Source organism: Ochotona curzoniae, unplaced genomic scaffold, assembly GCF_017591425.1.
Source record: "Ochotona curzoniae isolate NIBS_2020 unplaced genomic scaffold, NIBS_Ocur_1.0 contig_883, whole genome shotgun sequence".
Lineage (NCBI taxonomy): Eukaryota > Metazoa > Chordata > Mammalia > Lagomorpha > Ochotonidae > Ochotona > Ochotona curzoniae.
In genome coordinates this window covers 50,242,762-50,311,857 of record NW_024466599.1, presented here as the reverse complement: position 1 = coordinate 50,311,857, position 69,096 = coordinate 50,242,762, and the positions used below count along the sequence as shown (strand labels likewise).

General features: G+C 51.3%; 2 protein-coding genes and 1 long non-coding RNA gene across 4 annotated transcripts; 2 read left to right on the top strand and 1 right to left on the bottom strand.

The window, feature by feature from the left end:
• Positions 1-9,289: 9,289 nt before the first annotated feature.
• On the top strand, positions 9,290-17,742 carry FAHD2A (fumarylacetoacetate hydrolase domain containing 2A). 2 transcript variants are annotated; one of them, XM_040993511.1, is made up of 8 exons: positions 9,290-9,464; positions 11,195-11,445; positions 12,749-12,965; positions 15,658-15,717; positions 15,940-16,102; positions 17,066-17,174; positions 17,283-17,370; positions 17,516-17,742. In XM_040993511.1, exons 2-8 carry the CDS (start codon positions 11,201-11,203, stop codon positions 17,576-17,578), a joined length of 945 nt encoding a protein of 314 aa, XP_040849445.1. In that variant the 5' UTR covers positions 9,290-9,464; positions 11,195-11,200; the 3' UTR covers positions 17,579-17,742. The 2 variants fall into 2 exon arrangements, with proteins under 2 accessions (XP_040849445.1, XP_040849444.1); XM_040993510.1 differs by having other exon boundaries at positions 11,128-11,445.
• A 100-nt stretch (positions 17,743-17,842) lies between these two features.
• On the bottom strand, positions 17,843-27,185 carry GPAT2 (glycerol-3-phosphate acyltransferase 2, mitochondrial). Its single transcript, XM_040993509.1, has 21 exons — positions 27,123-27,185; positions 26,872-26,985; positions 26,203-26,276; positions 25,763-25,867; positions 25,410-25,538; positions 23,340-23,439; positions 22,819-22,952; positions 22,490-22,589; positions 22,180-22,392; positions 21,697-21,819; positions 21,439-21,521; positions 21,051-21,169; positions 20,436-20,506; positions 20,078-20,336; positions 19,843-19,991; positions 19,600-19,677; positions 19,110-19,241; positions 18,910-19,030; positions 18,759-18,824; positions 18,496-18,551; positions 17,843-18,158 (listed from the first exon to the last, which is right to left on the bottom strand). The coding sequence occupies exons 1-21, from the start codon at positions 27,183-27,185 to the stop codon at positions 18,042-18,044; spliced, it is 2,406 nt and encodes an 801-aa protein (XP_040849443.1). The 3' UTR covers positions 17,843-18,041.
• A 4,291-nt stretch (positions 27,186-31,476) lies between these two features.
• LOC121165355 lies at positions 31,477-51,206 on the top strand. Its single transcript, XR_005885218.1, has 3 exons — positions 31,477-31,939; positions 33,742-33,875; positions 51,122-51,206. It is a non-coding gene; the product is annotated as an uncharacterized LOC121165355 (long non-coding RNA).
• The last annotated feature ends 17,890 nt before the right edge of the window (positions 51,207-69,096 follow it).

Below are 69,096 nucleotides of genomic sequence, written 5' to 3'. Positions count from 1 at the left end.
TCTGGGAGAACGTGGGGGCAGGGCATGGGGCAAGTCCTTGAGCAGGACACATCCTTGGAGCTAAGCCTGAAGGGAGAAAGAGACAGACGGGCCCTGGGCCTGGGGTTGGAACCGGGACCTCTGGGCAGGAACAGGTTTTAGATGTGGACTTCCCTGCCCGGCCTCATCGGACGATGTTCCGCCAGTGTCACCTCCTGTGGACTCCTGCAATGACCCTCCGCTGTGTTGGCATGCCACACAGGATCAAAGAGCCCTCTGCACAGCCGCCAGGCTGGTGGTGTGGGAGGGGCTCATCTCGCCCCGTGGCCTGTCATCAGGAAGCATCTGACCCAACCAACTGGAAGCCGGAACTCCCAGGGAAGATGCAATGACGCTGCTAGTTGGGGCGCAGCAGCTTGAGAAGATGCACTGGATGCTTTGAAGCATAGACCATCCTGTGGTGCTGTCCCTCGTCCCTCCCTTCCCCTGTGTGACCAAATCCAGGGACCCAGGAAGACAGCGGTAAGAGTGGGTGTGGCTTCTCTCAGAACCTGCCCACTTCCTCTCCTGGACTATGCAGATATTGGTGGTCCAAGGTGGGCAGGGGGCTGTCTACCCAGCAACACTGAGTCAGAGGGTGGGACTGCCTCCTGGCCGCTGCACGCTCTTCATGCCACAGAACCAGCAGGCAAGCAGAAACGTGCATCTATTGGCTGCCATGATGAATCCTGAACAGCAAAATCTGGTTCCCAAAGTGCACGTGGCTGGTGTCAGCAGAGGGAGGGTGAGTGGGTCCAGAGTGTTTTCTTGTGAAGTACCACCTGCTATCCCCTTGGCTAATGGTTAAAGCCACCGGAGAACTCCAGTGACCAAAAGACAGCAAGCACGGTGGAGGGCCCAAGCTCAGAGAAGTAGACATCCAGGTCCTTCCTCCAGGTCCAGGCCCAGGCCTCTGAGCAGCTGCAGCTGTTGTGGAAGGCAGAGAGACAGCGAAAATGCACAGTGCAAGCAGCGAGCCTGCTGGCTGATGGGAGAAAGAAGAGCCGCAAAAGCCACACCTGTGCGCGGATTCAGCTCAATGGTCCCCGTGTGTGTGTGTGTGTGTGTGTGTGTGTGTGTGTGTGTGTGTGTGTGCACGCACGCTCATTTGGATGTGACTCATGGGGGAGGGGTGAGAAGTTCTTCACTTGTAAGAAGGACCGCTTATTAACATTTAAGAAAAATGCTTTTTTTAATTTTTAAGATTTACTCATTTTCATTGGAAAAACAGATTTACAGAAAGAAGGAGAGACAGAGAAAACATCTTCTGTCCACTGGCTCACTCCCTAAGTGACCACAACAGCCAGAGCTGAGCTAATCCGAAGTCAAGAGCCAGGAGCTTCTTCTGGGTCTCCCACACGAGTAAGGGGCCCAAGGTTTTGGGCCATCCTCCGCTGCTTTCCCAGGCCACAAGCAGCAAGCTGGATGGGAAGTGGAGCTGCCGGGACACAATCCAATACCCATATAGGATCCCAGAGCATGCAAGACAAGGATTTAGTCACTCCAGACCCTACTGATTTTCATGCACTTGAAATGCAGAGAGAAAGAGAGCTCTTTCATCCATTAGTTCACTCCCCAAATGCCTGCAACAGACACGACTGGTGGGCCAGGACAAAGCTGGGTCTCCCATGAAGGGGTGATGGGTCCAAGCACTTGGGCCATCATCTGTTGGCTCCCAGCATGGATTAACTGGAAACTACACTGGGAGCAGAGGCGGTGGGCCTCTCACCCCATGGCCACATTCCGGTCAGCAGCTTCACCTGCCTCACCACACACTGTGAGGTAGAAATACAGAGTTGGTGTTGCTGTCAGGAGTTCATGTCTGTGTGAAGGGTGCTCGGAGAAGCAGAGTAGCCAGAGGGGCGTTATGGTGTGAGCACAGCTGGAATCCAGGTTTCCTCATCCTCCACAAGCATGCCTTACCATAACATCCAGAGTTGACCAATTGTAGACTGAAAATATTTAAAGAAAAGCTTAATCTGTACTGAACACCCCCAGACGTTTTATGCATTTCCGTTGTACTCGGTATCATCAGCTGGCTAGAGGTGACAGTCAATGTCATTCAAAGACCTCAGAATCCACGGAGGGCCCTGGAATGAATTCCTCATGGGTACTGTAGGACAGATGTACCATGAACTGGGTGACTACACAAAGTTCAGGGCCATGGCCTCAACAGGGTTGGCTCCTTTTTCTTTTTTCTTTTCTTTTCTTTTTTTTGTCTTGTGGTTGGCATCATCCAAGCACAGCCGGGCATGTTATTTGCCTGGCTTGCTGCTGATGAAACACCAACAGCAGAGGGCGCTGAAGAGACACCGCACAAACAACCGGTTTCGCTTCCCGGTTTGCATATTCCGGCCAGGCAAGCCTGGCCTTCTTCCAGCGCCTGCTCTCTACAGGTGCTCCGGCTCCCAGCACCAGATGCCAGCAGCCTTCCCTGGTGCCTCTCCCACTTGGTGGTTTTTTAGCAGTGTCCACAACATAGCAATGCGTGTAGAGAGACAATCCCATACTCCAGGGAGTGGGGCTCCAGGGAATTCCAGGGGTCCCATTCCAGTGAGGTCCCAGCACCCTTCAGGCCTCCTGCAACAAGGCCTGGCTGTCACATAGGGGCTGCCTCCAACGGGCACCACGGGGCTTGGCTGCTCCTCGGAGCTGACCCTCCTCTCCAGGTACACAGCTCTTCTTTGTATTTTTCACAAAGAAGCACATTATCAAGCAAGTTCACTGACACCAGCTTTCCAACCCTATCTCTGTGCCACATTTTGGTAATTCTCACAGCATTTCCACCGTTATCATTATTTTACCTGCTACAGCAATTTGTTATCAGTGATCTTTGATCATTGTTTGGGGGGCGGGGGACGGTGGTTGGTGCCAGGAACTGCAACCACAGCAGACAGTGAACTTGATCGGAAAATGTTGTGTGTGTTCCGACCCTATTCCCTGAGGCACAGCAGTGTTGAAAACAGGCCAATTAAAAACTCCGTAAAGGCCTCTAAGCAGTCAAGTGAAAGGAAGAAGGATGTGTGTGTGTGTTTGTGTGTGTGTGTGTGTCTCATTTTCAATCAAAAGCTAGAAGTGAATCAGCATACTGAGGGACGCATCGTTGCCTGGAGCAAACTTGAGATAGGCTGAAAACCAGGCCCCTTGCTCTAAACAGTTATCCACATGCTGAATGCCAAAGCAAAGAGCTTGAAGGAAATGGAAAAAGAGTTTGTCCCATGAATACACAAAGGAGAACCAAGCAGATAGCTCATTGCCGCTGCAGAGAAAAGTTTAGTGGTCTGGATACAAGACCAAATTGGCCACATCCATTCCTTAAGCCAAAGCCGATTCAGAACAAGGCCCCAGCTCTCTTCGATTCTGAGGGTGCTGAGCGGGTCAAGGAAGCTGTAAGAAGGAATTCTGAAGCAGGCAGAGGTGGGTTCAGGAGGCCCGAGGAGAAAGGCTGTCTCCACCACATCCAAGGGTGAGGCCAGACAATGGGTACTGATGCAGAAGCTGCAACAGATTATCCAGAAGGCTTGGCGGCCGTGACTGATGGAGGTGGCCATAGGGAAGGACAGGTCTTCCACTTAAACAGAACAGCCTCACGAGAGTCCCAGACAGCCTCCCAGCTTCAACGTCCGTGTCCAGCTTCAAAGTCTCAACGGACAGGCTCTCTGTGTAGGGGCAGTCAAAATCCATTCCCAGCAGCCATCGCCTGAATCAGGCTTTACACCAAATGGACTCTCCTGTTCGCTAGAAATGGAGTTACTAGGCCTGAACAAGAGCAAAGCTGTTGCCCATGAGGTTTCCTGAGTATTTGAAGCCCAGTCTTAGGAGCTATTGCTCAGAACAAAGATTTATTTCAAAATGCTATGGATTGGGGCCAGTATCGTAGTGTTAAGGATTGGCTTGAGTTTTGGTTGCTCCACTTCCTATGCAGCTAATATGCCTGGGAAAGTGCATTGGGATAAGAGGCTCTTGATTCATTCCTGGCCCAGCCCTGGCCAATGTGACCACTGGGGAGTGAACCAGCAAATGAGAGATCCTCTCTCTCCTCTCTGTGTAACCCTTCCTTTCAAAAAAATAAGTTTTTTAAATGCTCGTTTTCACCAATGATACACCTGCTTTCATGCTTGTTTACACAATACCCATTGTGCAGTCCGTAGTTCAAGGGGCAATTTCGATGTTCAGGTCTTAGTATTTAAGAAATACATTCCATGAGACTGTAGACAGTGGCTCCTCTGACGGAGCTCTGAAAGCTGAACCTGGGAAGGTTTCTCCTTTCTAGATCATGGCTTATGGGAGGAGACCGTGAACTGGAGTTCTGAACAAGTTGGTTCCAACCTGCATGGATGACGCTGAGGGGTTCAAGGACAGGAAGACGGCCAGGGGCAGACATGGGGCTGGAAGGCACGAGCTAACAGCTGAGATCCCTCGGCAAACCTTCTGAGGATGAGGAGTTGCTGCCTGCAGGTAAGCAAAAAGAGTCGTTTTTTTTTTGAGCCGAAGTCTATTGGTGAAGACTATGGGAGCCCTGTCAAAATGCCAAGGAAGGATTCAGAATATTCCATAAGTGTCATTCATTCAGTGGTGTCCAGGTTTAAAACAATCAACTCCACTTCCGCAGGAAGCTCCACGTGGGCGAAACGCTGTCAGGCAACATCTCGAGGGCGGAAGAGTCTGTTCTAGAAGTCGGTAAACACCACACCTTCTACCCACAGAAGCCCATGGCTCACGGAAGGCTGGCGTGGTCCTCCACATTTCCCTGTGCTGTGACTGTCGCAAGGCAACCTGTAGCCAGTCAGCCTGAGGTATGCCTGCATTCTCTAGAATTTTCTGTACTTCCTAGTGGCCAATCTCTCACTCCCAGTCCCATTACAGTTAACACCCCCTTCTAGTAGACGTGGTCTGTTCAGACTGCTGTGAGTTCTCTCTCCCTTCCTGGAGCCAGGAAGAAAGTGTATTGGTTTTGGTTCCCCACTGTTACATCCTGAAGGTGTCCCTCCTCAAATCCTTATGCTGAAACTCCACCTCCAAGGACCTGGACGTGTGACTGTATTTAGAGACAGGGCCTTTAAAAGGATAATTCAGTCAGGCTATAGGAGGGAGCGGGTGTCACAGTCCGAGCTGATCGTGTCCTTACAGGAAGAGGAGACGAGGGATAGAAGCGTGCACAGCGGCAGGGGTGGACAGCAGGTGAAGTGGCAGCAGGAAGGCCTCCGTCTGCAAGCCAGGGTGGCTGGCCTTGGGAGACCCCAACCTGCCAACGCCAGAACCTTCTGAACTCAGGCTTCACTTATCCCATTCTCTCCCATCTCTAGCTTCTTTCACATCCAAGCGACCTTCCCTCCACACTCGCCTCTCCACCATCCCACATGCAGCTGCTGCCTGAATCTCCCAGTTATGCCCTTGCTTGGCTTCCACGGGTACCTAGAAACATCTGCATGCAATCTCCTTGACACAGCTGCCATCGAGACGTAGCATCTGATACCCAGCAGTCCTCAGTGATTCCCTCCCAGTGAATGGCGAGCGGAAGACACACTGCTGCTGATGGTGTCCTTACAGCAATGCTTCCACGCCAATGTCTGCACACTCGTGGAGCGAGCAGCATGGACTGGGGGCTCCCTCTAATGGCACTGAGAAAGTATCTCTCCCTAACTTTTCCTCACCTTCCCGGAGCCTGTGGGAGAGCCAGAGTGCAGAGCCCTGAAGGAGGAGAGGCTCTGAACCAAAGCAGTCTGTTACCAGCAATCACAGAGGAGTAAAAACAGGGGGCAACTTACCCGAGTCCCATGGGAAAGAGTGGTGCTTTCTGGAAGCTGTTTTCTGGAACACCAAGGGTTGGGGGGACTTCTCAACCTTCCCTCTTTTGTGGAGCACAGAACTGAGACTCAAGATCCAGGAGTAAAATGGCTACATCATGTGACAGATGCAGCTTTAAGCAGTTTTTTTTTTTTTAATTGGAAAGGCAGATATACAGAGAGGAGGAGAGACAAAGATCTTCCATCTGCTAGTTCACTCACCAGTTGACCACAACAGCCAGAGCTGAAATGATCCAAAGCCAGGAGTCAGAAGCTTCCTCTGGGTCTCCCACATGATGCAGGATCCTAAGGTATTGGGCCATCCTCCACTGTTTTCCCAGGCCACAAACAGGGAGCTGAATGAGAAGTGGAGCAGCCAGGATATGAACTGGTGCCCATATGGGATTTCAGCGCATGCAAGATGAGGACTTGAGCCTCTAGGCTACTGTGCTGTCCACCTCTTTCTTTCTTTTTTTTTTTTAATGTACTTATTTACTTATTTGAAAGATAGAGTTACAAAAAATGGGATGGAGGGAGAGAATCTTCCATCCCAGATGGCTACAAGCTGGGCCAGTCTGATGCCAAGAGCCATGGGCTCCCACATGAGTGTAGCGGCCCAAGCGCTTGTACCATCCTCCATCACTTTGCCAGATGCTTTCCCAGGAAGCCGGATCAGAAGCAGAGCAGCCAAGTATGGAACACTGGTGCAACACACAGGACCTGCTGTGCCACAGTGGCTACCCCTGCTTAGGCATTTTAAAGTGCTGCCAAATGCTTTTCCAACACGGGTGCACTATTGATAAGCCCAGTAGTGTGGAGTTCTAGTTGCTTCTTGCCAGTACTTAGTGTAATCAGTTTGTCTGGCCATGCCAGGTAGGCAGTGGCTTCATACTTGGCTATAATCTACATTTCCTTAATGACTAAGCATTCTTTCATTTCCTAATTTTCTTTTTTTTTTTTTTTAAAAAAAGATTTATTTATTTTTATTGGAAAAGCAGATATAGAGAGAGGAGAAGAAACAGAGAGGAAGATCTTCCGTCCGATGATTCACTCCCCAAGTGACCACAATGGCTGGTGCTGTGCCTATCCAAAGCCAGGAACCAGGAGCTTCTTCCAGATCTCCCACACGGGTGCAGGGTCCCAAAGTTTTGGACTATCCTTGATTGCTTTCTCAGGCAACAAGCAGGGAGCTGGATGGGAAGTAGAGCTGCTGGGATTAGAACCGGTGCCCATATAAGATCCCCGGGGCGTTGAAGGTGAGGACTTTAGCTGTTACACTATCATGCCAAGCCCTCATATGCTAATTTTCTATTCATAAATCCTCTTTGGTGAAATACCTGTTCAAAGTTTTTAAATCATTAGAAAAGTTAGATGGTTTTAATATATTGACTTTTGAGAGTTCTTTGTTCAAGAAACTTCAAAAAGTCTGTAGAAAATAGAATTAAAGGATATGTTTTATGCACTTCCTTTGAACTTTAAAAAAAAGGATTTATTTATTTTTATTGGAAAAGCAGATATAGAGAGAGGAGAAGAAACAGAGAGAAAGATCTTCTGTCTGATGATTCACTCCCCATGTGGCCACAACGGCTAGAGCTACGCCAATCCAAAGCCAGGAGCCAGGAGCTTCTTCCAGATCTCCCATATGGGTGCAGGGTCCCTCGGCTCTGGGCCATCCTTGACTGCTTTCCCAGGCCACAAGCAGGGAGCTAGATGGGAAGTGGGGTGGCTGGGGTTAAAACCAGCGCCCATATGGAATCCCGGCTCATTCAAGGTGAGGACTTTAGCTGCTAGGATATCTCGCTGGTCCCTCCTATGAACTTTTTAAGACCCCTCAGGTATTGGCATGCATGTTTTCTTTTGTAAATATTTATTTATATTTGAAAGGTAAATTTACAGAGAGAGAAGGAGACAGGGATTTTCCAATCTCTGCTTCACTCCCAAATGGCCACAACATTTGAAGCCAGGAGTCTCCTCTGTGTCTCCCACATGAGTGCAGGGCCTGAGGACTTGGGCCATCTTGTTGCTTTTTCAGGCCACAAGCAAGGAGCAGGGTCAGAACTGGAGAAGCTGACACACAAACTGGGCCCATTTGGGATGCTGGCGCCACAGGCTTAGGATTGGCCTATTATACCACCACCCAGCACACATATTTTCCTAACAGGTATATGTGTTCTAAACGTTTTCTGCCAGTCTGTAGCTTGCATTTGGGACCCATGGCTTGGTAATCAGTTTGTACCACATTTTCTCCAGCACATCCCCCCTCATCCCAGTCATCCCTGTGGGTCCCATTTCCATTCTAATATGACCTCCTCCTTCAAACCATGTGAGCCCCAAGTTCCAGACCCACGTCTCCAACTGCCCATCTGGAAATACTCTTTGTCCCACAGGCACATGGCATGCATCAAAAATGGGGCTCATCCTCCTCCCCCCAGACCTGCCCCCAACCCCCCCGCTGGGGCACAGACCCCATGAATGGTTATGCTAGCTACCCAGGGACCTGTCCACTTCCTGTCATCACTGCAGCCTCTCCTCCCCTCACCCTGCCCACAACTGCCCTCTCACCGTCTGCCACCCTCCACCACCCTGCTCCCCTGGCTGTGCCCTTACCCACCCTCCCGCCTTGGAGGCGTGGCCAGAGCCAGAGCATTTTCAACAACTATCTGGCCATGGTCTCCCTTAGGTTTACTTGTTTGAAGAGGGCGGTGGAGGAGAGGGAAGGAGGGAGGAAGCAAGAGAGATGTCTCCATTTTCTGTTTCATTCCCTAAAGGCCGGCAATGCTGGAAGTCGGCTCCCATCACTGCAGCTGTCTCCAAACTGGGTGGCAGGGACCCAACGACCTGAGTCAGCACTTGCTGCCTGCGCAGCCGAATGGGGGACCCAAGCCCCAGGCACTCCGAAATGGGATGCAGGCGTCGCGTGCTGCCCCTTTAACCGATGTAGGAAATGTCTTCCACGCACTTAGATCAGAGCCAAACTGCAAGACAAGTAGTAAATAAGACGGGTAGTTGAATAATGTGAGGGCCTCCTGCCCAGCGCCCCTGCTACGCCTTCACGTGCCACAAGCCTGGGGAGCCGTGATACGCCTGCTTTACAGCAGGCTGCCTATGCCATCCTGGGGCAAAGCCCTTTTGGTCTCGGATCCCCGGTAAGTGGAACAGGCGCAATCGCCCTTCCCCTTCTCAACGATCTGTCAAGATCAGAAGACAAGAACACTGGATGTCACCGCTGGCCTGGCCCTGAAGCAGGGCCCGGGCAGGGACGCTGCATTCCCAACAGGCTTTCTTTCAAATCCGGGTGAGCCCCGAGCCCGAGTGTCTCTGGGGAAACTGCTCCTCAGGCGCTGGGCGTCAGCCTCGAGGCCGGAAGGAACGCTCCGGAGGACCTGCCTGCCTGGGCCCGCCCTCAGGGAGGTCTCTTCCGGGACCGAAAAAGGCGGCCTAGTGGCCATGGCTCCGTGACGTCGCCGGGCGCGCCCGCGGTGCCCGCCTGATCCGAGGAGTCGCGGCCCCGAGCTGCGGGTGCAGGCGCAGGTGCAGCGGGGCGGGCTGGCACCAGCGGTCAGGGCTGCCGGTGCCCAGGCGCCCCTCGCCCTCTCTTCCAGCTCGCGAGAGCTAGCCCTCCGGCGCAGGGCGCCTGGCAGCACCGCCCGCCAAGGCCAGGTAGACGGGAGGCTGGGCTCGGAGGGGAGGGTGTCGCCGAAGGCAGGACCGGACGTAAGTCCCCAGCTTTTTGTGGCCTCAAGGACAGCGCGGCCCCTTCTAGGACAGCGCGGTCCCTTCTGATTGCAGGGGACCAGTCAGGACACAGAGAGAAACTGAGGGCCTACCAGGCTGCAACTTGCTGTGCCTCCACCGCGTGTCGCCACTGCCTTTTTGCTTAAGGATCCGTTGGCCGGTTTGGCCCGATCCCCATTCTGCCCAGGGCTTACTGCAGAAAAACAGGTGCTATTTTCCAACTGGGACCTTGGCAGATGACCTTCACCTCTAAGCCCTAATACCCCCTTGGATGGAAGGCACCTGCGGGTACCTGTCATGTGGGAAGGGCCAGAGCCAGGGTGAGGTTGTGGTCTTCCTGGAGAGCAGGTGAGCAGGCTGTTCTCCAAGGCAGTGGCCGCCTGGCGGCTCACAGCTTTACAAGGCTTATAGTAGTGCCAGGCAGAAGCGCCTGCTTCTCACCACAACCTTGGGGTCGGGAGAGGGTGGGTGTCTTGTAACTGAACTGTCTGATTTGGGAAGCATCCGGCTACTGAACCAAGGACTTCAGTGTCACCCGGGCTAGGATTCACATCCCGGCTCTTTCCCCTTCTAACTCTGTGATCCTGAGACCTTGAGCAAATCCCGTGTCCTCATCAAATCCTAGTTTTTTTTCATCTATTATCGGAGCATACACTCCCTGACTTCCACAGTTGCTGAGAGAATTAAATCAGATATTGTAGGCAGAGTGCCAGGTCACACGTGCACTTTGCCTCCAACAGCCTTTGCCCACGGCACAGTTGGTGGTTGTGTAAGTCAGCAGGGATGATGCCTTGAAGCCTCTGGTTTCAAAGGAGCTATCCCCGGGAAGAATCCGCGGGGTTTAGAGGGGGAGGTCAGGCTTAAGAGTAAGACTGAAGATCAGAATGAGACAGGTTTGTCTTTAGTAGCACTGGAGTGCAAACAGGAGCCTAAAAAAAAGAAGCAGAAGCAGGACCCTGACCCTGTAAGCACTCCCAGGTGAAGTGGGAATGCGTGACCGACCTTGTCTCCCGCTGACGGTCATTAAGCTTTTCCAAGTAACAAAAGCCAAGGCCCTAGCTTCTCACAGCTGCCTGTTCAACAGGGAATCAAGAGGGTCTTCCGGGCCCAAGATCCAGAGCTCTACACTGAGAGACCCACTTTAAATAAGAAGGTGGCACGATCGAATTAGTGCTAGAAAATGACCGTCGGCAGCCAGGACACTAACTCTAGCAGTGGTTGCTTGCCCGTGCTGGGCGCCATGCTTGTAACCACCACTGCCTCTCCGCGACAGCTCAACCCACACCACTTTGTCTGCGTCAGGGCACCAGGTTGTTGACATCTGTCTCCCGTGAGAGCAAGATGGGCCTTCCTGAGGCAGGCTGCCATGCCCCACGTCCCCCAGCACCTGCAGTGTGCCAGCACAGGGTGAATTTTCCAGAAACACGGATTGAAGGCATACTGGAAGCCCTGGGCCTAGCTCTCACTGTGTATGGCACATAAAAGTTGCCAGTGGCTTGAAGGATTCTGTGTTGGGAACACTCTCGGTTGCTGGGGCAAGGGGCCGGAGCTGTAGCTAAGGAACTTCGGGGATCCCTTTTTGCTCTAGGTTCTACTGCCCGCTCCTATCCCCGCCTCCCATCCCCTATCCCCGCCTCCCATCCCCTATCCCGAAGGTGCTGATGCTGGTGTTCGGAGGAAGGAGGCTGCTCACAGCTCTGCTACAGGCTCGGAAGTGGCCCCTGCAACCTTCCAGGAACATGAGACTGGTGCAGTTTCAGGCTCCTCACCTGGCGGAGCCGCGCCTGGGCCTGGAGTCTGAGAAGGGCGGCGGGGTCATCGACCTCAACGCCTTTGATCCCATGCTCCCCAAGACGATGCTGCAGTTCCTGGAGGAGGGAGAGGCCACCTTTGCAGTGGCCAGAAGGTAAAACAGCCGGAACTGTTGCCCTCACCTTTCCAGCAGGAGAATCTTTCACAAAGAAATAGGGTCCCCTCACCTTTCCTTTCTCACTTGTACTTTTAGTTAAGAACCTTAGAAAACTTATGTAACAAAATCCTCCATTTACACAGAGGGAAACTGAAGGCAGAGAAGGCAACCCAGGGGTCCTTCAAGGCAGCTTGAAGCTGGAGGAATCTTCCAGACCCGTGGCTCTTTAGAAAGAGCCCTACAGTCAGCTTCTCCCCAGGACACCTCCTGCGTTTGGGCCAGGAGCTGGAGGTGGCCCTGAAGCCAGAAGCCCTGTGGAATTTGGTCGGAGCGTGCGTGAACAGCAGATGAAAACCACTTTTCCTGATCAGTTTTGGGAGTCAGTGACACTGTGTTCCCAAGATTAAACACAACTTCCGTGCCCCTCATAGGGAACTGGACATGGTCACGTGAACAATAGTTAAGAGCTGTGAACAAGCTAGCAGCTGCCTTCCATGGAGAGATACTGAGCAATGTTCAGTTAGAAAGAAGGTCCACGTAGGAGCCAGGTGCTGTCGTGTGCACCCAGGAAGGAGATAGTCACCAAGGGGCGACAGCCCGCTCCTTGTAGTCCCACGTGTCTTTTGAGCCCTCTGACTGGGACCTGAAGTACCTAATGGGGTAAGGAAAACGGGCACTGGATAGATAACGAATAGTACTTTGCTGGCAGAGGGCGGTGACAGGGCTTGATTGGCACACTGACCCTGAATCTGATCCGGGGTTCAGATCTAGGAGAGGGGCAGGGGGTCACTTCATGAGGCCCTGCCAGGGCAGGGACTCAGTAACTACACCAGGCTCATTTTTTCAGGTTTGATTTTATGTGGCCCATGAATAAAGTTGTAAATAGCCAAAGGGCCCTTGGCAGAAGAAGTGTTCCCCACTCTGTATTTTAAAGAACAAACCTGAAATGGATGTTTGGCAGAACAGGTAAGATGCTGGTTGGCATGCCTGTGTCCTTTATCCAAGGACTGGTTCAAATGCAGCCTGCTTCCCATCCAGCTCCCTGCTAACGTGCACCTCAGGAGGGAACAGATGACGGCTGAAGTCTTTGGGCCCCTGCCAACCACATGGCAGACCTGGATCGAGCTCCTGGCACAGCCTGGCCCAACCCTGGTTACTGTGGGCATTTGAAAAATGAATGAGTAGATAGAAGATCTCTCTTTCAAATAAAATGAAAATACATTCCAATAAAAAATGTCAAAACTTGTAGCTGCCTCAGGATTGCCCCAGCCGGCCCATCTCTCCTGGTTGCTCTCTGCAGAGCCCTGGCTGCCCGGTTGCCAGTCTTGCCCCGGTCAGAGGTGACCTTCCTGGCCCCCGTGACGAAGCCAGACAAAGTGGTGTGCGTGGGCCTGAATTACGTGGATCACTGCAAGGAACAGAACGTGCCTGTGCCCAAGGAGCCCATCATCTTCAGCAAGTTTGGCAGCTCCATCGTTGGGCCCTACGATGAGGTGGTCCTCCCACCCGAGAGCCAGGTGGGTGCCTGTCTGCTGCCCTCCCCAGCCACTGAGGGCACCCCAAGCTCGGCCTGCAGCCTTCAGGAGACCCTGTCTCTTGCTGGGGTGTAGAATGGTGACTACCAAATAAGTAAGTCTGGAAAAAAAAAAAAAAGGAAAAGGTTTTGGAAACTAGGAGAGTTGAAAACAGTAGAATGAACACCTGATTTATCTTGCTATATCTTTTTATTTCCCTCTCTCCTCACATGAACATACATATATGTATGTATTTTATACATATACACACATATGTATATGTATATATATGTCCCTTTGATGGGAAGTTGAAGATATTAAGACAATTCACTCATGAAAACTTAACCATGCATCTCTAATAAGGACAGTGGCCTGCCTAGTCATACCACCACCCCAAATAAGAAAATTAACATAGATAATGTTTAATCCATGGCCCATTCCTAACCAGCAGTACTCACCATTGGTCCAAAGGTAACTTTTTTTTCTTTGAAGATTTATTTTTATTGCAAAGGCAGAGTTACAGCGAGAAGGAGCAAGAGGTCAGTCTTCCACCTGCTGGTTCATTTTCCAAATAGTCCCAATGGCCAGAGCTGAGCTGATCTGATCTGAAGCCAGAAGATTCTTCTAGGTCTCCCACATGGGTGCAAGAGGGGCTCAAGGACTTGGGACATCTTCTGCTTTCCCAGACCATCAGCAAGCAGCTGGATTAGAAGTGGAGCAACTGAGATGCAAGGCAGTCCCATATGGGATACAGGTGGAGGCTTAGCTTCCTATACCACAGCGCCAGCTGCAGAGGGGACTTTTAATTTGGTTCTTATTTGTTGATCTAGCATTCTTCAAGGCCATACATTTCGGTTATGTCTCCTGTGATTTTAATCTAGAAGAGGGCTCTACTGTTTCTTAAAAGGCCAATGAATGCACACTGGGCTTTGGATGCCATATGGCCTGTGTGGCAACCATGCAGCTCTGCTGTCACAGAGTGAAAGCCACCAAGGATGTGATGTGTAAGTGAACATGGCAGTGGTCCAGTTGGAAAACTGCACAGACAGGCGGAGGTGGGCAGGTGTTTGGCCCAGAGGTAATGGCTTCTACATCAAGCTGGGTCTGATTCCCAACTCCGGATTCCAGCCTCTTGCTAACGTGGACCCTCAGCAGTAATGATGGCCCATGTACTCGGGAGCCTGCCGCCCACATGGGAAACCTGGATGGAATTCCTGGCCCCTGACTCCAGTCCTTGTGGGAATAAGCCAGCAGATGTGATTGATTTTCTCTCTTCCTCTGGCATCAGTAAGAACAGGAGGAGCAGACCGTAAGCTAGACTTGGGTGGCCCACGGGGTCTCAGCCGGCCTGCCCTGTAACATGGTCAGGGCGCTGACCTTTTGCAGGATGTAGCCAAGTTCCCTGCATTTGTATTGTGTCCTTATGGAGATTAGTTTCAGCCTACACCCTGTTGAGGGGCTGGGGCTGGAGTCTGGCACAGGAGGTGCTGCGTAATTGGTGAGGCTCATGTCAGATGGTCACAGCTGAGCCAGCGGGTTTAGTTGCTGTTCTCTAGACCTCTCCACAGTGTGTCTTCGTCCTTGTAACGAGTGGCCTGTGGGTGGTGGTTGAGGAACACGTGACTGTCTCACTGGGTCACAGCTCTTCATCCAGCGGGCCTGTGGACATCCTTGCCTGACTTGCCCTAGGGGTTGGAGTTTTCTATTGTGCGTTATACTCTGACCAGCTGCCATCCTGTGAAGAAGCTGTCTTCCCTATTCTCACTTCATGCCCTTCTTACACTTCTGTGTGATTCATTTGAAAAGCAGAGACAGAGATCTGCTAGCCTCTGATTTCCCTCCTCAAATACCATGATGGTTGGAGCTGGACCAAGCTAAAGCCGGAGACCAGAGTTCATTTGGGGTGTCTTCACAGAGGATGGCAGGGACCTACGTGCTTGGACCATCACCCGCCTTCTCCCAGGGTCCATGTTGAAATCAGCAGAGCCAGTAATGAAACCCAGCCACTCCGTTGAGGTGTGGGTGTCCCAAGCAGTATCCTAACCACTGCTCCAAACATCACCCCCTCCCTTGAACACTTCCTTGCTTTCTGCCCATGACCTTGTAGGAATCTTGGACCTGGAATAAACCACTCAGTGGGGGTTGTCTTAGACCAACGTCTACAGGTCAGGTGTTCTACAGTTGTAGTTACTGCCATTACAAACAGCAGCCAGTGTGAAGGCCAAAGGGTACCTATTTTGCTGATTAGCAGAGAACGTTTGTCATGGTTTGAGGCCATGTATATTTCTTTTGTGAATTTCATATCCAATTCCTTTGTCCACTCTTAATCTTATGATACTGACCTTTTATCACTAAAATGAGTTCATTGATTTGAGCACTAATACAGCTGATTGCACAGCAGGGGTAATTGCTGGGGGCTGTTAGTGCTTGGTGTTGACTGTTACAGCTATCAAGGGTGATTTTGAAACTAAATCTCCCAGCCTTGTTGGTCGTGGGGTTGCAGTATGGGACTCTGCCCTCCCCCAGCAGCATGCTTGCCACCACCCAAAGCTTGGGGCTGTGCTATGTTTTGCATCGGGCCATTCCCTGAGCCATGCTTCCTGGCAGGTATAGAGGCCTGGCCCTGAGGCCTGCTGCATATTCTCTGCACACAGGAATGGCCTATGCAGCTCACTGCCCCTCTCCCTCTCAACAGGAGGTAGACTGGGAGGTGGAGCTCGCTGTGATCATTGGGAAGAAAGGCAAACACATCCAGGTGAGGTGGATGGGCTCTGAGACCAGAGGCTCCTGCTACTGCCCAACCACAGGGGTACCAGCTGTCCCGGGCCCTGGGAAGTGGTCACTGCCCACCTGCTTCCTGACAGCTCTGCCCTTGCCCTAGCCTACTACCCCTGCCTTTTCTGTGATATACTTTATCATCCACTATAGCCTGGTGTCACCTGTGGTCTAACTAGCCCAATCCCCTGTGCCCTTATAGGCCACAGATGCTATGGCTCATGTGGCCGGCTTCACAGTGGCTCAGGATGTGAGCGCTCGAGACTGGCAAACAAAACGCAATGGAAAGCAGTGGCTGCTGGGGAAAACCTTTGACACCTTCTGCCCCCTGGGCCCTGCCTTGGTGACCAAGGACAGTGTGGCAGGTAGGTCCCAGGTCCTCGCCATGTGTGTCTGTCCTCGCACAGAGAGCTGTGTGAGGACAGAGCTGCACCCCAGGGATCAGGAGTGGCAGTTCAGCTACATTCAGAGCCCAGCTTCTCCATGGCCCTTGCCACACTGCTTCTGTGGAGGGCAAGGCTTGGCTCTCAAGGGGACACAACTGCAGAGGTGAAGGAGGTTACATAGAACAGCACTGCACTCGTGCATGTACCAGGCTCCTCCCAGCTGCCAGCATCTGGAACAGTCTGAGTTAGAAGGCAGCAAAGCTGGCCCTGGAGCACCAGGGAGAGGAGCTGCCTCAGTGCCTATGCATCTTCCACGGTAGGTGAATGCAAGAGCTTGTGAAGGACCTTGCCCTGTGACTGTGTGAACGTAACAGCCAGAGCACAGTGAGAGCCAGGAACGCAAGGGCCAGGAGCAGGGCACTGGCCAGGAGGGTGGAGCAGAGCCACAGTGGGATACCCAGTGCACCAGGCTTCCCAGGACCCCGTGCAGTCAGCACTCACAGAAAAGCTGGCAGGCATTGTGGCTGCTGTACCTAAGGGGGCAGAGCACGAACGCTGACGCCCAAAGTACCAAGTGCAGGTGAGTCAGGAGCGCGTCCTGAGCAGGCCATCCCCTGCCTGCAGGCAAGCGGCTGTCCCTGCCCTGCTGTCACTCTCCTGCTCTATCAGCTTCTGCTGTGGACTGCTGTCCACCTTGTAAGGCAAAAACACTAACCTTCCTTCGCTCTTCAGTCTGGACTGTCCTTCTCTACTTCACTATGGGCAGGTGTTAGGATACCTAAGGAGGCCAGCCAGTGTCTGTAGAAGGTTCCCCAGACAATTACAGAGCCAAGGTGGACAGAGAGATACGAAGCCCTTGGACCTCACAGGTCACACAGCCTGCCTGAAAGTGGGGGCAAGCTGGAGGCAGGGAAGGGGAATATCTAAGCTCTTACATTTCAGATCCACACAACTTAAAGATCTCCTGCCGGGTCAATGGAGAGGTGATGCAGAGCAGCAACACCAACCAGATGGTGTTCAAGACGGAAGAGCTGATAGCCTGGGTCTCCCAGTGAGTACAGTGCCTGCATAGCCAGCACTACCCTACCTGGCCACCCACCTGCAGGCTCAGCCAGGCCCTCTGTCCCTGGTCTCACCTGGCCCTTCTGCTTTGCCCCAGGTTCGTCACTCTCTACCCAGGAGATGTCATCCTGACTGGGACGCCCCCTGGTGTTGGCATGTTCAGGAAGCCGCCTGTGTTTCTCAAGGTAGGTTTGCTAAGAGGAGGAATGGCAGCAAGGAGGGGACCCAGAAGGCCTGGTGGGCTCAATGCAGACGTGAGCAATGGAGGCCTGTGTGAGTCCATGTGTGAGTCGGGACTGAGCCTGAAACCTTTGTGGCCTACTCTTACAGAAAGGCGACGAGGTCCAGTGTGAGATTGAAGAACTTGGTGTGATTGTCAACAAGGTGGTGTGATGGGGCATGCAGGTTCAGGCCTTCAGACAAGAGGGCAACTCCCACCCCAAACCAGCAGAACACAGGGGAAATCCCAGTGCCAGCCGAGGACTGCTGCCAGCCACCCTGTGGTTCTTCTAGGTGCAGAGGGGGAAGGTGGAGCTCTCCTTAATAAATGTGTCCTACCAGAGTGGCTGTGGGCTTCTGCTGTGTCTCAGGGCTGGGCTGGTGGATAAGACAGGGAAACAGGTGCAGCAAACGACACAGGCACGCCAACAAGACAGCTTGGGATGAGGACTTGCCCAGTCCCCCTGTATATCACACCAAAGGATGGAGACGGCAAGGGATAAGGGGTGGTCAAACAGTGAAGATTTTGTAGAGTCCAGCTAAGGGTTTGCAGCCACTGCCACCTCTGTCACCTGGCTCAGGGAGTGGCTGTGTCCCGGGGCTGAGAGGCCAGTGGGCTTTTCGCCTCCTGCCAGGTCTAACTGCAGATGAACTGCCGGATGAACTGTTCCAGCTTGTCCTGATTGTCTCGGCATTCAAACGTAGGGGCCAGGTGGAGCACGGGGCCTGTGGGACCAGGTGTCTGTTGCAGCACCTGTGTAGGAGACATGGCCTGAGCACTCACAAGGACCCAGCGTGTCCCCCACGAATTCCACATTCTGGCCCCTCAGGTCTCAGTGTGTGGGTGCAAACCCTGCCCAATCTCTCCATCCAAAACTCACCCCACTTGGGAGTAGGAACCAGTGGTTTGAGACCAAGAAAGACAGGGACATCATCCAGTCCCCAGCCACCTGCCACCACAACTTGGAAACAGCAGGTATTTCCCTGCATCTTAACAAGGTGTCACCAAGAACAGCCCTGTGGTTTCCCTGAGCAACTCCATCTGGGGATGGAGCCTAGGGAATAGGATGACGGGACACTGTCCACCTTACCCCTAGGTCTCTGAAAGTCCAGATGGCACTCATGGCGAGCCTAGGGTCCACACATTCTGGAAAGAAGACAAAAGTGAGTGTTAAAGAAAGGGATGGCTGGAAGCCCCAGGACACAGGAGGAACCACCCAGGGACAGAGCAGGGGGAGGACCCAGGACTGTCCCCCTCCGGCTCTCCTTCCTGGGGCTGAACCACCACTGCCCAACAGGGGGCAGCAGCCACCCGCTAACCTATGGGAGCCAGGGCCAGATGCTTGGGACTCACCAAAGATCCCTTCTTCCTGGGCAGTGGCCTGCAGGAACTGAAACAGCTGCGCCATGTAGCCCGACTCTGGGAGATAAGACCAAGCCTCAACCCAGGGTCTGGCATGGGCAGAGGCCCGACCCTAGGGCCTGCAGGGAAGGGAGGCTCTTACCTGTGTCAGGCAGCTGGCCCTGGTGCAGGAAGACTGCAGCCAATGCAAAGACTTTGAGCAGCGGGCTGAGCAGGCGGCAGAGGAAGAGGAAGAAGTCGGGGCAGCGAGATTGCTGGCTCAGCTGCAGGAGGACAGGCAGGTGAGGGCAGCCCCCACTACCACCCCCTCCAAGCTCCTCTTGGCAAGTCCTCCCAGCATACCCTGAAGTACCGGCCCTCAGCCTCCTCAAAGTCATCACTGTCACTGTCTGTAAAGTCGCCACTTGGTCTCCACAGCAGCTTGCCACTCAAACGCTGGCGCCCTGTGTCACAGGCTGGCCGGGAACCTGGGGTCTGGGGGTCATTGGAGCTATTGGTCCCTGACAGGTTGTCCAGGGATTAGCCCAACGCCAACCAGATGTAAATGGTTGAAGTGAAGGTAGTCAAACTGATCTAGGGAGCCCACAAGGAAGCTAGTCCACACCAGACCAGGCCAGTCTGAGGGCTGCATGAAAGGAGCGCCCACTCTTCAAGGGCTACAAGGCTTGGAATGGGTGGCAGAAGTGCGGGGGTCCTGTCCTGCCCCAGGCACACCACAGCCCTGGAGCACAGTGCTACAGGTACAACCCTGCTCTCCCTGTCCCGAGGCAGGGGCTGCTCCCCTGTAGCCCGCCCTGCCCCAGCACACACAGGCCAGATGCTCTGTGTCTACCTCCTCAGCAACCAGGAGCCCACACTGGATCAGGCGGTCCAGCACCTCCTGGCAGTAGCAGTAGGAAGACTGGCAGGGCTGGGGAGAAAAGAACCATGCGGCCTTAAGTGAGCCAATCCTCTAGGAAGGGGCTGGCCAAAGACAGGACAGAGCCTGTCCCACCACCAGCAGGGGCCTCAGGGTGGGAGTGGGCAGGGAAGGCAGAGGGCCCCAGTCTCAGGGCCGCTTGGGGAGAGGCCTGACCTGCAGCAGCAGCAGGTCTTGTGGCAGCAGGTGCAACAGCAGCAGGATCTGGCGGTACAGCTCCTTCTGGCTCAGGAGCTCTATGCCTTGCAGTTCCCAGGGCCCCTCTGGTGGCACCCTGCCTGCCAGCAGCCCCCGCACAGCACAGGCTAGGGGAGAGGGGGGGGGGGAAAGGGGAGCTATTCCCCTTGGTTCCTTGCACACACCCTGCCCTTCCCTGGCCCCGGGGACTTACCACCCACAGCCTCACTCAGGAAGGCGGGCAGTAGCTGGGCACTCAGACGTGCCAAGTGTGTGAGGCCTGGGCCGGGCCGGGGTACCACCAGCAGGTCCCCCTGGTGGACACGCAGCAGGGCCACATGTGCCCGCAGCAGGCTCAGCGTGTGCTGCACCAGGCACCGCAACTGCCCAGAGAACCCCACGTCGAAGCCCCGCAGCAGCGTTTCCTCTGTGAGCCAGGAGAACTCCCCCAGGAGCTGCGACAGGACCACACCCTGGCAGGATCACACCAGGCAGAGCAGGGCTGAGCCAGGCGCCATGCCCCTGCCCAGCTCCCCCAGCCCCCCACCACACATACATACACAGTGCCTCACCTTCTGGTGCTTAAAGAGCAGCAGCGTCGCCATGATGGCCGTGCTCATCACCGCAGAGCTTGCCACGCCAGCTGGGGCCAGAAAGACCACACCGGTCACATCAGCTGGCCAGGTTTAAACAGCCACACAGCTCCAGCTCCACCCAGGGAGAACAGGCATATTGCTACACCAATTCTAAGTCAGGCCAGGAGTTCAGGGACTGTCCCTAGATCTTGCAGAGTTCCACCCCCACCCCCCGACCAGTCTCCACAACATAAAGGGGCACCTGGGAAGACATTCACCAAGTTCTGCCAGAGCAGTCTCTGGGCAGGACCTGTGCTGTATGCCTCATGCCATTCCATCCCCCTTGCCCCCACCATGGCTAAGGAAACCTGAGCTCAGGAGGGTGCCTGTGACTGGTGGGTGGCTGTAGGCAGGCACCTTCCTTCTGCACTGATGCTTCCACTCTGTCCAGGCAGCCAGCTGTGTGCCCTAGGGGCAGGGGGTGCGTTCCACCCTTCTTCAGATGTCCCAAGTGTGCCCCACAGGGAGAGTGTGAGTGCAGTTGCTCACTCAGAACAGAAAGCCCTGGCTGAGAATGAGAGAATGAGCACTACCCAGGTCCGTCTGCCTCACCATTCAGGATGTGATGGCTCAGTCTCCTGACCAGGTGCTGGTCCTCTTCCTTGAGGGCCAGGAGAGGTGCAGTGACCGGGGTCCACTCCTGCTCCTTCTCAGTGTCTGGGACCACAGTGCTGGGAGAGACACACATCAGAGGAGGAACCAGACCTGAAACACTCGGGGGAAGCTAAGGCTATCCCCAGGTCGTAGTATCTCTCCCTCCCAGCTCCAGAATACAGGATCACTTCTGCCACCACAGCTAGGCAAGGCGAGGGTCTGGCCTTGTTCTAGACAATCCCACTGCATGCTGGCATGTTGCGGAGAGACAGAGGATCCTCTACACAAGCTGGTGCTGAAGAGCTGCCTGCCTTGTCCCAGGACCTGCTCACTCCCCTGCTCTTACCATTGGCCCAGCACAATGGGCTGCAGCAGCTGCTCCAGGGTCTGCCTGCTGCTCCAGCAGCTTCTGGCATTGATGGTGTATTCCTGCCCAATACAAGAAGATCTAAAGTACATCTAAGAAAATGGCTTGTCCTGGTCTACCAGGAATTCTGCACAAAGCCCACCGAAGACAGGCAACGCTGTCCCTGCAGGGCCTAGCGGGCCATGCTACCAGCACAGACCCGCAGGCACTCCCTGCTCTACCCAGCTGGCTCCTCACCTGCAGGGAGAAGGGCTGGGCCAGGTGTACTCGGACGCAGACCCGGCCACGGCTGCCCCAGCAGCTACACAGGCTCTGCAGGACAGCCAGAGCCACGGTCCACAGCCCCAGGGGGGCTGAGGCCTACAGGGAAGAAGAGAATAAGGGTGCAGGGTAAAGTGGGAGGGCTACACCTATGCCTCAGCACCATCCCCTGCCAGAGCTACCTTCTGCCACCAGCCTGCTCAGCTTTATCTCAGGGCCAACCTAACACACGCTCTGCCCTCTGCAGGCTCCTGTTTTCTCATCCATGAACCAGGAGCCATCCTTCCTGACAGGGTCTTTCGAGAATGAAATGAGAGGATGATGGCAACATAGGAAGACATGTTTGCACAGACACACACACTCCAACCCGAGCCTTAAGGGTGGCTTGGCCGGCCACACAATTCTGTTTCCTGTCTGTAGCTGTGTCTATTCGGAGTCCCGGGGGCAGAAGGCTCTCACGTGGTCACTGCCACATGGTACATCTGGAACCAGGTCATAGCTGATGGCCACTGGCACCAGTGTGGCATCTGAGACAAGGCCCAGCTGCACAGCCTGCATGACCAGTCCAAGCCAGGCTTGGCCAAGGGCTGCCAGTCGTGGCCCCAGGATTCCAGGGGGCTCTTCCAGGAAGATGAGCAAGGGCTGCCCACTGACCAGCAGCTGCTCCACGGCCTGGAATGGGAGGAAGTGAGGGTAGGTATCAAGGCCACAGCCAAAATAGACCCTGTACCCTCAATCTGGCCCCACGCCTAACTCAAGGGGTACTTACTGCACGCACCACAACTCTTGCCAGGACCCCCTCAGAGCTGTCCAGAGACAGGTTGGCCTCTGGGGGCAGGAAAAGCCCCCCAAGGTTCTTCAGCAGAGCTCTGTGGGGTACAGAGCAGAGTCTATTGAGGACTCTGGAGGTGGGACTGAGCCAAGGCAAATGACAACCCGATCCCACCTAGGGCCAGCCTGTATCTTGCCTGAATACCTGCAGCCAGGTGACCCTAGGTGGCTCCTGTGAGCCCCCCAGGCAAATCTGCCACTCTGCTGAAGCAGAGGTGCCAGGGAAAGGGCCCTTTCCACAGCTGTCTGGGGGCATGGGGCTCTTACCGAAGGGTTGGGGAGTAGGTCCGGGGGTCCCACGCCACACGGAGCACGCCCAGCCCCTGGGAGAGCAGAATGAAGGGCAGCAGGAGCCCATCCAGGAGTGACTTGTGCGTAGAGAGGAATACGAGTGGCGGGCCCTGCTCCAGGGAAAGCCAGAGGGAAATGCCAGCCTGCCTCCAGCCTTGAGTTCCCAGAAGCCAAGCCCCAGTGCCTCCAGCCCCAAAGCAGCATGGCATGGTGTAGGAGGTGAGGGAGGGCTCAGGAAAGACTTCTTTCTCTGAGCATATTTCCCATAAAGCAGAGCAGCCTTCCGACAACTTTTAAGGTAATGCACTGACGTCATGGCTGTGAAGACCATGATGAAAAGATGTTAGCAGAAGCCCTGTGGGAGCAGGGCCGTGAGACACGGGGACAGGGTCACCCGAGAGTAGTGGCTTTTCCCAGCAGCTGACGGAGCTGGTTGGACTCAGAGCTTGGCCCCAGTCTCTGCTGCCGCCATCCCTACCCCAGGGGGGAAGCCTCACCGCCTGTGCTGCCTTGTGGACCATCTTCATCTGGCCCTTGTGCAGCTGCACATTCAGGAAGAGGCGGTTCAGGAGCCACAGCAGCACCCAGCTGAACAGCCTGCAGAAGGACACAGGGTCTGAGCTGTGGCCAGCATGACCCATGGCCCCACAGTACCACACTGTGCTGTGAGGTATGGTCACTGTCCAATGGCACAGACAGACTCTGGGACGGCTTGGCAGTAGAGATGGCTGAGAAGTAGTGGTCCTGGCAAGGCAAGACCTCCATTGCCCATCAGAGAATCCAGACTGCTTAGGCAGGATGCAGCCTCATCTAAACAAACTGCTGGTGAAGACAGAGGAAGTGGGAAGGGTCAGTGATCCGAGAAGGGAAGGGAAGAGGTACAGGGACAAAGGTCCTAGTGAGGGCTGCAAAGGGGCAGAGGGAGCAGCTCTACCCAAGGACAAACGGGCACATGCAAACAGCAATTCCCCATATGATGGCTTCCACAGCTCCACAAAGCATGAAAAGCATGTGAAATAGCAGTCTGGGCAGGCCATGGCAGGTGTCATATGTTCCCAGGAGGACTGCCCTCACAAGGGAGCTGCGCAGCCAATAGGTATGGCTGCTGCACCATTCGGCAGCTTAGGTACACAGGCTGGGCAGGCAGCAGGATGCTATACCCACACTCTTTCCCAAGGGCCTTTTACCACAATGAACCCAGGAACCTCTGCAAGGCAAGGGGGAGTCAGTGGAGAAGGGGTGCTAGCTGGTATAAATGTAGCAAGGTCAAGGGACTGAAGGCATCAATATCTGCCACCGAGGAAGGTTGGTCCAGGTCACCGCCACCTCTACTTTCTGTCCTTTCTCAATAAATATCCCAGTGGTTCTTGATACATGTAGCCCTGAGCCCTCCTTTCCTTGGTTACAAAGACCAGTTGGGGGCTTGTGTGGTGGCGCATCAGGTGAGACTTCTGCCTGCAATGCTGTGGCACCCTATGAGTACCAGTTCAAGTCCTGGCTGCTGTACTTCCAGCTCTCTGCTAAAGCACCTGGGAAAGCAGCACGATGCCTCAAGTGCTTGGGTCCTGGCACACATGTGGGAGACCCTGATGGAGCTCCTGGCCCCTGGCTTTACCCTGGCCCAGCCCTGACTATCGTGGCCATTTGGAAAGTAAGCCAGCAGATGGAAAAACTCTCTCTCGCTCTCTGTAATGCTGCCTATCAAATAAATAAATAAACAAACCTTCACAAACCCACACACACATTTGTATGCTAAAACTTTTCAAAGTCTGTCACTGACCCACTTTTCTTAGGAGTTTGACTCATACATGCACCTGCCTTCTCACTGTCTCACAGCATGGCAAGAACTGAAACTTTATGTCAAAGCATCCTTCTGAAGCCAAACTCATTTCTCCATCTTGTGCGCCTCTATATGCGCTACCAGCCACAGGTCAGAAATAGGGCTGTCCTGCAAGTCCTCTTTTCCTGACCGCCCACTCCTGCCATCTAACCCCCCCGTGAGGACAATGGTCACCACAGCCTCTGCAGGTGCTCCTTCTCCACTCTGGCACCATCACAGTTCACCTGGCCCAGCAGCCATGCACGGGACCCTCTGGGCTCTGCTTCCAACCTCAGTCAAGTTATCAGCCATGTCTGAAACCTTTCCCTCAGAAATTCACTACAAGCTGGTGGGTCTTCTCAAATGCATTTCCAGCAGCTGCCTCCCTCACTTGCCAGCTTCTGAGCACACCCTGCCCTTTTTCTGCCCTGGGCTGCTGCTCCCTCTAGAATCATCCCCTCCACCTCCTTTCCTACCCCCGACCAATTCTTCTACCTCCAACATTGGCTCCTTTTGGCCCTGGCTTACAACTCCCTCTCTCTTCTCTGGTATTCTCAGTCTCGGCCCCTGCTTCTTCCTTTTTACAGGTGTGGGTACCTCGGTTCAATCCTGTCCCCTTGGCCAGGACCCTGCATCTAACAGGAGCTTAGAGGGGAGAGGAAGCAGATATGACAGTGGGCTGAGGCCTGTTCCAGTAAATGCCCTCTGGCTGCCTAGAAGGTAAATCATGTCCCCTTAGCAGCTTTACCTGAGTAGGAAAGGGCGGGGTGGGGCCTGGATCTGATCCAGGATACGGTGCACATCTTTCTTCACCAGGTCGGGCACCTGGCCTTCCCCAGCCCCTGTGGGGGCCCTCCCCAAGAACAGGCTCTGTACCCTGTGACCAATACAGGAAGAAGGGGGAGCGCTGTCAGGCTGGGGTGGCCCAAGTTATCTGGGGCACTGTCTCCAGCCTGCACCCTCCTCTGAGAAGAGCTAGGCAAAGCCAACATTTCCAGAAGCCTTGCCCCACCAGGCTCCTCAGGCCACCCACCTAGAGCTTTCGTCATTCCCTAATAGACCCCTGCGATGCCTGTTGGACTTGGGTCCCTGCATTCTCACCCAGTGCTTCCCAGAATCTTCTGTGGGACGTCCTGGCAGGGTGGAATATGCTGCTCCAAGGACCACAGGAAATAGCAGAGCCTCCGGACCAGCCAGCCCCGAAACCTAGGCATAGCCCACAGAACAGGGAGAAGTTGGCTTGGGAAGCTCCAGCTCCACTGGGGCCCATGGGGGCTGTTCCATCAGGCAGGGATTATATCCACAGCCACAGCCCAGAAATACCTGAGCTTGGCTTAGTGTGCAGTGGGAGCAGGAGCCACCTGCCCCTCTGTACCCCACCCCACCTCTCCCTGTGCTGAGCAGGGTCTTCAGCTGAGGACCAGACACTCAATGTCACAGGAGGAGCTGCAAAGCAAAGAGCCATCATCTGCCTCTCCTGACTGTGGATTTGTGGCAGGACACAGGGCAGCACAAAGCAGGGCCCACCCTGCCCCCACTACCTGGTATTCTCCTCCTTCACCAGGATCACATTGCAGAAGCCCAGGTCCATGATGCTTCTATGGAAGAGGGACTCCTGCAGGAGACATGCATGGACAGTATGTCCTCAGGGTCCTTGGGAAGTGGTAAAGGAGAGGCCCTGCCCTAGCACCCTGGGCTAGGCCCAGAGGTCTGTCAAGTCTAGCAGGCGACAGCACTACCCAGCATTTTGCAAGAGATTTCAGTGCCACAACTTGTATGGAATGACCTCTGCCATCAACCACAGGGGATGCACAGCCTGGATGTCAGTCCAAACTGGGCCCCCTCAACACCTGCACACAGCATGGACCCCCGAGATGTCTCCAGGCACATACTGAGCACTGCAAAGTTGGAGTGGTCGGTATCCCCACATTCAACAGGACCCAGGCAGGCAGGCAGGGTTAGACACAGCCCCACTTCCTCTTGGGCCCCTCTGAGATTCCCTATCCCACTCTCCTGGACCTGGGAGCCACAACTCCAAATACAACCAACATCTGTGTACCCAGAGCCCTAAAAGACAAATGCAGAGGCCTGCAATGGGGAGGGACCCAGCTTGGAAGGACACGAAAGGAGCAGCTTTCTAGGGGCTGTGGCCCCCAAAAGCAAGCTACCCCAAGTTTCCCACAGTGGGCCTTGGCCCTGGCATCACTTACCCAGCTCTTAGGTGTACAGGTCTGGCAGCAGCGACCCACAAAGGGGCGGTACTTCCCCAGGAATGGGGTAACGGCCTCTAGCTTCATCCCAAAGCCTGATGACCACAGGCTGCCCTGGAACCAGGAATAGGGAAAGGAAAAAGCATCAGGAGCCTTGGTAGAGGGACAGAGGGCCTAGGGTAGAGGGAGAGGGGGCTTTCCTTGATAGAGAGAAGCGGGGCACAGCCGATGGAATGGAAGAGGGATACTACCTCGTGGCCATGGTGGCTGCTCCTCTGCTGGATTGGAGCTCTAGTTTCCAACATGGTATCCATGAATGGATATCTGGGACTCTAGTGCCTCTTTCTCTCGCTCTACCTCTCTCCACAGGAACTTGACCTAGAGAAAAGCATAAGCAGTGTGAGCCATAATCCAGGAGTTCCTGAAGTGAATCCCAAACCTCACCCCCAGGACAGACATCCCCAGGCCTGCTGTGGTAGAGAGAACATAGACTGGAAATGGGAGCTCAGCTTGGATCTGAGTCCTGTCCCATAGCCAGGTAGTCTAGGCAAGAAGCCAGCTCTCCCCACAAGGTCTATCAGAGTCCTCAGGGGCTCCCTCAGCCAGTCAGGAAGAGAACCAGTTCTGCCATCAACACCCACCTGCTACCTTCCAGCACAAACAGGGCCATCCTGGGGACCTGGTGCTTTTCCACCCTAAGGGAGAGGGTATAGGCAGGACTGGCAGAAAGGAGGAGCCTACCAAGGACAGAGTCCACAGCCAAGAGGTCGCCAGGACCTGCTCTCCTGTCCCTCCTCTGCCCACCAGAAGACACTCCTTCACCTATTTAGTCATTTCAAGAACACAGGCTGGCCACTGGACATGGGACAGCGCCGGGAGGTGAGGCAGATCAGTCAGAGCATGAATAAGTGCTACCCAGACATATCACAAGGAATCCTTGTCTGGGCAAGACAGGATTTTCCATCATAAACCCCCATCATGCAGCTCTCCCTACAGCAGGCCCCACCTGGCTGGCATCTCCTCAGCCCCTCCCTCTCACAATACTCCTGAGCTAGCAAAAAAAAGCTGTCTTCCATAAAGCAGCACTGAGTACCCCAACCTCAAAGTTGCACCCTCAAAACCCCTCTGCCATGCTCCTCACATCACCGATAACTGGGCTGGTGGGCCAGCCTCATTATTTGCAACTTCCTCATCCCCATCACACTATGCACACACAAACCTGGGAATGCTGTCTCCTGGTCACCCACCAAATCCTGCCTCTGACTCTTAGGTCCATGAGGCCTTTGGAATACCTTCTAGGTTCTTCCTCTCTCCTTGGATTCTCCAACCCAACTCTGCTGGGCAAAGTGCCATGTGAGGCCCTCCTCCCTATGTCATCTGAAAGCATCTTGAGGGCAAGTGCTGCAGTTGACCCATCTCTACATACCCAACTGTCCAGTCTGTATGGAAAAAAGATTCACAAAAAGCTAAACGACTAACTATAATGCCCTCCCCAGAATTCCTCAGACTCAGCACCAAAGACATACTCTGGAGAAAGCAGCCTCTTCAATAAATGGTGGTGGACAAACTGGACACCTTTCTGTAGATGTTAGACACTTGATCCCTGCCACTTGCCCTATGCAAAGAAATCAACCCAAAGTAGATCAAAACCTGAAACTACAGAAGTACTCGAAGAAAACAAAGCAGCAACATTTCTAGATGTTGGTATAAGCATGATCTGTGACAGCTAAGGCAAAAGCCTAAAGCACAAACAACGAAAGCAAAACTAGACAAAGCAGACTATATGAAACTGAGAAGGTTTTGCACAGCAGAGGGAAGTCACCTGAGTGAAGACACTCCTGATGGAAAAGGAGAAAGTACTTACAACCCACTTCTCTGACAAGGGTTACTAGCTACGATATATAAAGAACTCCAGTCATGAATGAGCCAACAATCTGAGTAGACGTTTCTCAAGAGAAGAAACACAGGGGTGGACATGTGATCCAGCTGTTAGGATGTCACTCAGGGTGCCTGGATCCCACTCAGTGCCTGACTCCTGGCTTCTGGCAATGTGCACTCTGGGAGGTGGTAGGTGACGCTCAAGTACTTGAGTCCCAGCCACCCATGCAGGAGGCCGAAACTGAGTTCTGGTTCCCCTGCTCTGGTTTGACCCCATCTCAGCTGTTGTGGACATTTGGAGAGTGAACCAGCAGGTGGAATCTCTCTCTCTTCCAAATGAATAAAAACCACAATGAGATATCATGTTAACTTCAAACAGAATGGCTATTACACGCCCCCCCCAAAAAAAAAAACAAGCCAGTAAGGATGTGAAGAGAAGGCAGAACCTTGATTCACAGTTGGTAGAAATGCAAATTAGGAAGCCATTGTGGAGAACAGTGAGTAGCTTCCTCACAAAACTAAAAAAAGAGTTTTAGTACATGACCCAACTATCCCCTTCCCAGGTTTATTTCCAAAGAAAATGAAGTCAGCACATGCAAGATATACCTACACTGTCATGTTCACCATTCACGTTTCTAAAATACAGAATCAACCTAGATGTCTACTGAGGAATGAATAATGCATAAAGGAAATAGAGTGTATACACCAGTATTTTTCAGTGATAAAAATTAATGAAATTCTGACATTTGCAGCAAGATGGATAAACCGGAGATCATTATGTTAAGAAAAAAGAAAAAAGCCAGACACAGACAAATGCTGTATGTTCTCTCATATGTGGAAGTTTTTGTTGTTGTTTTTCTTCTAAAGTCAGTCTGAGCATAGAATAGTAATTAGTAGAGGCTGGAAGGATTGGGGAAGGGGATAAAAGGAGGCAGGACACGGCAGCCACACAGCTGGAAGTAACAAGCACCAGTGCTCCACAGCACGGAGGGCAACAACATACTCTACGCTGCCTGATGCCTGAAAAGGAGCTGGGAGGCTCCAAAGCCGAAGACGCAGAAATAGAAACGCCAGTTACCTCATGATTGCTTTGCATGGTCCATCTGTGGACATGCTGCCCTGTACCCCGTAAGAATGTACAAGCATTACATGTTAATAAAACATAGAATCAAAAGAATTCCTCAGGTTCTCTCTGCTTCTCCTCACGGAATACAGTTTAGAGCAATGAGACGGAGGAACAAAAAGATCAATCTTATTGTTGTACCTTGGCCCTGAGGGACTATTCCCACTCCCCCCACTCACACCTCACACACCTGGCACAGGGAGGCCCCAAGCCAAGATGCCAGCTGAGGATTGCCCTGCTTACAGCCTCAGACTGCCCCTGATCCTCACATCTAGCTACACTAGATCTGCGTTTCTCCCAAAGGGACCCTGTAAAAACAGTGCCTTCTCCCTCTACTGATTAAGTCAACTATTCAGCCTTCACAACCCAATCAGCTCAGGCACAGATCTTTCTAGCACTTGAATCCCCCAAACAGGGACCACTGTGGGTCTGTAGGTCCTCAGCCCAGATCATCCACAGCACAGACTACAAGCTGGCATCCCTAGGGCCAGATATATATCTATATGTAGATACATAGATTATATAATGTAAATAATCATTCTTCGGCTAGACAATGTGCTAGAACTTTATGAATTAAAAATGAACATTCAAAACTAGACAGTATGTTACATAAAAAAACCAACAATAGATTCCAGCTGCTATTATTATAAAGAAGATTCAAGGCCTGGCATCTGTGAGCAGCCACCCCACAGAGCTGTCGCTGTGTGAGCCCTCCTGTCTGCCCCCACATAGATTATATTTGGGGGTCCGGCCCCTGTGCACAGCGGAGAATGCAGCCCTTGATGACTGGGAAAAAAAATCTAAACCTCTTCCCCTCTCTGGAACGCTCCTGCCGCACAAAGAACCATATAGAAACTTAACCTTTAAAACCCAGGTTGCACATGACCTCTTCACCCCCCAAATCCCTGTCTTGGGGGGGTCCCCGTCACCACCACTTGACCCCTGGTACATTCCCAGAGCAACCCCAAAACGAACAGACGGCGCCTCCCTCTGGTGACCAAGTTGCAACACTGGACGTGGACGTGGCGGGAGGCCGAGGACGATGCAAAATAGGGCTCTCCGTAGCTACTCGCAGGCCCCCCAAAGGGTCTCCCGGGCACGACAGGTCCCACTACCGACACTTCCTCCCATCCTATCCTCGGAAGTCCCTGAAAGGCCCGCCCGGACCTCCAAACAAGACCCCCGGAACAGCCCGAGGTCTGGCCAGACCCGGCGTGGACCCCGGGCAGCCTGAGGTGGAGGCCTGGCCGGATCCGGCGTGGACCCCGGGCAGCCCGAGGCCTAGCAGAACCCGGCGTGGACCCCGGGCAGCTCAAGCCTGTCCAGACCTGGCGTGCTTCGGGAGCCAACCCGGGGGTCTCACTTCACACAGACACAGCGGATACCTGCCACAGCGGTGGCCTAATGGCGTAGCCGGAAGCCAGGGGGCGGGCAGCGTCAGCACGTCCATACCCCTAAAGCAGCTAAGAGCCAATGGGAATGTGCGCTGGCACCAAAGCCCCGCCCCACGCTGCACGTTGTCGTGCCGCCGCGTGCCCCACAGCCACGTAATCTCGGGGTGGACGAGGCCATGTGTGCCGCACCAAGTGGTCGTCCATGGTGGGAAAGCGGTTGCTAGGGTGGTCACATAGTCATGCCACTAAGCTAGAGCTTCAGGCCGTAGGAAAACACTGAGCTGGGACTGCTTGGAAAAAATAAGAGAAGACCCCCTAGAGCCAGATTGAGGTCGTGAAAAAACAGCCAGCGCTTCCAGTGTCATTTTGTTGCTGTTAATTAGAACACCAAGTCAGCGCCTGCTAAATGCACCAGGGCTTGGGTTTCAGCTGGGCCCGGGACTCCATTTGATTCTTAGGATTCATTAATATCGCTCGGCCCTGAGCTCTTTGTGAACAGAGACCTTACCGATTCATTCATCTTTGGGTTGTTCCCTCGGAACACAGCAGGAGGCTGGAAAGGGGTAGGCATTGACACAGAATAAAGGAAGGTGCTTTGTTCCTGCACTGCCACCCATGTCGTGAGCCCGCCTGACATGCTGGAAGATTCTATAGTTTCAGAACCGGAGCAAAGGTATGTATTTATGAGCCAGGCTGCGCCAGAGATAGCAGAAGCTGGTTCACAGAGCTCCCTTCCTTCCGACACACCACCCCTGCTGTGACTGCCTTTTCCGGATGTCTCCCTGCTTTGTGCTGTTTCCTATTAGTGCACGCTGTGTATCTGTGTCCGTTCACTTCAAGTTCTGGTGTTTGCATCGCACCTTGCTTTAGCGTGGGAGGCCTTCTTTGCCATGTGAGTTGCCTCCTTGCTGGGCAGCCCGGAATTAACACCCGGAAAGTTGCCCAGATCGTGACCACAGAGACAGTGTGGTCACCCAGCAAAGTCCTGCCCTTGGATGCGGGGTTCTTGAGAAGAAACGTGTTTGGTGGGGTGTTTGGTATTGCTGTTGGATCTTACCTACTGTTCCGAGGACTTGGTAGGTCTTTTACTGGCAATTACAAAAGCTGTGAGACTTTCACTGCTGCCATGCAGACTGGCTGTGAGTGAACCCACCCAGGAAGGACCAGCAACTCAATGGGACAGGGCCCCACACATCCTGAAACCTCAGTGTTGGGTGCCTCAGATCTGAATGTGTGATCCACAATGCCCAGATGCCCATACCTGCTTCTTGGGTTCAGAAGGACAGAAGCCCTCTGGGTGGCTTGGGGAAGATGCTCTCTGAATGCAGTGGTGAGCTTTCTTGCTGTGCAATGTCAAAGATGGACCAGGCCTGGCATTAAACTGGGCAGAAGGTCTCATTCCCTCTTGGAGATAATTGCCAGGGAAGTTAAGAAAAGGGAGATAAAATGGCTAATTGGCGATGTCAGCTGAATGAATGAAGATACCATAATGGCTGGCAAAACACTGTTTCCAGGTAGTTTTTCAAGGGTATAGCCAGAGGAATCCAGCATTTGAGTCAGTGGCCCAAGTAAGGAAGACCCACTTCTCAACTCATGTGGGCAAGCAGCAGCCAATCAGTGAGGGCTCAGACAGAACACACACAAAAATGGTTATCAATCTGTCTTCCCTCCCTCACTCTCACCTAGAGCTGGGACATTTTCTGTTATCTATAAAGAAGTACCCAAGACTGGGTGGTTTATACGGAAGTTTATTTAGTGCACAGTTTTGGAGGCAGAGTGTCTGAACAGCACAGCACCAATGCTGGCGAGGCTCCCCAGGTGTCACAGTGGGAGCACACACAAGAGGGGGACATATCCTGGTGAGACTAGAGAGCAGGGGGGGCAGGCTTACCCATTTTACAGCAGCCCCCTCTTAAGCTGGAACTCAGGGTCCCCTGAGAACTACCTGAGTCCCTTCCATCAGCCGTGCCTCTGAGGACTTTCCATTGTGCCTCACCTCTTCAGGCCCCACCACTTCCTAGCAATACCACACTGAAGACCAAGCTTCCAAAACATGAACCCTTAGGAGACACATTTGAAACCTAGCCTCTGCCTGGAGAACACCAGGTTTTCCAGCCTCCAGACCTGAGGACTTTCTCCAGCAACTTCCAAGGGTCTCAGATCTTTGGACTTGGACTGTGCTATGCCACTGGCTTCCACGGTTCTCCAGTCTACAGAATGATTCATACAGAACTTTTCAGCCTCCATACCTACATGAGCCTGTCATTTATTTCCCTCCCTGTGCATCCATCCATCCATCCATCTACCCACCCATCTATTCATCCTGGCTCTGTTTCCTAAGACAGCCCCTGGCTAATACAAGTGGTGTACTCAAGGCTCCATTTCAGAGACATGCATCTCTTCCCTAACCTTTTCCCTCAGGACTCTGAGCACAGCTCCTTTAGAAATAGCCATTAATTGTTCTCTGTGTTACAGATCTCTTCCACTATTCCAAAACCTTCCATAAAGTTGTTCATCATTGTAGCAAGCCACAGCTGAGAAAACAGGAATGGAATGTGGCTGCTGGTGCCTGGACCATGGGAAAATTGATACTGGGAAATCACCAACAGGTAACACCCAAGTCACCGTCTCAGAATTTGGCTAATATTGGCAGCCTTGTAGACAAAAACTTGAACTGAGAGGCTGGGCAGGGTGAGTGAGGGAATCTGAAGTCCTTTTGTAATACTGGGTTTCTGGGGGTACCACGAGGACCACAGACAGTATGAAAAGCTAATGAGTTGATGGCTTGAAGAAGGATGGTGTCGACTTCAAGTTGGATCATGCTCCGTTAGGCAGATTTAGCCTTCCAACGGGAGATGCAAAACAAGAAGGAATAAATGTCAAAGACGTTTTGAAAACAGGATAATTATGATGAAAATGAGGCAAAATCCAAGAGTATTGATATCTAATGAAGTAGGGCGGGGTAGCCTTGGAGGGATCAATAAGAAGGGAGACTCAGATTGATAAGAAAATCTGCTTTTATCTCTATACTGGCTGTCAATTGTGAGTACCAGAAAGCCCAACTCAAATTGTTTCTCTTAAAAAAAAAAAACAGGAAATGTATTGACTCAAGTGAATATATTGACTCTAGTGACTGACAAGCCCAGGGGTAGGTTATCTGGATGTCCCTTGATCCCTTTCCCACCTGCTCTCCTTGGTGTAGGTTGCATTCCGCAGCTGACCTCTTGAAATGGTATAGATGGCTCCCAGAAATGGCAGATGAATGTTCTCCAGCTTACAGATCAAAGGTGTATGTTTTCCAGAGGGTTCCATAAAAGCCCCAGGGCTGACTGCCATGGCTCGGATATGGTTTTCTACTCGTGTAAGCAGTTAATACCCAAAGTCCTAAAATAATGGAATTAAGACAGTAGAAACGCCATCCTTCTCTGATGTTTGGGGTACAGCATGAATGAATCCTGGATGGATTTTCTAGATGGAGTGAGACAAACATACAGACAAGTGAGGTGAACTCACCAGGTATTGTTCTGCGCCCCCTTGTGTCTCTGCTAGCAAGAAGGCTGGGACCAGATGTGGTCCCTACTCTATGCAGCTCCAGAGTCACAGGTCAAAGTGACCTCTCTCTAAATAGCCTGCCTTAGGCATTTTATGATAGTAACAATGTACAGGATAATATGCCAAGTCTCTTTGGCCCAAAAAATCACCGTGCAACCCATAGCGCACACACAACCAGCCACAGCTAGGAAGGGGCTCCCAGTGCTGGAAATGGCACAAGCAAAACTGAGCAACATGACCTTGGCATCTCCAAAAATGAAGCTAGACAAGAAGAAGTCAAGTTCCTAGGCTGCACAGTGCCTGTGTAACAATCCAAGACTGCAAGGACCTCAGAGCAGGCAGGTGGCATGCCAGGGCCTGTGGTGGGCAGACTCCACATGTAGCTGGTGGGAGGGAGTCTGGGGGAGCATTTCCTCTTAGAAAATCCTCCAGAAGTGCTTCTATTCTAGACCCTTCTCCTCGCCAAAGAGCAAGGAGGCTGGAGGAATCAGTGTTTCCAACACAAATGACTGGGGAGAGTGAGGGCTCTCTTGGGGTCCCAAGCTCCTGCAGAAGCAAATCTATATAATCAGGTTGCCAGCGGAGTACTTAACTGGCCGGCGTTCAGCCTACGCCAGGCACTGAGCTGTGGGAGAGAGCAGTCACATGCCCTCAACAAAAACCCTTTCTGGCCTAGGCCCAAGACCAGGGTGCTTTCCAGCACTTAGCCACCAGCCTCTCTGCTCTGCCCAGCCCCTGTGCAGCTGGTGGGTGGCTGCCATTGTCTCCAGGAGCGCTGTAAGTGAAGCTGGCCTGGGCAGCACCACAGTAGAGGGTACAATGCCAGTGGGGAATGGCAACCCCCTTGGCACCTGCTCTGCAAAGCATGCCTCCCTACTGCCTGGAGTTTTCAAGGAGGAGCTGTGTGGCTGTGTGATGAGCAGCCAGCCACACAAAGGCTGAGCTTGGGCTCACAGTCGGCAGCTGCCCAGTACTGGCCTGCACCTGCCCCTGTGCCAGGAACCTAGGCAGAGGAAAATGCATGATTTGGTGGGAATACCTCCAGCTGCAAAAATTAGGAAGCAAAACTCAAAAGGGCTTCAGTGATCATGGAGATATGTTTGTTCTACCAAGCAACCCCGAGATGGGAGCATCCAGATCTGTTAGCTGGGTGCTGCCAAGAGAACAGTAAGCTTTGTCTGCTTTCCATGCTGCCCGTCTCTGTGGACAGGCGCACTTCTCAGGCCAACTGTGCTCATGATTAACGGGATGGTTGCCACAGCTGCACAGCAGCATACAGTTGAGGAGACTACCTCTTCCTGGTTGGATATGTATGTTTACTAGTGAGCTAATCTTTCTCAGAATCTTGCTAGCAGCTTTTCTGTCATCTGTCACCTACTAGAACCACATCACTCACCTGCTGCTAGCCAAACAGTGTCAGGGGGAACAGGAAAGCCAGATCCCTTGTAGGCTGCCCAGATAGCTCAGGCCTGGTATGCTCCTGCAGAGGCCCCAGGAGCACCTGCCGCAGCAGGATGCAGGGATTGGTGGAGAAGGTGTCATAGCTCATTCCTGCCTGCTCATTGCTCCCTGACCTTAGACAAGCCAGTGTCACAACAGTCACCCTCCCAGCAGGCAGTCTCTCAGCCAGCACAACCTTGTTGTGGTTGGTGGCAGTGTAGCTAGCCAGGGACAATGACTGTGAACAGTTGTGGCAGCAACCCCACCCTTGGGTAGGTACTTACCAGGCCAGCCTCCTCTGCAACCATGGGTAGTATATCACTTCCTGGACAGAGAGGGAGAATGGGCCTCCACCGAGATCCCTCTTAGGAAGATGTCCTTTGTGAATTCTCTATCCCCTTTGTCTTCTTAGCCCCTCCCTTCTTTTCAGCTTTGCTTGCCATGAAGCAAAATGTGATATGTGGTACTGTGGCAACCATTTTGCAATAACATAGGGAAAAATACCAGGAAAAAATCTCTTTCTGGTTGATATCCATGCTTTGACTGTAATTGGCTGTGGGAAATCCAGGGACCACAAATATTTGATTTGTGAGTAAAACAAACCCTTATTCCATCAAGTCCCTGTTGCTAGAACGTCCTTTACCTTCAGTCGGAGCAGCCTATTAGACAAAGTTCAGGTTCGTCATCAGGGAAGTGAGAAGAAAGCTCCAGTGGTTTCCGGCTTCCACTCATCCTCCCTGATGAAGGAAGCCTAGAGCTCCCCAACCCAGGACCCTATTGCCCTGCCCTCTGCCCTGACAGTCCAGGGAGAAGACTGACCCCTGGGCCATAATGCTGGAGATTGGAAACCCTCTGAACCCTTCACATCTTACCAGAAAACCATCCATGAGCAGAGTTCCAAGAGAGCACAAGTGAGAATCTGTTACAATGACAAATAATGTCCTAAGTAAATAGGGCTGAGTAATGAGCAGTCAAGTCCAAGGCCAGAGAGGCAGGGCTGGCCAAGCTGCTAGAGTTGAGACCAGAATGCAGGATTGGGACCCTACTTTGCCCTCATGGTAACAAAGTGGCTGCCACACCTCCATGCAGAGATTCTAAGAGCCCAAGGTAGGAGTAGGGGAAAGGAGTAGGCAGTGGGTTCCCTAGAAGCCCTTCTAAGAAGACATCTGACATCAGCCTTGGCTGTGTGAGAGAGGAGCAGGAGGACAGGTGGGTAGACAGTCATGTAGGCCACCGGGTTTGGAGTCAAAGTACCAGGGGTCAGCCCAGCACCTCCACCTGCTGTAAGCCTGGGCAGTTCAGGTGACACTTCCAGCTCAGCAGTACTATCTGTCCACTACCTGGGCTGGTCAGGAGCTGGCCAGGCCTTCTCTTCCATGAGAGAGGCAGGTGCTTAGTCAAGGCTCTTTGGATCTCAGGCAGTACAAAATGACTCCACTTGCAGAAGCACTACAGAGAGCTTACAGAAAACTGAAATGAAAAGAAACTCAGTGGGGTTCCCTTTCCTTTGGCCTAGCAGTGAAGATGCCAGCCGAGAGGCCCACATCCAATGCCATGTCTGCTTCAGTACCAGTCTTTGGCTCCTGACTCCTACTTCCTGCTGATGCACGCCCTGCAGGTAGCAGTGTTGGCTCAGGTAATCAGTTGCCAGCCCTGCATGGCGACATGAACTGAGTTCCCAGTTCCCAGCTTCAACTCAGGCTAAGGTGCTGGAGGGCATTTGGGCAGTGTTGCTCTTTGTGAGCCTCTCAAATTAAGCATGGAAGCAAAAGTGTTTGAAATTCATGAACAGTGGTTTTTTTTTTTTTAATTTATCTACTTTTATTGAAAAGGCAGATTTTATGGAAAAAAGGAGAGACAGAAAGATCTTCCGTTTGCTGATTTACATCTCAAATGGCAATAACAGCTGGAGCTGAGCTGATCCAAAGCCAAGAGCTTCTGGTCTTCTAGTTAGTGAGCTAGCTGGATGGGAAGTGGAGCAATGAGGATATGAACTGGTACCCATATGGGATCCCTGTGTCTGAAGAGGGAGGGTTAGCCAGTTGAGTTACTGTGCCGGGCCTATATGTGGTGTTTTCATTATACACACATTACAGAAAGTCTTTGAAGACCCTTTGCCTATTTAGCTTGCTATATTAAAAAACCTGTCATTTCCACAGATACTCCAGGGGCACATGTGAGTGGGAGGTTTCACGGCTGGTTGCATACCATCTTCAGTGTCTGGTGTGCATTTCATGCTCACAGCACAGCTCAGTGTGGCTAATCCCAAGTGGAGAGCCCCAGAGCCAAGCGTGACCAGTGGCCACCAGTGACCATTGACCAGTGTGCCAAGCTTGCAGGCAGCCCCTCGGCATTAGCTAGCACAGGATCACCTTCTTCAGTGGCAGAGACAGGAGAAGCTGCCAATCCCTGTTAATGCCAGAGTTGAGCTCATCCCCAGCCAGGGCTGCTCACTCATTGCATTCATGCATCTCAAAACTTGGGGTTGCAGGCTCAGCCATGGGGCCTGGGTGGGCTGGGGGGCAGGGGTAGGCAGGGCTTTAAAAAAAGAGAGCTCCAGGCTGCCAGCTCCAAGGGAGGCAGGTGGAGTCCCCGACAGAATGTGCTCTGACTGAGAAGGCAGTTTTAAAAGCTTATGCCTAGAACATTCTGCCTCTGAAGAATCAAGTGAGCTCAGAGCAGGGAACCAACTACAGAGAGAGGGTGAGAGAAAGCTTCACATTTGGAAAGGGAACAGAAAGCAGTTGCTGGAGCTTTGGACTCAAAAGCTCCATGAGAAATGAGATCAGCTTAACACACACACACACACACACACACACACACAAATCAGTGTGATCTTGTAGGCCAAACAGTAACAGTGGGGAGCAGGCCCACAGAGCAGGACAGTCACCTGCAGACACAGCTGCACCCCTGCCTCTTTGCTAAGGGAGGCAAAGGCAAGCCGCTCACTCACTTGCCAGGGAGGCTGTGTCAACACTGAGCATAGAGAGATGGCAGGGCAAAGGGGGATGGCTGAGAGCGGACGCAGGGCAACCGTCTGGGTGCTGGTTTGAACAGCCCCCACAAGACTCCTGTCGCAAAGGAGTACCCCAGGGCCAGGTGATCAGAAGTGGATCCCCGTGGGGTTTGGAGGTGATACAATAAAGGGCGGGCGCCTAATCCCAGGGGACTGAGGCTTGAGCGGAAGAACAAGAGAGACTGGAGCTTGGTTGCTCAGTTCCTCTGGCCATGTGATGGTCTGTGCCACCTGGGCACTCTGCCAGTAAGAGAGACCTCACCCACCAATCTTTAACTTGCCAGCCTGCAGAAGCATGAGCCAAAGAAAGCTTTTTTTCTCAGGATAAACCTTCCAGCCTCTTGCTGATACCCATTCTAAAAGGCAGCCCGTGATGGCTCAAGGACACAGGTCCTTGCCTGGATTGAGTTCTCAGCTATTGGCTTCAGGCATGATGTAGCAGTCTCCTCTCTCTCCATCTCGCCCTGAAATTTAAAAAAAAAAAAAGTGCATATACATATTTAAGAAAACCCTTTGTTTTGTAACTCAGCCTATGAGATTCAGTCCTAGCAGGCTATGACACTCTGCTGTGGACACGGGGGTGGAGGGATGAGGGAAAGCTTAGCTGCCAAGGTCACAAGTCACTTCTGGCCCAGGGCCTTCAAGAACCAAGGGAACTTCACAGAGGCCAGGCACATAGGAGGAACTCTTGGGCCCAGCCAGACCTCCCTGGAGGGAAGTGCAGGCCACAGCCTCACTCAGGACATGATGGACAGGAGAGAGCTGGCCAAACCCAGGCTTCCAGCGTGCCATGGATCTTGCCCTCACTCATGCGGCCTCAACCCCAAAAACACTGGACAAAACAAGAGTTCCACCCACTAGTTACAACCAATCAGAGTTCCCTGGCTATTAACATTGGCCCAGGTCAACAGTACTCTTTTTCAAAGAAAAAGAAAAATTTAAGTTATTTTTATTTGAAAGGCAAATTTACAAAGAGAGAAGATGAGAGAGAAAGATCTTCCATCTACTAGTTCATTCCCCAAATGGTTGGAGCTGGGCCAGTCCAAAGCCGGAGCCTAGAGCTTCTTCTGGGTTTCCCGCATGGGTGCAAGGGCCCAAAGACTTGAGCCATCCCCACCACTGCTTTCCCAGGTGCACTAGCAGGGAACTGGATCAGAAGTGGAGCAGCTGGTATCTGTATGGGATGCTGGCACAACAGATAGAGCCTTAACGCACAACGCCAGAACACCAGCCCCAAACAGTTCTCTTTTTTTCAGAGGGTATGTGGGATGCAGACGCATATCCTCCCAGCTTCTGTATCATCTCACTTTCACAGTAACCACTCAAGCTGTGGCTTCTTCTTCTCCACAGTAGAGACGGTGGATGGGAGGCTGGGGTTCCCATGCAGGAGGATGGGTTTGCAGCTATAACCAACAACTCTGCCCAGCCACAGCTGCCTGCTCGTCCCCTCCCCAATGGCTCATGGGGCCGGCAAGTGACCCTGCACCTTGCAGGTCACTCGGGCTTCAGGCTGGATAAAGCTCCAGCTCTCTGGTCAGACGGCCTTCCCGAACCCCCAGGCAGGGCAAAAACGAAGGAGGGAGACTGCAGACCTGCTGCTTGCATCTTCAGCGCTGCTCAGTCAGGGAGAGTGACTAGGGTGTCTGATGGGCCCCCAGCTGGAAAGTGGTGGCCAACACTTGGACTCAGAAGTGTCTGTCCGCCACCACCCTGTGCTGTGCAGCCTCCTGAAATGCACTCCTAACCCGCCTGCTTTCTGTCAGACCAAGGGACAGTGGGGCCACACGACTCTGTCCCTTCCAGCCTGCACATTGCATCCCTGCTGAATATCACCACCCCACTTTATCCTGAGGTCAGGAACGCACAAATTCTCTCCCCTTTTCCATGGAAGCCAGAACCCCATTCTCCCACACCCCCACAGTATGCCCCCATCCTGGCTGGCAGTTAACAGCCTTGTTAATCCATTCATTATCTGCTTCTGGCAGAGGAGTGTGTTAATTGAAAACTCAGCCCCCTTCTTTAATTGCCTGCCTGCCCCCATTTGGCGTCTTGGCTTCCTCTCAGTTCCACATCCCACCCTGAGCTCCACATCCCACCACCACCCCCTGGCCTGGGGTGTGTGCTTTTGGGGTCCTGATTTCTTCCTGGTGGATGAAGGTGTTTGTGGCTGCCTTCTCAGAGCTGGGTGTATGTGTGTGTGGGGGGGGGAACCTGCTTGCCCTCCCCCCCACACTGAGAACGGTAGAGTCAGAGCCACACAGGCAGCTCCCTTCTGCAGGCTGGGCTAGGCTGTGGGAGGCAGGTAGGAGGGGAAAGCAATTTACCCCAGGAGTTAATGGGGAGGTGCTGGGCCAGTGGGAGGACTCAATAGGGAGCTGATTCCAAGGCAAACAAAAAGTCACACCCCTACTGGCTGACACCTACAGAAGGGGCTTCACCTGGGCTGGATGGGGATGGGGAGGGGTGTCTGGAAACCTGAGCCCTGACCTTGAGCCTCAACCCTGACCCCCTGGAATGTGGCGACCCCCCCTAGAGTTCCAGGTGGCCCCCACTCCCCCACCCTGATAATTCTCTCTGCCTACACCAGACTGTGGGGACCAGGGGATTTGGCTGTGTCAGTACTCTGATGTGTGAAACAGATACATTTCTGCAAAACGGGTGCAATGCAATCCCGTTGTTCTAATCAACTCTGTGAGCTGATATTTTTATCATAAAGACTTTTTTGTTGTTGTTGAAAGGTCTGCTACATGTTCCCTGTCTTAGTCAGGCTGGACTGTTCTAACAAATCCCTGACAATGGGCAACTCATAAACAGCAGGATTTATAGCCTGCAGTTCCAGAGGCTGCCGAGGCCAAGATCCAGGCGCCAGTGGATGCCCTGGCAGCTTCACAGACCACGCCTCCTTGCTATCTTCCCAAGCCCCATGGGGGCAAACAAGCAGTTCAGACTCCATTAAGGCACTGATCCCATTCATCATTCAAGGGGAGATAGGGTCACCTCCCAAAGGCCCCAACTCCTGATACCATCACCTTGTTAGGGGTGAGGGAGCAACATTCAGACCACAGCAGCCCTCTGATGGACGAGCAGTTACTTTTTGCAACCTAGGGTTGAGAAAGACAAAAGACCTTAACACCTTAGCTTAACAATTTTAATGGTCTTACCAGGAAAGGGAGCGAGTGAATATTTATCCTCCCTGGCCCTATGAGCTTGGGCAAGTCATGTGACCACTCAAACTCAGTGCCCCATCTGTGTAAGGGAGCCTTGTCCCAAATCCTCTTTCATCCTTGAGTTAGGATGGTTGGTCAGAATCAACCTGCACCAACACAAGTTCACACTATGTAAAAGGGGGAGCTGTCTTTTCAGACAAATGCATTTTTTTCTTGGGAAGATTTATTTATTTTATTAGAAAGGAAAATGGAAACCAGGAGCCTCTTCCAGGTCTTCCAGGCAGGTACAGGGTCCCAAGGCTGCTTTCCCAGGCCACAGGCAGAGACCTGGATGGGAAGTGGAGCAGCTGGGATATGAACTGGCACCTGTAAGGAATCCTGGTGCCTTCAGGGGGAGGATTAGCTAATTGAGCCATCACGCCAGGTCCATATAGACTTTTCACGCATCCAGACTCTTAGCAAATGGAGTGCTGAGGAGGTTTCTGTGTGTCTCCCTCCCATGTTCTTAGTCCTTTCTGTTCCTTAAAATATGAGGAACATATGCTAAGCCTAGCAGTGAAGACACATCTCACATTAGGATGCCTGAGTTCAAGTCCAGCTTCCTACACATGCAGAGACAATGGCAATGGCTCATGCACATGAGAGGCCTGCTCTGAGCTCCTGGCTTTGGGCCCAGCCTAGTCCCAGCAGTCGGAGGCATTCAGAAGGATGAACCCAGCAGGTAGGCAGCCCCTTTCTCCCTTTCTCATCACTTTGCCTCTCAAGTAAACTAATATGTAAGTTTTAGAAATTTTTTTCTAAAGAAAAGCGATTTCTAGGCCAGGGAGTTTTGTGGAGACACAGAAACAGGGCACAGACGAGCATGCATGGGCTCACATTGCTTCCCTCTGTGGCTGGTAGGGCAAAGCAAGCCACATGGCCTGATTGATTTGAAGCAGATGGGAATGTCACCTCCTACTGTGAACCTGGTGAAAGAAACTTGAATGTTTCTAAGCGGCCCCTGATGACTGCTATAAGGACACATCCCTGAGAGCTGATTGCTGCAGACGTTACCTCCATGCAAGGGCTAGGCTGCCCAGGGAGAAGGCAGGGATGCCAGGGATGGGGTCAGGCTCCAGCCCCCTAGGCTAGCTGGCTGCTTCCCTGTGACTACTCTCAGGGGAGCGAGCTGGAGGTCCAGCAGGCTCCTAGAGACTCCCTGTGAATCCTGGAAACTTGCCAAAGCCAGCCCGGGGCCTGGAGATCTCAACAGAGCATGAACCACAGGTCCCTGTTGGCCTGGGCCATCCTCCCTGGCTTTGCCCACAGACACAAGGCCTCCACATGGTGCCGCAGGGGTTGGTATTGGGGAGATGTGAACTTGAACCCCCAGAGACCTGTCTCCATGCCCTGCCTGACTTACTCTGCTATCTCCCAAGCTAGCCTGTTGAGTCTCAGTTCCCTCATCTGTTGGCTGGACAGATTGCCATGGCTGCCCACCTGGCTGTCCCCAGGGCCACTGTGGAGCCTGCCTGTGCTGTAGGGGCCGCGGTTCTTCTGGCCAAATGCAGAAGGTCACTGTGGCATAGTTGGGGCCTTCCTGGGACCCTCACCTAAACCTGCCCAGCCTTGCCTCACCTCTGTCTCCTGATACGGCCCCATCTTTCCTCCAGCCTCCCCCTTCCAGACACGAAGCAGTCACTGGCGGCTCTGGAGCACTCATCTCTGAGATGTTAGATGAAATCTTTTCCTCTGCCCCCTCACGCCCACCTGTCCGCCCCAGGTAAATCAGTCTCCCACCCCCTGCCACAGGCACCCACGCACTCCTGCAGTCATTGTCTTCCTCCTCTGCCAGCCCCACAGCAAAGAGAGGCAAGCAAAGGGAAGGTGAAGCTCATGGGAGGGGGCCACTGACACCCCCACCCGGAGGGGCCCCAGAGCCAGACCCAAAGTGGATTGCGCCTCTTTCCTGATCTGCCTACAGATCTGGGCTCCAGCTAGGTGCTTGGCTGTGTCCAGTGGGTTACCCACGGCCCAGCTGGTGAGACCTTCAGCAGCCACTTTCCCCCAATCCCCCCACCTGCTGCAGGAGTCACCCCAGGCAGCAGGTGAGTGTGACTGCTTCCTGTCTGCCAGCCAGGGAGAGCGCAATGGGGACAGGACCTGGGTCAGAGGCCCCAGTCCTTCCCTGTCTCGGCACTGCTTTCCAGGGCTCCTGGCCACCAGGGGCCTGGAAAGGAGCAAGGCCAAGGAAGGAGGTACAGAGAGAGCCAGAATCGAAGCAAGCTGATGGCACTGGGGGCCTGACCATGCCCTCCCAGCACTGGGCATGCTTCCTGCTTGTGCTGTCAGCACTTGGACAGGGACTTGACCAGGTGGACACATCAAGCCCCCTGCTCCTGCAGCTCTACCTTTCCACTGCCTGATTGCACAGCTCAGAGACCAACACCCCAAACTATGAATGACCTCCCCAAAGTCAAGAAGATTTGCCTGGGAGCCAGGGTCACCCCTGGACCGCCCTCATCCAGTAGGAGCCAGGTCCTGGGGAGGGGTCCATCTAGGCCTGCAGGTCTGGGGGCTGACAGAGATGAAGGGAGAGGGCAGAGGGCTCAGGAAGCTGAGTGGGGAAGGCATGGACACAGGGGACTGACTCAGAGGCAGGCCAGTCTGAGACCTTCTTCTGGCATCAGCAACACCTGTTCCTTCCCAGCCTTGCCCCTTACCCCCACCCCCACCCATTCAAGGCTGGAGGAAGGAAGTCAAGAATAGGCCAAAACAGAGGGGTCCCCTGCCTTCTAAACACACCTGCCAGGTGAATACTACTGTTCTTGAAGAGGTTGCTGGAGGATCAGCTGGAGAGGTATGGCACAGGGCAGAGGGGAGAGACGGTGGGTGAGGGGTCTGCAAGAGACACAGGCTTTACTACAGCTCCAGATTGGGGTTCCCTGCTCCCCTGCCCTCAAAACTAGGGAGCTTATCTCATCCTGGCTGTTCCCACAGCCTCCATGTCATGACCCCCTCAATCTCCCACCCTCACTTCCAGCTCTGTTGCGAGTGTGTTTAGCTCTGCCGCCCAGCCGGAGCCACAGAAGGCATTTCCGGGCGTGCTGGGCTGGCCTCAGGCGTCAAGGGCAAGGCCTTTTGTGGGCGTTCACCCAGAGACAAACCTTGGGGAAAGGGCTGAGAAACCAGCAGTCCCACCACATCCACAGCTGCAAACTTGCCATGGTCTTTGACCCAGTAATTCCACTGTTTGGAATTCCTCCTGAAGACATAATTGCAAAAGCAAAAATAGCTATATATGCTTGACTGTTTATAGCAACATTATTTATAATAGTAAAACAAAAAAAAAAGTGGAACCAGCCAAAAGGAGGAACAGGGGCTGGTATGTCCGAAAGGCAGAATATTTACTGCTCATCCAAGAAAAACAGCAAACTTGGAAAAAATTTTCAGGGGATAATGTTAAGGGAAGTGTGAGCGTGAATGCGTGCATGTTTATTCAGGCGGCACCTGCTCCCAGGGCTAAAGACACTAAGACCAAAACCTTGCTCTCACAGAGAGTTCTAGGGGAGAGCCACAGGATAAGGAATGAGTCAAAACAACAGGTAAGTCCTTCCTTAACTAAAACAGGGGGCTGGACAGATCCTGGAGGCGTCTATGCAGGCGGCTGCCTCTGGATGCCCACTGTTGGTCCATTGCCTGAGCTGATGGTCACTAGGGAGAGTCCAGAAGAGACCCAGGGGCTCCTAAGGCAGGAGCAAGATCCAGGAGCAAAGCCAGGGGGCACTGTGAAGCAATCAGTGAGTTACCCAGGATCCCGGTGCGCACAAGGGTTGGATTTAGCCCTTGAGCCATTGTGCAGGGTCCTGGAGAAAACCTCTTGGCCCAAAGTCTTCCACGTGTGAGGGGAAGTGGTTCATAGGAGGCCCTTTCCATGCCTTGGAGCCTGGCAGGAGCTCCCTGGGGTAGGAGGAGCCCAGGTTCAGGGTCCTGGGTAGAGTCCCTGGCTGTGGGCAAAGCTGGCACTCGGGATTCCCTCTGCCACAGCTGCCCCACCCACCCAAGGCAATCAAGTAACTCCCAGCTCTGGGCTCGTGGGAGGTGGCAGGCAGAGGAGTCAGCAAGCTAAACCTGCCATTAGCAGTGATGGAGAAGCGCTGATTATCTGTGCAGCTGTCAGAGGAGCACCCACCCTCCCTGTGCCAGCAGCCGCCTCCCCAGAGCCACCCCAGCCTCTCCCCAGAGGACCCAACTCTTCACCTGGAGACAGGGGCCCTCTCCACCTGCTCCCATTAGCTGGACCTTGATTTCTCCTAATGAGAGCAACACTGCTGCCTGTAGGATTGCCGGAAGGGTCCAACGAATGTGCTGCCGGAAAGCACCTTGCAAGTGGTGAAGGGTTACGTGCAGGGTCACTGCCATTCCCCTCCTCCCACAAGAACTGGGATTTCTGAGGCTGTTCAAGTCCTGCTTCCTTCACACAGAATGGAACATACATAGTATGCTCTCCCAGCCTCCCTGACAGCCAAGGCATTGTCATGTGACCCACTCCTACAGCAGGGAGCCAGGTGGAAGACTTCCTTGACTTTTGGGGAAATGGTTCCTTTACTGTCTTTGAATATATGAGGCCATGTTGCCTGGTGCTGTGGCAGCCATCTTGCAGCTATGAGGAGACAAACCCAAGGAGCTAACTAGTTCTTGATCAGATGGTTCCGCCACCAAGTTGACTGATGTGGGTCCTTACTTCTGTCAGCTCCATGATATAATAATACAGACTAATTAATCATGAAAGGCAGAGTTACAGAAGAGGAGAGAGAAAGCAATATCTTCTATATGCTGCTTTACTTGCCAAATGGCCTCAATGGTCAGAGCTAGGCTGGTCCAAAGTCAGGAGCCAGAAGCTACTTCTGGATCTCCCACATGGGTGTGGAGGCCCAAGGCCTTGCATCATCTTTCACTGCTTTCCCAGGAGCCTTAGCAGGGAGTTAGATCAGAAGTAGAGCAGCTGGGACTTGAACCAGTATCCAAATGGGATGCCATATAATCTACCATGATGCCAACACTAATAAAATGGATTTTGACACACTTCTGTTGTTCACTTGCAGCCCAAAGCACCCTGAATGGTCCAAAAGGCTCTACTCTGTGTGGTGCCCAGGTGCCTTTTCAGCCTCCTTGTCCACCACTGCCACATCTCTGAGTGAAACATACTCTGCTTTCTCCTTGCTCTGTCAACTGACTACAAGTCTCCTGAGGTCTCCTCTCATGGATGAACTCCTCATTATCCTTCAAAGCCTGACTCAAATGCCCCTAGCTCTGTAAAGTTTTCTGAACCTGCACTGGGAAAAACCTGGGGTTCTGTGCTGCTACTTTGAATGTCTTCGTAACTCTCATGAAGTGGTCGTCCCCACTCCACTATCAATGGTAGCAATCTTACTAGTCTCCTGGTGCTGTCCCTGCTGTGTCACATCACTGCTCCTGCCATCTCCTCCAGCCCTCAGCCATCCTGAGCTGTTGCCCAGCTGGGCAGGAGGGTGGCACATCTCTCAAGTTTCAGGAAATAAGCTCTGAGCACACACACGGTGTGGGAATAGGCTCCCAGGAGCCACACGGGCCTGCTCTCTCTGACCTACATGGGCTCCCAGGTCCAGAGAGAGCAAAGGAAGCCCACAGTCACCAGGCTGCTGGCAGGCAGAGCAGGCAGAGCAGACACTGCAGGACCAAGCAGAGAGAGCTGGGTGTGTTTCAGAGATGATACGACGGCTCCCAAATTGACACGACAAAGCAGGAGGCGTGAGTTGGGGGAACAGGGAGCTGAACAATGGTACCTGCCAGCCACCGAGCTTGGTGCTGGCATCTGGCCTGGGACCCTTCCCCCAGCACATGCGCACCCCAGCCCATTGCCCTGAGCTCAGCTCAGGACACCAGAGAATCCATGATGTGAGGTAGAAGGAAGGAATCAGAAAACAAGGTCAAACTTCACGCTGGCAAAGGCATGCCCCCAACACCCCCCCCCCCAGCTGGTGGCTCAAGGTCCTCATAAGGATAAGGGCTTGGGCATGTGGGATCAATAACAAGGGGGCCACCCATTGCTGAGACATGGGGCTGGGCTCCTCCAACAGCAGCCCTGGAGAAGTGCTGCGATGTATAGCCCCTTGGAGCTGGGCTCCTGCACGTAGAGCTGGCCTGGCCACAGTGCATAGCCCCTTTGGGCCTGGCCACTGCTGCCAGAGGCCTCAGCAAAGCTTCCAGGGACAGACACATAGCCTGCCTAAGACCTGCACCTACTAGGCAGGGTAGATGCATAGGATGTGGTCAGGTGGAAGGGAGATCAGCTGAAGCCATAGGGATTTATTGTTTTTTTGAGGTTTGTTGTTGTTTTTGTTATTAGTTTAAAGGATTTTAAAGATTTTTCTCTTAAAGTTTTATTTATTTTTATTGGAAAGTTAGATGTACAGAGAAGAGGAGAGACAGAGAGGAAGATCTTCCATCCAATATTTCACTCCCCAAGCAGCCGCAACAGCTGGAGCTGAGCTGTTTCAAAGCCAGAAACCAGGAATTCTTCCAGGTCTCCCACATGGGTGCAGGGTCCCAAAGCCTTTGGACCATCCTCGACTGCTTTCTCAGGCTACAAGTAGGGAGCTGGACAGGAAGCGAGGCTGCTGGGATTAAAACCAGTGCCCATATGGGATCCTGACGGCATGCTCAAGGCAAGGACTTTAGCCACTAGGCTATTGTGCTTGGAGGATTTTAAAGATTTCTTAAAATATTACTTAATTATGGTAGACAGAATGACCAAGAAAGAGACTTTCTGTCCCCTGGTTCATTCAAATGGCCATAACAGAGCTGGTTCAACCCAAAACCAGAAGCCTGCAACTCCATCTGGATCTCCCACATGGGTGCAAACACCCAACCACCTAGGTGATCTTCCGCTGCGTTCCAAGGTGCATTAGCAGGGAGCCGGATCAGAAGCAGAGCAGCCAGGGCTCAAACCAGCACTCCAATATGGGATGTTGTTATCACATACCACTGCACTACAATGCTGGCCCCTAAAGGTTTGTTTAAGATTGCTCAAAAATGTGTCTTTGATAAGGGGAGAAAAAAACATTTTATATCCCAGACAATATTAATGTTTTTTTTTTATTTTTTTTTTATTGGAAAGGCAGATATACAGAGAGGAGAGACAGAGAGGAAGATCTTCCATCCGATGATTCACTCCCCAAGTGAGCGCAACAGCCAATGCTATGCCGATCCGAAGCCAGGATCCAGGAACCTCCTCCAGGTCTCCCACGCGGGTGCAAGGTCCCAAAGCTTTGGGCTGTCCTCGACTGCTTTCCCAGGCCACAAGCGGGGAGCAGGATGGGAAGTGGAGCTGCTGGGATTAGAACCGGCACCCATATGGGATCCCGGGGCGTTCAAGGCGAGGACTTTAGCCACTAGACCACGCCGCCGGGCCCTTAATGTGTTTCTTAACTACCTCTTTTCGCCCAAAACAAATTGGTCCCCAAATAAATAAAAGCAACACAGGCCAAAATGTATATAGACAAACAAATCAAGCAATATCAAATGCCTAAGGTAGAATGTTTCCTTCTCCCAAACAATCCCTTGCCATTTCTTGAACACCCCTATAATCTTCTAAAATTCATGTGCAGAGGAAGGCACTTGGCAGAGTGGTTATGATGCCAACTAGGACTCCTATGTCCCCTATTCAGAGGCTCTAGTCCTGCTAATGCCCGCCTTGGGAGGCCACATATGGTGATGTCTCAAGTAGTTGGGTCCTTGTCACCCAGCGAGAGACTTGTTCAGTTTATTGCTCCGGACCATTGCTTTGCCTCCCCCAAACCATTATCCACATTTGAGGAGTGAAGCAGTAAATGGGAGATGTCTTCTTTCTGTCCCTTTAAAAAAAAATAAAATGAAACAGAAGTAACAGAATTCATACACATGTACAAGATATTTGCTCTGAGTACTGAGTATGGGTCCCGCCCCGGCATTCCATCCTACGCTTCATCTCCCACACCCAGAGCCCCTGTGTGCACCTGCACTGGCTGGCTTTGGCCCTACCACGGGAGTCTATGCTAGGGGCCCTCAGGTCTGGCACGCAGGCAGCCCCAGAAGAGCACACTCAGCTCTTGGGTCTTCAGTCTCCTCTGCTCCCTGGGACAGGGGTCAGAGCCTGTCTCAATCCCACTGATTGAGGCCCCTTGCAGGTAATGTGTGCTCTGCATGCCAAACCTTGCAGGCAGGAGGGGATGGGGCCTCAAGACACCTGCTGTGGCTTCCTGCACACCAGTTCTGCTGGAGTGCCCCGCAGTGGTGGTGGTGAGCAAGTTTGTGCTGTTACCTGGTACAGTGAAGGAGGTTGGGGTGCCCATTAGCCACACGCCTTGGACCAGGTCACACACCTCCAGTAAGCTCTCCGCTTTTCCACTCCTCTCTCCCGCACCCACTGCTGCTACTTGTTCTGAAAATTAAATAAGCTTTCTGTATACCAGAAAACAAAACAAAGCAAAAAATACAATAAAAAATTTACTATTCCGGGGATATAGGTCTTCCCAAACAGGAGGCAGCCGCTGCTAGAACTGAGTTAGGCAGAAGTGCAGGGGTGGGCTTTATTATTATTATTATTATTATTATTATTATTATTATTATTATTATTTTATTTTGCCTTGTCTTTTCTTCCCGCTCCCCCCCTCCTTTCCAGGAGGTACCTCTTGTTAAAACGCCTTCCTGGAATGTGCTTCCCAAGTATGCTTGCCTGGTAATTTAAAGTCGCCTTCCGCTCCATGCGTCCTTTGCCTGTTTGCATAGTTTGTTTGGGAGAATGGCTGGGATTTCTGAGCAGCAGGATGTTACCCAGGAGGTTGGGGGAGGGATGGGGCCACAGGGTCAGGACGAACTGCTGGGTCAAAAAGGATTAACTGGCTGGAGATGTCAGATCTGCCCCAGCATTGGCAAGCGGACCATGAACAACCCCACGGGCTGCTGTGTTCAGACATGACTTCTACTGCTGCTTTTCTTCTCCAAAAAACCCCGGAAAAGGTCATTCTAGCAAAACGAGAGACACCGATGAGAGCCAGTCTGGTGCCTATGACGCCCAGGCCTGTCTGCCTGCTGCTGACTGCCTGGATTCATAGTCCTTCCATGTCCCTGGTAAAACTTGAGGGCTGCAGGTGGCTGGGGCTGTAAGATGCTCTCCCCTAAGGGCAGCAGTGTAGGGCAGCCCTCTCCTGGCCAGCCCTGTTCTCAGGTTCAAAGGACATCTGTCTAGGTTGCAAGGCTGAAGATCTATGAGTGAGCCTGAGGAAGCCTCATGAGAGGTGGCGACAGTGGTGTGCGTGGTCTTGCCCACATCAGCCCTTCCTTTCCTGCCTGTGGCTGTGGAAGCCACAGTCACCTCTCCTCCATAGGCTGTAGGGTTGGTGCTCTGGGATGGCACCAAATGCCTGCCCAGCCCATCTCTGGCTCAGCCACAAGCAGCCCATCCACTCACACATCTGCACCTGTCCCCTGTGTGACCACGCACTGTCCCCGTGCCATCAGCTCTATACTGCAGAGCTGGCTTCCATTTGTGGCACTGAAATGAGACAAACCAGATGTCTAGCTGATGCTGAGCTAGGTGCACGTGAACATTGGGAGAAGGTGGGCCTAGCCTAAGTTCTCATGTGAGCTGGGGGAAGCTCAGGAGTGGGATGTCAAAGTCCTTGGTTCCAAGGCCAGCACCATGGCATAGCAGGCTGAGCCTTCTCCCTGGATGTCAGCATCCCATATGGTGCTCATCCTGGCTGCTTCACTTTTGATCCAACTCCCTGCCAAAGGCTGGGAAAGCAATGAAAGAGGTTCAAGTCCTTGGATCCCTACACCCACGTATGTCCCAATCTGTTCAGTTCTGGCCATTGTGGCCATTTGGGAAGTGCGCCAACAGATGGAAGATCTTATTTTGTATCTTTTCTTTTCTCTGTAGCTCTGTCAAAAAAAAAAAAAAAAAAAAGCCCTGGTCGCTCAGCCACAACAGAGCCACTGCTTTTTTCCCATGGACCAGTGGGTAGAGGAAATGGGCCCAACTGCCAGGGGGCAAGGCACCAGGCTTCAATTGTAGCTCCTCTTCCAGTTACTGCCCTCCCTGGCTCTTAAGGTGCCCTCTCTGCAAAAGGACTCATCAGGACTACACAGTCAGGCTCTGCTCACAGAGCAGCCTGGAGGGCTGGAAAAATCCAGAGGAGCAAGTGCCTGCTCGACACAGAGCCCGAAACTAGCCGCGGGCAGGCCAGGCTTTCTCCATGCCATAGCTCTGTGCCAACAAGTGCACCCCAAACAACTCCAACACTCCCTCTGCTGGGGCTGGGCACACATCTGCTTTCCCACCAATCTTACAGGAGCCTACACTCTTGCTTTCCTACGTCTCCCTTGGACCTCTACTCTAAACCAATCTCTGTATTCTGTCTCTAACCTACCAACTCAAGAGGGATTTCAGACTCATCCCTTCAGCTAATCTCTTTGGATGTAACCCAGCAGGCACAAGGACCAGAAGGACCAGACTAGCAATTTAAAATCAGAGATTTATCCTACCCTCTCCGATGATCTTCTCCACTATGGGCAATGTCTCTAGTATCTCTTCGTATCTTCATAATAGCTATACTTCTATCCCTATCATGTACAATTAACGCGTATCTGAAGTTCATACAGGAACGCGCACCTGTTATACCCCAAGCCATCACACAGTAGCAACCTAAGACTGATCTTGAAGTTCGGCCAATCCTAACCAGAGGACAGATAGCTCACTGCACAGAAATGCCCCAAATCAGCAGGAAGCAGCCAGAAAGAGACCAGCGCCCCATCTTCCTATCTATACTCAGAGGCAAAAGCAATGGCCCAGGGACCAGAGCCTCAGCCATTTGTAGCTCCTCAGCTGTGACAGCTCCCAGCCTGTAAACAGACCCTCCCATCCTTTGCTTCCTTCCCCCTCCAGGGACTCTTGCCCCTACATTTTCAAACCAGCCCTGTGAGGCCAGACAAGGTCCTGGAGTCCCAGGGGGCTGCTCCTGAGCCCCTTTCTCTGTGAACCCCATTCCCTGGAGTAACAGCTGCAGTCTGGGAACAGGGATGCAGCAGGTGTGTGTGTGTGCCAAGCTTTCCTCTGCCGTCCCCTCCTCGTTTCCTGGTCCCCTAGGGAGCAGCAGCCACCCACCCTCCTGTGATTTTGTGACAGTCACACTGACAGCTGTCAGCGCTCCTCTCATCCCCTGAGTGCAGCTTGTTAATGAGAACCCATTAAGCGGCCTTTTATTACAGCATAATTATTTCCATTAGGGGAGCTTTGTTCTCTTTATTTTGGAAATAAAGCAGTCTTAATCTCCCAAGTGGAGGGAGCACAGCAGCTTGGGGCTGGCACTAGGGAGGATGCCAGGGGCAGGTGGATGCCCTCCCGCGTCCTACCTACTGTGTCTGCCAATCAGCAGTGCGAAAAGCAGCAGAGGGGACAGCCAGGTGGACCCCAGTCCCCAGAATGAGCGAGAGTCAGAAGTTGTCTCGGGGCCCCATCCAGTCTGCCTTGCCTCCAGTTCTGGCTCCAGTACATGTCATCATCAAAGCACTTGTAGTTGCGCGCACGCGCACACACACACATCCTACCAGTCACCTTGATAGACAGGAGAGAGTGTTCAGTGGGCTGCCCAGGGGTCACCCTTCTCAGGCACATTGACAGGTGAATTGTAACTCATGGAGCATCTCTCTGTGCCAGCCACATCCTAAACCTTCCTGCACACCACCTTGCTGTCTCTGACTTCAAACCACACACTATGCAACTGGCATTAACCCTTGTTGGTGGATTGAGTTACCACCTACAAGATCACCATCTCATATGGGTGCCGGTTCAAATGCCGGCTGTTTCAATTCTGTTTCAGCTCCCTGCTAAGGCTCCTGCGAAAGCAACAGAGGATGACCCAAGTGCTTGGGCACCTGCCACATACTTGGGTGACCTGGATGTACTTCCAGTTCCAGGCCTCAGCCTGGCTCAGCCCTGGGTGTTGTGGCTATTTGGGAGATTTCTCTCTCTCTCTCTCTTTCAAATAAATATACATTTTTTAAATGATTCTTAATCTCTCACGGTAAAGGGAGGTTTAGAGATGTGAGGGAAAGTGCCCCTGTTCACCACCAGCTGGGCTTCTTTTTTCTGCCTCCCTAAATTCACAGCCTCAAGAAAGTACACTGGAAAGTGCTAGAAGCAAGTAAGTAAAAAGGGCTAGGGTGTAGCACTAAAGGGCTTCCAGGCTGTTTCAGCCTCCAGCCTTCTTTTTTTTTTTTAAGATTTATTTATTTTTACTGGCAAGTCAGATATACAGAGAGAAGGAGAGACAGGAAAATTTTCCGTCCGATGTTCACTCCCCAAGTGACCACAGTAGCCAGTGCTGCGCCAATCTGAAGCCAGGATCCTGAAGCTTCTTCTGGGCCTCCCACATGGATGCAGGGTCCCAAGGCTTTGGGCCATTCTTAACTGCTTTCCCAAGCTGCAACCAGGGAGCTGGATGGGAAGTGGAGCTGCCGGGATTAGAACCGGCGTCAATATGGAATCCTGGTATGTTCAAAGTGAGGACTTCAGCTTCTAGGTTACCATGACAGGCCCTTCAGCCTTCATTTGAGGGAAGAAGAAACAGGCACATAGTGAGGCCAGAGACCACATCTAAGATGAGCCAGTAAAGCCCAGCCACCACAGATCCCTGAATAGCCTCCAGAATTTTCCAGGCTGGTAATCCTTTCATCTTTTTCTTTGCTTGCTGATGTCCCCTCTCTCCCCAAATATTTTCTTTGCTTGCTGATGTCCCACCTCACCCCAAATATTGCCCTTCATCCCTCTGTACTGAGACTGCATCATTTGGCCAATTTGTTCAAGCTCTGTTAGACAGGATGGGTATCCATCATGCACAGCTTCTATCAATTTTTCTCAGCTGCTTTCCCCAGAGTTTACAAGATAAAAGGAGACTCTTTAAGGAAAAGAGTAAGAGGAGATAGAGAGAGAGACAACTATAGATGCAGTCACATGGTTCAGGAAAGAGGAGCAACTGATGTAGACGAGAACATCTATTATACGACAAAGAGGGGCCTGGTTTCCAGTCCAGTTTCTAGACTGTATTCACTTGTTGCCTCAAGATCCAATCCCTGTCACATGTTGGCTCGATAGAAGTCCCAGACTAACATTCCATGTGTTCCCCACCACAGGAGGGGTCCCAGGGAAGCTAGTCAGCTGCCCGCCCCCCACTCCCAAGCCCAGAACGGGAAGGCTCCAGGCCCTTGGTGGTGCGGGTCAAGTCCTGCCGTGGCTGTTCTTGCAGGCCAGCAGAGCAGTAAATGGGCTTAGTCCCGGCCCCCTCTTCAACTCCCGATGGCCTTGGAGGAGGAGCCCATTGCCCGTGACAAGCATAGGAAGGTCTTCTCCATCTGTGGGTGCTGCACAGCCTGGGGCATGGCATAGCAAACGCCTGTTCCCTGTCTATGTGTGGTAGCAGGACTTCACTGAAGGACAGTGTGGTTAACCACAGTGAAGTGCAGGAACCTTAAGCATCCAGCCTGATGAATTTCTACAACTGCATCACATGCCATAACCACCAGTTAATAAAAGAGTGTTACAGCACAGTGATTATGGTCCTACACTGAGCCCTCTGCTCTTCGTGCCAGGGTTACCACACATTTCCTGTCTATGTTATCGTGAGTCAAAAGTCTTATTAATTATGACTTAATCACTTCGTCTATTTATTTGAAAGGCAGAAAAACAGAGATATAAATGTCCCATCTGCTGGTTCATCCCCTTGCCACTAAATGCCCCCTACAGCTGGGGTTGGAGCAGGCCAAAGCCAGGAGCCTCCATGGGTGGCAGGGACCCAATGACTTGGGCCTACCAGCTGCTGCCTCCCAGGGTGTGCGTTAACACAAAGCTGGAGTCAAGAGCAGAGCACACCGATATAGCATGCAGGCACCCCCACAGTATCTCAACCCCACACCACGTGCACAACCCACAAACTGTTGTTTTTAAGTTAATTAAAAAAGATTTAAGTAGTCCTGTATGTCTGTCCACTTGTTGACAATTTCTAGTATTTTCCATTTCTTTCTTTTTCATTTCTGGTACTCTGGTCTTTCATTGGACACTCTTTCCCTTTAGCCTGAAGAAGTTCCTGTCATAATTTTTTATAAAATGGGCCTCCTAGCAATGAATTCTCTAAGCTTTTATTTATCTGAGATGGCCTTCATCTTTGTTTGCTTGTTTTTTATGATTTATTTGTTTGAAAGCAAAGTTGCAGTAACCGAGAAAAAGAGAGAGAGGGAATGACAACTTCCACCTGCTGATTCACTCCCCAAATGGCCTTGGCAGCCAGGGCTTGGTCAGGCTCAAATCAGAGGCATAGAACTCTGTTCAGATCTCCCACAGAACAGCAGAGTGCTTGGGCCATCTTCTGCTTCCTTCCCAAGTGCGTTAGCAGGGAGCTAGACTGGAAGCAGAGCAATCAGGACTCAAACCAGTGCTCACCCATTTTCTGTTGTCTCAGGCGATGGCTTAGCCTGCTGTTGCACAACACTGGCCCCCAAAATGCTTTAATTCGACTTAGATTTTTTGAATACTTTTTAAAATGGGTATACACGTCTATGGTCCCAAATGTTATTTTCCTCTTAGCCCTTTAAATTTTAGTTATCTTTAGCTTCTTTCTTTCTTTTCTGTAATAAAAAGTCAACAGCTATTTTTCTGATGAGTAAAAGGTTTTCTCTTTTATTTTCTGATTTGATTATGATATGCCACCTTCCACCTTTTTCCCAAGCTCATTTATCAGAGAGCTAGGAGAGAGGTGAAACAGCCAAGACTCCATCTGGTACTCCAGCAGAGGATGCTGGCGTTGCAGGCCATGGCTTAACCCACAGCACCACAACCCCAGTCCTTTATCCTGTTCTAAGGACTATTAAATAAATGCTTCATTTCAGAGATGGCATGCTTTGGTTTTGGGAATTCATTTGCTTACTTCTAACAACTACTACTATGGTTTTGTTATTAGTTTTGAGTGTACCCCCCAAATCCCATATGTTAAAGCGTTAGACCCTCCAAGTCTTATCTTGTAGTACTAAACAAGTGGAAGCTTAATCCAGTTACGGTAAATGAAATTGGGCTGTCTGGAACTAAGGGAAGCACTGGGTTAGATAAGGTTGAGGGGATGGACGGTGTACTGTGTGACCTCAGGGCTCGCCATTGCAAGATGCTGAACTGATGCAAATTGACTAAGTTTGGCTGGACCTTCCAAAACCATGAACCAAAATAGACTTGCTTGCCTTCATAAGGCTCTTGCATAGGTCCTTCATTGTAGTCACAAAAAAGCAACTGAATACCAACACTTAAAATTTGTTCCTCTTCTATTAAACAGACATTTTTTTTTAAATAGTTTTAGGCTCATAGCAAAATTGAGAGGAAAGAAAAGAGAATTCCCATACACACCCTTCCTCATTGCTCACTCTTGATATTTTCTTTTTCTTTCTTATTTTTTCTTATTTTTTTTTTGAAAGGCAGAGAATCAGAGACAGAGAGACCTTCCATCCTTTCATTGACTCCCCCAAATGTCTGCAACAGCCAGGATTGGGTTAAACTGCATGCCAGGGACCTGGGAGCGAACAGCACCTGTTGCTTTCCCGAGTATATGCTAGCAGGAAGCTGGGGCCTGGAGTGCAACCAGAACCCCAATCGCAGCCTTCCTACACAGAATGTAGGCATCCCACATGGCATCTTCAATGTTGTGCCGAACTCTCGCTTCTACTGAGCTTTTTTTTTGTCTCTGTAGCTTTGCCTTTTCCAGAATGTCACCTGGTTGGAATCACCGAGCCTTTTCAGATTGGCTCCTTTCACTTAGTGACATGCATTTAACTTTCTTCTCTGTCTTTTCACGACTTGACAGCTCATTCCTTTTTAGCACTGAGTAATAGATTCCATTGTCTGAATATACCATTGTTGATTTTGTTCACCTGAGGAAAAGACTCTTGGTCGCTCCCAAGTCCCAGCAACGATGAACAAATCTGCTCTAAACATCCATGTGCAAGTTGTTGCACAGGTATGAATTTTTAACCTTTAGGGAAATGCTACAAAATGCCCTTGCTGAATGATCTGGTACAGCATCCTTAGCTTTGTAAGACAGCCAGCCCTGTCTTCAGAACAGGCTGTTCCCCTTGCATTCCCACCAGCAATCAATGAGGGTTCCTGTGCACATGCTCAGCAGTATTGGGTGCAGTCAGTGTGGGGGTTTGGGCTATTCTAATACTGATGTCATCATAGCTCATTGCTTTATTTTACTGTTATTGTTTTAATGTGTTTTAATTCCCTGTTGATATAGAGTCTTGAATGTATTTTTGATATGCTCTCTTGCCACCTATATGTCTTTTTTTGATGAGATAGTCTTTCAGATCTTTGACGCATTTTTAGTGTAGGTTGCTTATTTTTTCAAAATTTTATGTATTTGAATGGCAGATTTACAGAGAGAAGAGGAGAAACAAAGAGAGAGATCTTCCATCCATTAGTTCACTCCCCAAATGGCCATAATGGCTGTGACGAGGCCAGGCAGAAGCCAGGAGCCTGGAGTTCCTTCTGGGTTTTCTGTTGCTTTCTCAGGCCATTAGTAGGGAATTGGATTGGAAGTAGAGCAGCCAGGACTAGAACCAGTGTTCACATAGGAATATCAGCATTGCAGGTAGAGGTTTAGCTACTCTGCCACAGCACCTGCCCCAGTGGTGTTTATTTTTCAGTATTTTAAGAGTTCTTTTTTGTTTTGAATAAAAGTCCTTTCTTTTCTGTGGTTTGTTTCACTCTCTTAATAGCATGTTATACGAGGGAGCTTTTTTATTTCAATGGAATCCAGCTTATAAAATACTTCTTTCAGAAATCATATCCTCATATTTTAAAAACCTTTGCAAAAGCAGGTTTGTGTCACAAGTGGGTTCAGCTGCCACTTGGGATCCCACACACCATTCCAGAGAGCCTGATCAAGTCCCAGCCGCTTTGCACTTCCCATCCAGCCTCCTTCTAAAGCGCCTTGGAGGCAGCAAGTTATGCTCCAAGCATGTAGATTTCTTTTTTTTCCAACTTTTTTTTCTGAGTTTTTAAATTTTATGGTATAATTTCATAGGGTCTGGCATTTCACCCTCCCCCAAAATCCCACTCCCTGACTGATCTTCCCCATGTTGCTACAATGGTATAGTCCTTCATAAGGAGTCATGATTCCATCAGTCTGTTATTTAAGTGTGCCCTGACATTGCTGGTACAGACAATGTCAGACAGTCCAGCATCCCATTGTTTACACGTATCCAACAGTTTCATTGGGAGTCCATCTTTGATTTGGAAGAAGGCATGCATATGGTAGTCTGTATTACTCCACACTATACATTCCTTTAAATGAGCAGCCATGAAATAAGATCAACAACCGTTATGAATTAGAACAACAACAACAACAAATTACAACACTATGGTGTCAAGAAATGTGCCAGTAAATAGCAATGCATAGATAACAAAAAGAAAACACAAAAGCCTTTTGGGTAAAATGATGTCACCGTGCAATCCATGTATCAGTGATGAATTTGACAAGAGAAAAGAAAGTATTTGGAAGAAATGAAAATGCAATAAAAAACCATCAAAGCACATGGAATGCAGCCAGAAAAACAGTATGGAACAGGTTATTGAACTTACAATCTGCATGATGGTTTCCTTATATTAGAGAGAACATATGGTACTTGTTCTTTTGTGATTGACTTATTTCACTGAGCGTAATGGTCTCTAGTTGGGATCGTCTAGTTTCATTCTTTTTAGTGGCTGAGTAATATTCCGAGGAGTAAATGTACCATTGTTTCTTTAACCACTCCTGTTTGGATGGGCATGTGGACTGTTTGCATGTCTTTGCTATTCCAGATTGTGCTGCTGTAAGCATAAGATTACAGATTCCCTTCTCATATGTACTTTTCATTTCTTTTGGGTATGTTCCTAGGAGTGGGATAGCTGGATTGGTCATATGGCAGGTTTATTTGCAATTCCCTAAGTACTCTCTGTATTGATTTCCATAGTGGTTGTACTAGCCTACACTCCCACCAGCAGTGAAGCAAAGAACCTTTCTCCCCACATCCACGCCAACAGGTGTTGTTAATTGAGTTCTGAATGTTGGCCAGTCTCACTGGAGTTAGGTGATACCTCAACGTAGTTTTCATTTGCACATACTTAACTTTCTACCATCCATGTGGGAGACCAAGAAGGAATTCCTGACTCTAGTCTTTGGCCTGGCCCAGGCCCAACTATGACAAGCATTCAGGGTGTGAACCAGTAAATGAGACCTCTCTCTCTCAGGTTTTCACTGTCCGTTACTCCACCTTTCAAATCAATCAATGTTCTTTTTTTAAAAAAAAAAAAAAAAAAAAGTCAGCACCATGAAAAAAATCATCATGGGCCCAGTGTGGTGGCTCAATGGCTAAATCCGCACCTTGTACATGCCAGGATTCTATATGCTCAACTTCTTGTCTAGTTCCCTGCTTGTGGCCTGGTAAAGCAATTGAGGATGGCCCAAAGCCTTGGGACCCTGAACCCATGTGGGAGACTTATAAGAAGCTCCTGGCTCCTGGCTTCAGATTGGCTTAGCTTCAGCTTTGCAGCTGTTTGGGAAGTGAACCAGGAGCCAGAAGATTTTTTTTTCTCTGTTTCTCCTTCTCTCTGTAAATCTGCCTTTCCAATAAAAATAAATAAATCTAAAAAGAAAAGGTCATCAGGTCATCACCATATGCAATGTTATTTAGATTTTATCCAACTAATCATTGGAATCTCATAGTTGGTATTTTACATTTAGATATTTGGTGTATTTCGAGCTCATTCTTATGGAGAGTTTAAACTTTGTGTCCAGGGACAGGTATGGGACATAGCAGGCTAATCCTCTCTCTGTGCCACCTGCATTGCTTGAGGGCATCAGTTCATGTCCCAGCTATTCCACTTCCCATCCAGTTCCTTGTTTATGGCCAAAGAAAGAAGAGGTTGGTCCAAGTCCTAGGGCGCCAGCACATGTGTGGGAGGCCCAGAAGAAGCTCCAGGGTCCTGGCTATGGACTGACCCAGCTCCAGCTGTTGTGGTCAGCTGGGGAATAAACAAGGAGATAGACGATCTCTGTCTCTCTTTCTCTCTCTCTCTAACTCTGACTTTTGTGCTTTTTAAAAAAAGATTTATTTATTTTTGTCATTAAAACAAATAATTTTTAAATATGTATTTATTTACATTGGAAAGACAAATATACAGAGAGGAGAAGAGACAGAGAGGAATATCTTCCATCAGATGATTCCCTCCCCAAGCAGCCACAATCGCCAAAGCTATGCCAATCTGAAGTCAAGAGCCAGGAGCTTCTTCCAGGTCTCCCATGCGGGTGCAGGGTCCCAACGTTTTGGGCTGACCTTGACTGCTTTCCCAGGCCACAAGCAGGGAGCCAGATGGGAAGCGGGGCCGCCAGGATTAGAACTGGTGCCTATATGGGATCCCAACTAGTCCTAATAAAACAAATAATTTTTTTTAAATAAGAATTATTATACCTTTTTAAAGAATTGATCCCTTTTCATTACATAATTATTATCTCTGTACTTGGTAAACAATCTTTACTGGGAAGACTGTTTTGTCGAAAACTAATATGTTTACTCCTACTTTCTTTCAGCTATTATTGCCAAGGCATGCCTTTCTTCAGCCGCTTACACTTAGTCTACATATGTTTAAAGTGGGTTTCTTTTTGATAATGTGTGACTAAGTCTTTTCGTCTAATGCAGCTGGTGCTGTGGCATACATAGCGCACTGAGCTACCACCTACAATGTTGACATCCATGCAAACTCCAGGTCAAGGCCAATCCCAGCCACTCCGTTTTGGATCAAGCTCCCCCTGTTAATGTGCTTGGGAAAGCAGCAACAAATGACTCAAGTCCTTGGGCCGCTGCGTGCCTGTGGAAGACCCAGAAGAAGCTCCTGGCTTAAGCTGGTCCAACCCTGGCCGTTACAGTTATTTAGGGCATGAATCAATGGATGATCTCTCTCTCCCTCTCTTCCTTCCACCCCTGCCACACACACACACACAAGCTGTAACTCTGCCTTTTGATTGGTACGTGTATTCCGTTTCTTCTATCTGAAAGGCAAAATGACAGAGAGGGCATCTTTATTTTTGTTAGTGTTTTTGTCTCTGGGATTTCCTTTCGGTTTTTCCCAAATTCCTGTCTCTTTGCTTACACTGACCATCTGTTCTGGTATGCTGCCTATTTATCCTTTAGCCCCTTTAGTATGTTAATCCGAGTTGTTTGGTTTTTATTTTTTAAATTCAAAATATTTATTGTTTAAATGTTGTGTTTAAAATAGAACTTGAATCTACTGTCTACTCACAAAATCTAGTTTAAAACAGGCTGCATTTATCTCTCTTGCTGGTTATGAAATGTTACTGTTCTACAAGCAACCCTTGTTCTAGAACTATTAAAATGCAGAGGCATACATTCACTTCCTTTTTAAATATTTATTTATTTTTATTGGAAAGGCAGATAAGATTTACAGAGAGAGACAGAGACAGAGATAAATATCTTCCATTCATTGGTTCATTCCCCAAACAGCCCAATGGCCAGCAGCTGAGCCAATCCAAAGCCAGGAGCCCGGATCTTCTTCCAGGTCTCCCATACAGTGCAGAGTCCCAAGGCTTTGGGCAATCTTCTACCGCTTTCCCAGGCCATAAACAGGAAGGTGGAAGTGGAGCTGGGACACAAGCTGGCACCTATATAGGATCCTGGCGCTTGCAAGATGAGATTTTAGACTACTGAGCCATTGTGCTGGGCTCCTAAGATTTCATTTTGTCAGAGATCATTTCCTTATTGTCTTAGAGTGTGCTTTTTCATTAACACAAACACTAAAAGGAACTACTTGCAGATATGCAGAATTCCTTCTTTCTGGAAGACTGTCTGGGTTATCCACAGCAAAACACCTTCCTCAAATGGCTGCAATGACTGCGGTTGGGCTGAACCAAAGCCTGAAACCAGAAAGTTCATTCAGGTCTCCCATGTGAGTGTAGAGGCCCAAGTACTTGGGCCATCCTCTGCTGCTTTCCCACATACATTAGCAGGGACCTGGGTCAGAAATGGAGCAGCCAGGACTTGAACAGATGATCTTATGGGATGTTGGCATTGCAGGTATAAGCTTAACACACTACACCACAATGTCTGCCCTTGGAATCAGTTTTTTTCATATTGAAAATAATCTCTGTTATCCTCCTCAGTGTCTTCTTTGATTCCAACAGCAGCTTCTTCATGGTCAATGAGCCCATTTTTTCCAGACTGTTCTCTCACTGCAGCATCGTATTAGCTGAATCTGTCTTCTGAATTAAGTCTTGCATCCATGGCACTGTCAATCTCAACCATGGGATGAGAAGGTTGCAAAACTAAATCTTTTTGATCTTTTGCCTGTGGGGTCCCTCCTTACTACACAACCTGCAAATTTTCCCCCTTGGCTTGGAACAGTTTCACAAACGTTCCTCTGTACTTTCAAAGTGTAACTCACCAGTAGAGAGTGCACAGAACTGTTACTTGCTCTCCCCAGGGTGGACTCAGTAGCTGATTTGCAGCAGCCCAGTGAGATGACAGCACTCTCCACCAACAAGCACAGGATGGACTCATGCTGATGCTGCAGTGAAAACTGCCACAGCTCAGCAAATAGAAGCCACATCAGCCCTTCCACAGGGGGTTGGCTGTGGCCACTGCCTTAGAGCCGCTGTGACTGCTTTTGTATAATCTGCGTCTCAACCAGTGCCAGTTGGGATTGTTTTCAATTCCCAGACTGGCAATTCCAATGTCCCTGTTGTATCAGAGTCTGGTTCTGAGGATTGCTCTGTTTTTTGTTTGTTTGTTTTGTTTTAGCTTTGTAGTATATTTTAGTCTGCCTTGTAATGTTCTCTTGGTAGCTAGACACGATGTATGTGGTCGAAGATACCACCATAGGCAGGCCCTGGGTAAGGTAGTGGTAAGATGCTGGAAGTGTAAAGGGAACTTGTTTGATTTTTTTTTTTTTACTTTGTAAAAGATTGGTCTATGTATTTGAAAGGCAGAGTTACAGAGAAAGAAAGAGAGAGAGAGAGAGAATCTCTTGTCTGCTGATTTATTTTCTTAAATGTCTGCAACCTCCAAGGCTGGGCCAAGCTGAAACCAGGAGCCTTGGAGGTTGCATCAGGTGTCACATATGGGTGGCAGGGGCTCAAGCAGTTCAGCCATCTTTCACTGTTTTCTCAAACACATGAGCAGGAAGCTGGATAAGAAGTAGAGCAGCGAAGACTCTAGCTGGTGTTCATGTTGGGTGCTGGCTTCACAGACAGTGGCTTAACTTTCTGATGACATCAGCCCTAAAGAGAACATTCCTTAGTTTTATTAGGTCTCAGTATTTTAGGGAACATGTGCCACTGAATCAGGAACTTCCAAAGGACTTCTTGGGACCTGGAGCAGGAGCCTCATGGCTTAAGTCCTTGCCTTGCATGCACTGGAATCCTATATAGGATACCAGCTGCTCCATTTCCCATCCAGCTCCCTATTTGTGGCCTGGGAAAGCAGTTGAGGATGGCCCAAAGCCTTGGGACCCTGTATCCAAGTGGGAGATCCAGAAGCAGCTCCTGGCTCCTGGCTCTGGATCAGCTCAGTTCTGGCTGTTATGGCCACTTTGAGGAGCGAACGAGCGGATGAAAGATCTTTCTCTCTGTATCTCCTTCTTTCTGTAAATTTGACTTTCCAATAATAATTTTTAAAATCTTAAAAAAAGTACTTCTTGGGCCCGGTGCGGTGGCGCAAGTGGTTAAAGGTCCTCACCTTGCACGCCCGGGATCCCATATGGGCACCGGTTCTAATCCCGGCAGCCCCGCTTCCCTTCCAGCTCCCTGCCTGTGGCCTGGGAAAGCAGTCGAGGACGGCCCAAAGCTTTGGGACCCTGCACCCGCGTGGGAGACCCGGAAGAGGCTCCTGGCTTCGGATCGGCATAGTATCGGCCTGTTGCGCTCACTTGGGGAGTGAATCATCGGATGGAAGATCTTCCTCTCTGTCTCTCCTCTCTGTATATCTGCCTTTCCAATGAAAAACTAATAAAAATAAATCTTTAAAAAAAAAAGTACTTCTTGTTTTTTTTCCATCCCCTATATAAATTTTTTAAAAATGATGTCTAGCCAGTGAGTACATGATGAAATGCTTGAAGGGTCAGGTGGGGGAGGGGAAGTGCATTGATGTCTACAATTTACTCTGAAAGTCATCAAAGATAAGATGGATTGATAGATATGAGACAAACCTAATACAAAAAAATATATACTAAAGAATCTGGGAGGTATATATATTCATGATGCTACTCTTAAGTTTTTGTATATATTTTAAATATTTAAAATAAAGTCTTCAAAAGAATCCATTCATCAGGCTGGAGATACAGGTCAGAGTCTATAGGATAAAACTTAGTACTGGTGAAGGGCAAGATTCTCCTTTGCTTGACGAGGATTTGAGAAACTCATTTCTTCCAACTGTCCACAATCATAAGGAATGGATGCACGCAAGAGCGGCTGAATTCCCACAAGTCCTGTCTATTCCAGCGCGTCCCCTTAAAATAACCCGAAGGTCCCTCTTTGAAAGTGCCTGCAAAATGGCTGTGCCTTAGTCCTATCTTGAGTTTTACTGAGGTCACCAACAGTCTCCAAACCTCAGTGACTTCTCTCATACTCCATGTCCACTGTGGGCTGGCTCAGGCTCTCTTGTTTGCTCTGAGTCCCATGCTGACAGTGCAGTTTTTATCTAGAATATTCTTTCTAGCAGCAGAGGAGAAAGAGACATGGCTAAGCATAGGCCGGTACTTACAGGGATCTGGAAGGATTATAGGATGCCTCCGCCAGTACATCAACCATCACAAGCCACAAGGGCATGCCTTAATTCTGCTGGACTTGGATATTCTGCATCCCACAGGGAGAGGAACAGCTGCATCTTCCCACAAGGAGTCCATCTGAACGGTGTAAGGTTGGAGAAGGGGGAAGCTGAGGACACCATGAAGGCTTTCTTCAAAAACGATGGAAGACACAGAAGTATATCGGCTATGTCCGGCCCCAGAAGCAGCCTAAGGTCATTCACCCTGCCCAGGAAGCACAGGGTGACAAGGACTGCCCAGCAATGAGGATGAAGGAAGGCTCTGACTGCTACTCAAGTACATCCATGGGTAGAACTGGTACTTGAAACCATTACCGCAGCGCATCCTCTACTTGCACCTGCAAAAGGTTGGACTGGATGAGTTCCTTGTCTCTGCATAGATGAGCAGAGCCTGAGTGACCAGGTGACTGTTTTGTGGACACAGCCCTACAGTGACAGCAGATTATAGCACTCCAGCTGGGGGCAGACTCCTGGGGCGGAGGTAGGAGGAGGCGTGGGACAGGGTAGCTGGATGGGACACTGCGCCCTCTCTCGCCAACTAGGGTCTCTCTCAAAACTGCCCCCTCATGGAGGGGGGGGGGCTGTTGCTTGTTCCAGGACAAGCCAGGAACTGACAGGCAGCTGCCTGCAACTCTGAGACCTGAACCCCTTGCCAGGGGTCGGGGAGAACACGGATCCCCTTGCGGCTCCCACGACCCGCTGGGAAGAGACCTTCCTGGGAGCAGGCGCCCGGGTGCCGCCTCCCACTGCGGGCCTGCTGTTTGGAGGGACTGCTGCTGACTGGATGTTGATTTGCTCCCCAGGGTTATCAGACCTGTCTTGTCACAGTAATGATCCTTCCCATAAGGACATCCCTCCCGTTTGCAAAACAGACTGACTGAGCCTTTAGGCATCAGAATCGGATTCACACCCTCCCAGCCAGTCATTAGTCTGGAAGATGATGAAAGAGCCCACACACCTGCCTAGTTCTTGAACTCCACTGATCCTGCTAGGGTCTCCCACCATCCTTGCCTGGAAGACCTTCTCTCTCCCTGCACTTCTCATCCCAGCTTTATGGTTTACCATGGAAGCATCTGACCTCCCTATAAATTCCTTAGATAGTTCAAACAGATGGATAGAGGCTGCCAAAGATGAGCACCCACATTTCCCATCTCTCAGAGCCCTAATGTCCTTCTTCCGTCCCTCACACTCACTGGCATGCAGCTGGTGGGCTGGAGGAAGATGAGAAGCCCACCTGACTTTCCCACCCCAAGCCCTAGCAGGATGCCCTATTACAGGGTCAACCCCAGATGAACTTGGCAGGCACTGTAGCATATCTTTGTCATTACAAGACGGGGGAAGAAGGAAGTTGCCAAGGCATCCACAGTGACTTTTCCCTTCTGCCCCAAGGGTCCCTCACTGCTCCAGCTCAGTTAGGGCAGAGCCTGGCTGGCCATTGGCCTTCAGGGTGGGGGCGGTGTAGAGGAGTGGGACTGGCAGGCCTGGTGCCAGGGTCAGCTAGCTGGAGGTCAGGGACCACGAAGCTACTCACATCCACATATTTCTGAGCATGCAGAGGCCTTGACATGCTTCCAGGGGCCAAGGTCGCCAGTCCTCGTAGGGGGCAGAGAGTGGGGAGGGATTGGCTGCCTTCTGCATTCAGCAGAACTCTGGCTGGCCTGGCTTTGTGTGTGCCCTCCACAGTGGGGCATACAGAGCAAACTGTGTCTTCCAAGCCCCCAAAACCCAGGAGCACAGCAGCCAGAGCCCACCTGTGTTCAGATCCCGGCCCCTCATACGGCTGCTGCTGCCCTGCCTGGGTTCCCTTCCCTCTCTGCTTCCTGCAGGATCCTAAAGAGGAGAGAGAGAAAAGCAAGAGGCACCCCCCCCACACACACACACACACCATCTGCACTCTTAGTGTCTGAGTTAAACACAAACCTCCAGTCACTGCCTCCCGCAGGCCCTGGGAGGTGCCACTGACAGGATTCTACTTTCACTTTTCTTTCACATCTTCCCCTCCTCCACCTATCCCCATGAATGCGCGTAAGCACACAGGAATACTTAAAACTACCTAGCATGATTCAGCGAATGCCCGTGTTGATGGGGTGGGTGTACGGTACAACCTTGGTCCATGACACAGCTTTTCAATCAGAACACTGTATGGTTAGGATGTTGCAGTGACGCTGGGGCCACTGAGGGTCATGGGGCTCACCCCTTTCCATTCTTATAAGGCCAAACCACAAATTCAATTTCAGCTCTTCACACCATATATAACACTGCAAGGAATATCCTTATGGAGGTGGATGATGCTAGTCAATGTCTATGGAGTCCTGACTTTGGCTCCCAGCTCATGCACACACACACACACAACACACACACACACACACACACACAACACACACACACACACACACACACACACCAGAACAATATTGACCAAGAAAAAGGTTGAGAAATGGGGACAGTGCCATGGCTCAATTGGCTAACCTTCCCCTTGCAACTGCTGGCATCCTATAACAGTTCCAGTTCATGTCCCGGCTGTTCTGCTTCCCATCTAACTCCCTGCTTATGACCTGGGTAGTAGCAGAGGATGACCCAAGTCCTCAGCACCCTACATCCATGTAGAAGACCTAGAAGAAACTCCTGGCTCCTGGTTTCAGATCAACTCAACTCTAGCCACTGCAGTCATTTGGGGAGTGAACTAACAGACGGAAAATCTTCCTCTCTACCTCTGCTTCTCTCTGCCTTTGTGTAAAATCTGCC

What these genes read in the sequence shown, in the direction of transcription:
- FAHD2A (XM_040993511.1), top strand. Translation starts at nt 11,201, where the DNA reads ATGCTGGTGTTCGGAGGAAGGAGGCTGCTCACAGCTCTGCTACAGGCT. An exon ending in AGAAAGGCAAACACATCCAG is followed by an intron (nt 15,718 to 15,939) that starts GTGAGGTGGATG and finishes GTGCCCTTATAG; the next exon opens with GCCACAGATGCTATGGCTCA. An exon ending in CTGATAGCCTGGGTCTCCCA is followed by an intron (nt 17,175 to 17,282) that starts GTGAGTACAGTG and finishes GCTTTGCCCCAG; the next exon opens with GTTCGTCACTCTCTACCCAG.
- GPAT2 (XM_040993509.1), bottom strand. Translation starts at nt 27,185, where the DNA reads ATGGATACCATGTTGGAAACTAGAGCTCCAATCCAGCAGAGGAGCAGC. An exon ending in ACCTACTCCCCAACCCTTCG is followed by an intron (nt 22,590 to 22,818) that starts GTAAGAGCCCCA and finishes TGTACCCCACAG; the next exon opens with AGCTCTGCTGAAGAACCTTG. An exon ending in GGGCCAGCTGCCTGACACAG is followed by an intron (nt 18,825 to 18,909) that starts GTAAGAGCCTCC and finishes CTTATCTCCCAG; the next exon opens with AGTCGGGCTACATGGCGCAG.